The sequence below is a fragment of the Thermobia domestica genome, chromosome 7 (assembly GCF_964235325.1).
Source record: "Thermobia domestica chromosome 7, izTheDome1.hap1.1, whole genome shotgun sequence".
Taxonomy (NCBI): Eukaryota; Metazoa; Arthropoda; class Insecta; order Zygentoma; family Lepismatidae; genus Thermobia; species Thermobia domestica.
In genome coordinates, this window is record NC_137460.1 from 140,608,075 (window position 1) to 140,680,163 (window position 72,089).

At 35.7% G+C, this 72,089-nt stretch overlaps 2 protein-coding genes across 3 annotated transcripts in view; both read left to right on the forward strand.

Annotated features, from left to right (window-relative positions):
- LOC145690418 (uncharacterized) overlaps positions 1–5,191 on the forward strand; it is a 5,833-nt gene extending 642 nt beyond the window's left edge. Inside the window, exons 2-3 of the mRNA XM_081765274.1 lie at positions 2,024–2,270; positions 4,476–5,191. Coding sequence (XP_081621400.1) covers positions 4,499–4,867 — 369 coding nt within the window. The 5' untranslated portion in view covers positions 2,024–2,270; positions 4,476–4,498 and the 3' untranslated portion in view covers positions 4,868–5,191. The remainder of the gene's footprint in view (positions 1–2,023; positions 2,271–4,475) is intronic.
- A 13,936-nt stretch (positions 5,192–19,127) lies between these two features.
- LOC145690417 (uncharacterized) lies at positions 19,128–42,895 on the forward strand. 2 transcript variants are annotated; one of them, XM_081765273.1, is made up of 4 exons: positions 19,128–19,669; positions 34,707–34,872; positions 40,572–40,689; positions 42,758–42,895. In XM_081765273.1, exons 1-4 carry the CDS (start codon positions 19,586–19,588, stop codon positions 42,819–42,821), a joined length of 432 nt encoding a protein of 143 aa, XP_081621399.1. In that variant the 5' UTR covers positions 19,128–19,585; the 3' UTR covers positions 42,822–42,895. The 2 variants fall into 2 exon arrangements, with proteins under 2 accessions (XP_081621399.1, XP_081621398.1); XM_081765272.1 differs by lacking the exon at positions 19,128–19,669 and having other exon boundaries at positions 33,941–34,872.
- Positions 42,896–72,089: the final 29,194 nt, after the last annotated feature.

Here is a 72,089-nt window from a genome sequence, read left to right on the forward strand (position 1 = left end):
GTAATAGTAGATTGTTTATAGTCGTATAAGAAAAGAAAGAGTACAGATGTAGTGTAAAATCAAATCTTTATTAACTCAATCGTTTCTCTGCTGAAGAAAGTGTAGTTTATTCACAAAGTGTACCAATGTGTGTTGAGTTAGAAAGTATAAAGAGGTCCGGATCTGCCCCTACAAAAGCATTTGTGTAACTGTTTCGGCAATGTAATAACATCATATACCGGAAGTATCTCATCGAGTTTTGACGGCGGTAATAGTATACAACAGTGCCTCATGATTTGTGCGCGTGGGTACTTCCTACTGTTGCACTACGTATAAAAATGATTTTATTACATTTAGAAGTAGTAAGAAGCATCCACGTGCACGTGACATGCGATATGTGTTTCAAATCCCCCATCAAATCAAATCAAATACACTACGTACAAGGGCACATTATTATTCTTCGCATACCATAAAACACAACGAAACGCAACGCAAACCGACGTACATTTTATTTTATATTACTCAGTAATTAAATGAAAGTCGCCTTGTTACCTCATTTTCAAGTTCCTATATCTTCAATGAATAATCCTTAAAAGACTGCCACTTCGTGAGTCCTCGCTAAATGATGAGGCACTCTCGTATACTATATCCTTGACGGCTCAGTAGCCCTCCCCGCTGGCTTAGTGGCTACCACGTGTGCCTTTGGTGCACGGGGTTCCGGGTTCGGTTCCCGGTGGGAGAAAATTTGGGATTTTAACTGCCCTCAATGTTTTTTGTTCGTGTCCCTGTCGAGTTTAGTAGTCCCAAACAATTGAGAAAAGAAAGTAAAAAAGGCCAGGAAGATTTTAAAAAAAGAGAGCCGCGTTAGATCAGTGCAAGAGATTTCACATCTGATTCATGGGATCCCTGCTTCGATTCCAGCTCGCACGAAGTGAACTTTGTGGTGAACAAATGTTGTGAGAGTGGGATTTCTCGGTTTAAAATAATTGTGTATGGGGTCCAGGGGGAAGCCCTTATATCCTTTAAAAATGTCCTCAATGTTTCTGTGCTCCTGTTACTGTCGTGCCCAGCAGCCCTAATAAGTGGAAAGATAAGAAAGAAAACGTAAAATGCTCACGTCGGGATCCCTAGCCCGATCCCAGCTCGTGCCATGTGAATTTTGTTGTGCACACACTGTGTGCGTGGGTTTTCTCTTTTTTAAAATATTGGTGTACAGGTTTCCGGGTTCAATTCAAGGTGGGAGAGTCCTTGTGATTTTAATTGTCCTCGATGTTTCTATGGTCGTGTCCCTGTCGTTTCCAGTAGTACTGATAAGTGGGGCGTTAAGAAAGAAAGAAAAAGTCAGGAAGTATTTTTAAGGTAGAGTGCTCACCTAGAGGACCCTGGTCCGATCCCAGCCCGCATCAAGTGATTTTTGTGGGACACAAACACGGTGTGCGTCGTTTTTCTCGTTTTGAAATAATGATGTACGTGGTTCCGGGTTCGATTCTTGATGGCAGGGCCCTTGTAATTTTAACTCTCTTCGATGTTTCTGTGTTTGTGTCACTGTTGTGTCTAGTAGTCCTGATAAGTGGAAAGATAAGAAGGGAAAAAATCACTGTTTTAAAAAGTGGTAGAGCACTCACCTGGGGGTCCCTGGTTCGATCCCAGCTCGCACCAGGTGAACTTTGTGGTAGATACACTGTGTGCGTGGGTTTTCTTGTTTTAAAATACCGTTTGATGCCCAGTGGGAGAACTCTTGTGATTTTAAGTGTGCTCGATGTTGCTGAGTTCGTGTCACTGTTGTGGCGTCCGTCTATTTGAACGAATACATCACATTACAGATTTTGTGCCCTTGTCACAGAAAGCTATGAATTGAACCAAATACCATTGCATATTTAGGCCTCGAAACCAGAATGTCTGGTTCACGTTATATCCGTATAAAAATGTACGGAAGTAAATAATTGGTTTACATATTTACGTTTGTAATACCATATTATAGTGAGCTACTAAATACAAATTGTTACTTTAAAGGGTCAATGTTCACCTTCTGTTTCTTTTAAAGGGTGTAACCGTTGGTTTGGGTTTACAATGACGCAGAAGTGGTGTTTAGCCGAATTTTTACGAGATGTACACAGGAAATGAAATATCAATTGTCCCAGCCAGCTGGATTCCTTCTGATGAAACTGCATGCTGGTGGCTACCTCGCAGTAGAAAAAGTAAAGTTCGAAAACTTATAAAAGTGTGTGAGGGTCCTGACTAAGAAACCTGGAGTTTTTTCACCAATATACGCATTATACACAGAAATATTGGTAAGCTGCTTTTAATACCTAGTTTTTCATTTTTTAAATTTTGTAACTTCTATTTGGAATGTTCCTGTGCAATTTCAAAATATCTTAGTTCTGGGGCTCGTACTTCATTGTCTTAAGAATGAAACATGTAATTGAATGACGTAGCACTGTGACTCAGAAGCCGTCTTCGCTGGTCTTGTGGCTAGCATATGTGCCTTTGGTGCACGGTGTTCCGGGTTCGATTTCCCATGGAAAGAGCCTTTGTGGTTTTGACTGTCCTCGATCTTTCTGTGTTTATGTGCCTGTAATGTCCAGTAGTCCTAGTAAGTTGACGAAAGAAGTTAAACTTCAGGAAGTCTTTAAAGTGGATAGTGCGTGCTAGGGGCCCCAGTTGGAGAACCTATGTGATTTTTCTGTCTTCGTGTCCTTATGGGTAAAATAATGTAGGTAATAATAAAATGGTATAGGTTAACATGTTATATAAGTAATCAATTAAACCTGAGTAATTAGGATGTATAAAAGAGTGAGAATGCTCACCTCTGGGGACGTAAAGCAAGATTTTTATTTTCAAATTTTTGGCTGAATGAAAAATCCTATTTCTCCCCAAAGGTCTTCAGAAACACAATATTACCTCAAGAGTAGTTTATACACTAGGCTAAACAAACTCACATTTCGTTGAAATACGGTTATTAGGTATGAAGAAAAAATGTGTGAAGAGAGACGGAATTTTGAAAAGTAAATAATGACCAGAAATAACACTATCCTCTCAGAAAACATCTTATTCTCACCTTACAGCCTACTTGAAATGTAATAGGGAATGTCGAATTATGGAGAGAACTCTCGTGTCACCTGTGTCCCATTTTTTGCCACGTGTCTATGGTCCATTTTTAGATGGACTTCGAATATTTCCAATTTTATGCATCCATGACAAGCTTGTGGAATTATTCGAAAGTTTGGTTTATAATTGAAGATAATGCTGTAAGAACCAGGAATCATGAACGTAAGGAATAAACAGCTCCGAAATTTGTCTAAAAATTCGGAGAAGTTCCAGAAGGTTCCCAAACTCAGTAACAACCAGTCTCATAGGTAAAGGGTTCTAGGAGGCCACACTGCGGAAAATTCTTTGTTCCCGCAATCATTAAAATTTTAGAGTAACAAATTAGAATTTTCAGAATTATAGCAATATTGATTTCCCGAACTCTTCTTCTGTCCCACCCGTTCTTTTCGACCCCCCCCCCCTTAAAACTCACCCACTCGGGCTGTGACTCTGGCGATAATTATTAGAAGATAAGTGTGGGTTTCATAGGGAAACTCAATCATTGAGTAGGTTGAATGTGATAGAATTATTGAATTTTTATTTTATATTTTGCGAGTTACTGTTACTGTTTTGTTTTCTTGTTATATATTTTGTTAGTTTTTAAGCTTCTTTGCGACTTCCGTTTTAAATTAAATATATATACTTTTATTTTTATTTTGTCGAACTTATGTTTGAGCTACAATTTATTTTAATGTAAAGGCTAATCACCATATCCAGACGGGAACAAATAGTCTCGTCATTGACAACCTCATAAATATTAATACATCAATCAATCGACTTAATTTGGATCTATAAGAATATAGCCGATTCATATAAAAGTTTATGAAAGTTGAAATAAAAGCTCATAAATTACTTCGTTACTATAGCAACAGTTTGTTTTTAAAAGGAAAAATCACAAGTCCTTCTTTTTTTTCTAAGAAAGCACCAAAGTGCTACTTCGACATGCTCACCGGTTTTGACATTTTCTTTTCGTTACTCACGGTCCTCTTGAAGACACTAACATTCGATTTCTGTAGAACTGTGAAAATCACCCATCTGCGAAGTTATCATTTCATTTCCAGATGCACAAATTTGCCGTGTATTGTTATGCTTATACTATATATTTTTGGCGATGCTTTATATTCACTTCAGTTCTTGAATGTTAACTAGCTTAAAAGAAAACTCAAAGAAAGAGATGTTTGCTTTCTCAACTTCAGAAAGAATAATTATGGAAAGGGGTGTCACTTAATGTTGGTGTAAGATTCTAATTTGAGAGAGGATTAGGAATGTAAGACAAAAAATCTCTAAATAGTTGATGTATATGTTTAATCATATTGAATTACACTTGTTTTAATGCACTTATGGAGACCTCGAACAACAACATTAACATTTCATCATGTTCTACTTTAATTAAAATTTTAAAATTGCAGACGATCTAAACAGAGCAGAGAAAATGTGCAAAAGGTATGAAGATGGGTATAGTTCTTCAAACTTATTGGCAGATTCTGAATCTGAAGAACGAGGCAAAGGCTATCGCGGAAGGAGGCCACTTCTAGATATATGCGAGTATGAAGCGCCATCACCCAAGAAAGCAAAGAAGACTGCAGAGTCAAACAGTGAATTTTACAATACGGGTAGCAGCAGTTCGGAGCCCATCAAATATCCAACACCTCCAAGGCCTCAACAAAAAGATAGTACTCGTAGAGAGCAGGCTGATGTGAAGTGCCAACCTTGCACGGACCTCACCCGCAAGCTTGATCATGTTATCGGCAAGAAACGTATCATACTCCTTAGTTTCTTGAATTCAAATCATATGTTGTGATACCTTGTTGTCAGACACGTATGCAATAATTTATGTCGTTCTGGGGGGGATCCAAATACCATTTGAGGCTAAAGAATGTTAGACTTTGTAAAATTACCCCTAAAATTAGACTAAATTTGCAGAGAAGCCAGGATTTCAAAGATTCGGACACCCAGGACCTGCCTATGCTCCTACTTGTTCTCGTCTGAAATTTTCTGAGAAATTCAATGTTGATAATGTTGTTTTATCACATTTGACAAGAAGAAAATGTTGCTTTATCACATTTATTGACATTTAACAAGAAGAAAATGTTTTTGCTTTATCACTTACCCAACGAAGTTATGATTTTTTTCTTCGACCACCACTTGGTCTAGTGGCTGTCACGTTTTCCTTTGGTGCGCGTGGTCCCGGATTCGATTCCTGGTGAGGGTAGTGTTGAACGAAAAAAGTGGTTCGGATTCCACTATAATCAGTTGTCCACGTCTCCTTTACCCTACATGGCATTTGCGTGGGACGCTAAACCCAACATTAACTAACTTTTTTTTTGTTTCAGGGGACTAAGGCTGTGACACAGACAAAATGGTCCCAATTATCAGATCTGGCACTTATGTCATAGAACTCTCTTAATTCTTGAGCTTCTGTATATTTTTTGTAGTTCCGTGGATGGTACATTTTTCCTACCCTTTAATCTCTCTAGAATTTCAATATAAACAAGAATTATAAACTAATTTGCACCTTATACCAAGTACAGAATAAAACCCTTGTTGAGCTTAGCAAATATACTAGTTCGGTGTGTCGACATTTCTACTGCTTCGCCAATAATCTTTCTGAGAAATCTCTTTTTGGAATATTTTCTACATATATATTTAGTAAGCATCAATGAGAGTGATTATGAATTACGTTGGGAGCCAAATGGCTAACATGTTTACCTTCGTAATTTCGAATTCGATTTCCAGTTAAATTTTAGATATCCATGATAATCCTGCATCGTAAGAGAATTGGGATCCGATTTTAAATTAAGGGGTAGCAGATTTCAGTCATGTAAGTCATAAATAATAAAACTTGGAAGCTGACGACCTGGTCTCTTCTGTTCCAAGAATTTTAACTCAAAAATTAAGTAAAATAGTAAAAGGACCCCGCTCTTTTCTTATGGAAAGTGGCTTTCGGCTAATGTTGTTGAAACTTCGCTGGTTGATAGTTCTTAACATGTGGATCAAAAGTCTCAATGGGCACAAAGACCGAAATCCACTCCTTCCCCCCAAAACCCGCCTCCAAGTAGCTGGGGGGAATTGAACTGATTTCAGCATGTAAAACAATTTGTTGTTTTAATCAACTCAACAAAGACCCCAAACAACCACATGTTTGACTAACAAACTACCCCACATGACACCGCCCTTTGCCCCCCACATATCCTCCCCCGCAAATTACCTTACGGATGTTCCATATTACTGTAGTTTATAGTTGCGCGTATGTGTTGAAATACCTACAGTTTTGGTCTCACCGACGATATAATGGGTTTCACGTATCACTGATTACGAATCTGAGGTGAGAGTTCTAGAATTCAAGATGGAGGATCAATATGGCGGATCAAAAACACGAAACTCCTGAATGTAGCCACAAATAGCTGTTTACTAGGGTATTTTGGGTCGTTGGTTACGAATCTGAGGTCAAAATTCTTGAATTCAAGATTGCAGATCCAATATGGTGGATAAAAACATCGAAGCCACAAACCGTAGTAGACTAGAGTGTTTTTAGATCGCTGTTTAAGTACGCAACATTCCTCGATACTTCAGCCAACATGTAGAATTATTCTGCACCCTTGCCCTTTACCAAAACCCACCACAGATATCTTAATGCTGAACGGTGTTAAAATAATTCATCAATTATCTGTTCATTATTTTCATCATTTCGGTTTGCAGCATCTAATGTGGTACTTAGCAATGAGTCATCGGGATATCTAATATTCTGTAAATGTCATGCATGGCCTAAATACCCATATCATATATTGAAAACATTTTTATTATCATTTCGAAAATATTTTCCTTCTCAATAGTGAAAACATATTAGATTACATCCAATAAAATATTTCTAATACATTTTGTGAATATTTTCCTGGATATACCTTCCGGCTAGCATTCTCAAAATGTACTTTCGGTAATTTCTAAAATGTTTTCTAAACATTTATGGGAAAATATTTTCCGGAAATATTCGGAATACATTAGGGCAGGCCTGTCCATGAATTGGCTCCCGGAGCCAAAGCGTGAGCGGGCACGAGCGAAGATAAGAACAGGTGAGCACAGGTGCTGCTAGCTTCGCTTCTTCCACTGCATCCGATAAGTGTTGCCAACCACACATGATGGCGAAAAACCTATGGCCAAGCCTGGCCAGAAATTCGCACGATGATAAGCATTGTGCAGACGCAAGCGTGAAATGTGCAGGTGTGCTCTCCCCCTCCCCATTTCGAAAGCAGTGACGCGAAAACACTGCAGGAAATAAAATTGGTACGTTTTTTGGTTGAGGAAAACGCATGATAGAGGTTACAGTTAGCGTTGAAGTAACTAACAAATGAACAAGAAAGAAAGAAAGAAAGAAACTAATATTAAACATGTCATCTTACAGACGCAAAAACGACTACAAAAATCGGAAACAAATTGTTTCAGACCTTTTTAGCTTGCTTACACAATTCGTGACGTTGTATTACATTAGCACTCGGTCTGTAATTTGTCATTCGCTTCACGTTTGCTAAGTTGTAAACGCCTTTCGTTGCTAGATTGATAGGAGAACGATGGGAGGTAGAAAATAATAATAATAATAATAATAATAATACGCATTATTATTATTATTATTATTATTATTATTATTATTCGGACCAAAGAGGGATGAAAATGGGGATTGGAGGAAATTCATAACTAGGAATTGCATAGTTTATACCGCTCACCTAACATTATTAGGGTTATGAAGTGTAGAAGGCTCAGGTGGGCAGGCCATGTAGCCAGAATGGAAGAAATTAGAAACGCTTTCATAATTTTAACTGAAAACCCAATTGGAAGAAGACCACTAGGAAGACCTAGGCGTAGATGGGAAGACTATATTAAGATGGATCTTGCAGAAATAAGAGTACAGAGTAGAAACTGGATCCAGTTGGCTAAGGACATAAGTTAGTGGAAATATTTTGTAAACGCGGCATTGAACCTTCGGGTTCCATAGACCATAGAGTTAGTTATTATTATCTAAAAGAAATGTTCAAATGTTGTAAAGAGACAATTACCCAGAAGAACCGAGTTTCGACCAAACACTAATTTGCCGGAAGGAAATTCCAGTGCAGTCCAGCCTACTTTAAGCGTTATCCGTGCAACCCACGTTTCATGTTCAAGACATTGGGAATAATTGTTCGTATCATTCAGTTGGAACGTTTCCTTTCGAATTTACGCTATTACAGTAGACCTACGCTATTACAGTAGGCCTACGCTATTACAGTAGGCCTACGCTTTTACAGTAGGCCTACAACATTGTGACTTTCAAAATCAGTCAGTAACTATCGAAGAAACACAAGCGTGTAGCTTCAGTCGTTGAAATGATTTAACATTCTTTTTCACTTTTAACAAGCCACCGGCAAGCAACCAGCCAGGGACAATACATTTTTCCTTATTAAAAAGACACTCCTTGTTAAAAAAAAAAAAAAAAAAAAAAAAAAACTAATTGCAGTCACTAACGGTCACACTTAAAAATGGAAAATCTCTTTGGCTCTCTTAATATTTTGTTTGATTCTTTGCGATCAAAGTAACTTTAGAAGTGGAGTAAGAAATACTATTCTTCCTATTGATAGTGTAATAGTGGCTTCTAATCTCCACAACCAACCCCTTGCTAAGCCTATTCGTACACACATACATGCATAAGCTAATTTTCTGGAGATATACTTAGATAATTACAAACAAGTGCTACAGTTTTTTTTCTTATCAACAGATTATCTCTTTTCCTAAAAAGCGAAACAACATAATATAACAAACCCACACTCGGATATAACAAACCCACATCCCTCTTTAACAAAAGGAAAGAAAAAAGAAGAAAAGGAACGTACATAGTTTATCATTTGATTGCTGTTACAAGTTTGTATTGTCTATAGTTAACGGTTACCACATTGTAAAAAAACACTTTACACTAAATGGCAATCAGTTACCATACATACTTTTTTTTTTTTTTTTTTGGTAAGCTAGTGATTACCGTCAAGGTTGACAACAATTCCGCTCCTCTAAGGACAAAACCCGAAGATCCACGAAGCACGAACAATGGTATTTGCTCGTAAAATGCTCGTGAGCGTTCACGAGGAGAGTTTCCACTATCTGCTCGCCGTGGGCAGGGCTGCATTAGGGAAACCAGCATGGAAATCTCCAGAGAAGGAAAACCTTTTGGAAACCAAGGAAAATATTTTCTTTTGGTTGAGAAAATATTCCTTGCTGTGTGGGTTACTACTACTAATCAGTTAACATTTAACAATGTGCAAATATTAGCAACTTACGAAATATCTATCTGTCAGACAAATTTACTTTGGATCGCACAGTGACTTCAACACCTACTTCTTCGGCTGTCAAGGGTATTTTATTTTTTGTTTTATTTTATTATTTTTGTCTAAATTGTGATAAAGGTAGAAATCAACGACCTCAGGTGGGCTGCTAACCTCTTTCGCTCGCTCAGCTATATTTCGTGAAGTGAAATAAATAACGAGATCTTACATGTGCAACCTAAAGTAAAAAGTTCTCTAATCAATTTTTCCAGTAAAATTTATGAGTGATTTGGGGTAATAACATTTAACCTTATTGAAGTAAAATTTATAATCTTGCAAAAAAAAAAAAAAAAAAAAAAAAAAAAAAAAAAGACTTAGATAATTCAAGATATTGTTGATCGGAAGAAGGCGGTGGTATTATTTGCACATAATAAACATCAACACAAAGGACCCCGCACTTTTCTTATGGAAAGTGGCTTCGGCTAATCTTGTTGAAACTTCGCTGGTTGATAGTTCTTAACATGTGGATCAAAAGTCTCAATGGGCACAAAGACCGAAATCCACTCCTTCCCCCCAAAAAACCGAATCCAATTAGCTGGGGGGAATTGAACTGATTTCAGCATGTAAAACAATTTGTTGTTTTAATCAACTCAACAAGGACCCCAAACAACCACATGTTAGACTATCAAACTACCCTACTTGACACCGCCCTTTGCTCCCCACATACCCCCCCCCCGCAAATTACCTTACGGATGTTCCATATTACTGTAGTTTATAGTTGCGCGTATGTGTTGAAATACCTACAGTTTTGGTCTCACCGACGATATAATGGGTTTCACGTATCACTGATTACGAATCTGAGGTGAGAGTTCTAGAATTCAAGATGGAGGATCAATATGGCGGATCAAAAACACGAAACTCCTGAATGTAGCCACAAATAGCTGTTTACTAGGGTATTTTGGGTTGTTGGTTACGAATCTGAGGTCAAAATTCTTGAATTCAAGATTGCAGATCCAATATGGTGGATAAAAACATCGAAGCCACAAACCGTAGTAGACTAGAGTGTTTTTAGATCGCTGTTTAAGTACGCAACATTCCTCGATACTTCAGCCACCATGTAGAATTATTCTGCACCCTCGCCCTTTACCAAAACCCACCACAGATATCTTAATGCTGAACGGTGTTAAAATAATTCATCAATTATCTGTTCATTATTTTCATCATTTCGGTTTGCAGCATCTAATGTGGTACTTAGCAATGAGTCATCGGGATATCTAATATTCTGTAAATGTCGTGCATGGCCTAAATACAACAAGACACTTGCAACGTGCGCACATGTACCTAATGTACGAGCACCGCTTTGAAATGTACAGTAGTAACCTTGAATAACATTTTGATCATAATCCTGGTCATTGTGTTAGTAGACAGAGGATACCGCGATGCAATTCCTTTACTGGAATATTTAGGAATTGATCATAGAATGCCCGCACTCCTACTACCACGCGAAAGACAAATATCAACAGAAGATGCGAATACTTCTCGACTAGTTACTAAAAGTCGATGGATAGTCGAGGCAAGAAACGGGCATCTAAGATCTGTTTTTAAGTTTCTAGCACAAACGTTGAATCTGCAACATGCAAAGAAACTGAATAGTTTCTATCGCATAGCTGGAGCTATTTTGAACAGATATCATTCCGTTATTTTCATGCAAGATGCAACCATTGAATTAGCTAGAGAAATGAGAAATAGGTCAATCATGCCAAACGTTGTTAAAGCAAGAGTGGAGGTAGATAATCTTATTAGAAGGAACGGTCAATGGGTACCGCTGAATGATCAAGGCCTAATTGATTTCTCTGTACTTAACTTAAACTACTTACGAGATTTGACTGTAGCCACATATCAAGTAGATCTCTCACCCTCTTACGTCCAAGATAAACTAATACGAGATAAGGATGAGCAATTCCAGCCTGACGAAAACGTAACTGAACCGGAATTCTTGCGCATACGTCTCTACTCAAGGTTCCGCAATGCAACTAAGCATCAAGTTTTCATAGCATATGTAGCCAATGATGAAGATGACCAGGATTATGATCAAAATGTTATTCAAGGTTACTACTGTACATGTCAAAGCGGTGCTCGTACATTAGGTACATGTGCGCACGTTGCAAGTGTCTTGTGGTATTTAGGCCATGCACGACATTTACAGAATATTAGATATCCCGATGACTCATTGCTAAGTACCACATTAGATGCTGCAAACCGAAATGATGAAAATAATGAACAGATAATTGATGAATTATTTTAACACCGTTCAGCATTAAGATATCTGTGGTGGGTTTTGGTAAAGGGCAAGGGTGCAGAATAATTCTACATGTTGGCTGAAGTATCGAGGAATGTTGCGTACTTAAACAGCGATCTAAAAACACTCTAGTCTACTACGGTTTGTGGCTTCGATGTTTTTATCCACCATATTGGATCTGCAATCTTGAATTCAAGAATTTTGACCTCAGATTCGTAACCAATGACCCAAAATACCCTAGTAAACAGCTATTTGTGGCTACATTCAGGAGTTTCGTGTTTTTGATCCGCCATATTGATCCTCCATCTTGAATTCTAGAACTCTCACCTCAGATTCGTAATCAGTGATACGTGAAACCCATTATATCGTCGGTGAGACCAAAACTGTAGGTATTTCAACACATACGCGCAACTATAAACTACAGTAATATGGAACATCCGTAAGGTAATTTGGCGGGGGGGGGTATGTGGGGAGCAAAGGGCGGTGTCAAGTAGGGTAGTTTGATAGTCTAACATGTGGTTGTTTGGGGTCCTTGTTGAGTTGATTAAAACAACAAATTGTTTTACATGCTGAAATCAGTTCAATTCCCCCCAGCTAATTGGATTCGGTTTTTTGGGGGGAAGGAGTGGATTTCGGTCTTTGTGCCCATTGAGACTTTTGATCCACATGTTAAGAACTATCAACCAGCGAAGTTTCAACAAGATTAGCCGAAGCCACTTTCCATAAGAAAAGTGCGGGGTCCTTTGTGTTGATGTTTATTATGTGCAAATAATACCACCGCCTTCTTCCGATCAACAATATCTTGAATTATCTAAGTCTTTTTTTTTTTTTTTTTTTTTTTGCAAGATTATAAATTTTACTTCAATAAGGTTAAATGTTATTACCCCAAATCACTCATAAATTTTACTGGAAAAATTGATTAGAGAACTCTTTACTTTAGGTTGCACATGTAAGATCTCGTTATTTATTTCACGAAATATAGCTGAGCGAGCGAAAGAGGTTAGCAGCCCACCTGAGGTCGTTGATTTCTACCTTTATCACAATTTAGACAAAAAATAATAAATAAAACAAAAAATAAAATACCCTTGACAACCGAAGAAGTAGGTGTTGAAGTCACTGTGCGATCCAAAGTAAATTTGTCTGACAGATAGATATTTCGTAAGTTGCTAATATTTGCACATTGTTAAATGTTAACTGATTAGTAGTAGTAACCCACACAGCAAGGAATATTTTCTCAACCAAAAGAAAATATTTTCCTTGGTTTCCAAAAGGTTTTCCTTCTCTGGAGATTTCCATGCTGGTTTCCCTAATGCAGCCCTGCCCACGGCGAGCAGATAGTGGAAACTCTCCTCGTGAACGCTCACGAGCATTTTACGAGCAAATACCATTGTTCGTGCTTCGTGGATCTTCGGGTTTTGTCCTTAGAGGAGCGGAATTGTTGTCAACCTTGACGGTAATCACTAGCTTACCAAAAAAAAAAAAGTATGTATGGTAACTGATTGCCATTTAGTGTAAAGTGTTTTTTTACAATGTGGTAACCGTTAACTATAGACAATACAAACTTGTAACAGCAATCAAATGATAAACTATGTACGTTCCTTTTCTTCTTTTTTCTTTCCTTTTGTTAAAGAGGGATGTGGGTTTGTTATATCCGAGTGTGGGTTTGTTATATTATGTTGTTTCGCTTTTTAGGAAAAGAGATAATCTGTTGATAAGAAAAAAAACTGTAGCACTTGTTTGTAATTATCTAAGTATATCTCCAGAAAATTAGCTTATGCATGTATGTGTGTACGAATAGGCTTAGCAAGGGGTTGGTTGTGGAGATTAGAAGCCACTATTACACTATCAATAGGAAGAATAGTATTTCTTACTCCACTTTTAAAGTTACTTTGATCGCAAAGAATCAAACAAAATATTAAGAGAGCCAAAGAGATTTTCCATTTTTAAGTGTGACCGTTAGTGACTGCAATTAGTTTTTTTTTTTTTTTTTTTTTAACAAGGAGTGTCTTTTTAATAAGGAAAAATGTATTGTCCCTGGCTGGTTGCTTGCCGGTGGCTTGTTAAAAGTGAAAAAGAATGTTAAATCATTTCAACGACTGAAGCTACACGCTTGTCTTTCTTCGATAGTTACTGACTGATTTTGAAAGTCACAATGTTGTAGGCCTACTGTAAAAGCGTAGGCCTACTGTAATAGCGTAGGCCTACTGTAATAGCGTAGGTCTACTGTAATAGCGTAAATTCGAAAGGAAACGTTCCAACTGAATGATACGAACAATTATTCCCAATGTCTTGAACATGAAACGTGGGTTGCACGGATAACGCTTAAAGTAGGCTGGACTGCACTGGAATTTCCTTCCGGCAAATTAGTGTTTGGTCGAAACTCGGTTCTTCTGGGTAATTGTCTCTTTACAACATTTGAACATTTCTTTTAGATAATAATAACTAACTAACTCTATGGTCTATGGAACCCGAAGGTTCAATGCCGCGTTTACAAAATATTTCCACTAACTTATGTCCTTAGCCAACTGGATCCAGTTTCTACTCTGTACTCTTATTTCTGCAAGATCCATCTTAATATAGTCTTCCCATCTACGCCTAGGTCTTCCTAGTGGTCTTCTTCCAATTGGGTTTTCAGTTAAAATTATGAAAGCGTTTCTAATTTCTTCCATTCTGGCTACATGGCCTGCCCACCTGAGCCTTCTACACTTCATAACCCTAATAATGTTAGGTGAGCGGTATAAACTATGCAATTCCTAGTTATGAATTTCCTCCAATCCCCATTTTCATCCCTCTTTGGTCCGAATAATAATAATAATAATAATAATAATAATAATAATGCGTATTATTATTATTATTATTATTATTATTATTTTCTACCTCCCATCGTTCTCCTATCAATCTAGCAACGAAAGGCGTTTACAACTTAGCAAACGTGAAGCGAATGACAAATTACAGACCGAGTGCTAATGTAATACAACGTCACGAATTGTGTAAGCAAGCTAAAAAGGTCTGAAACAATTTGTTTCCGATTTTTGTAGTCGTTTTTGCGTCTGTAAGATGACATGTTTAATATTAGTTTCTTTCTTTCTTTCTTTCTTGTTCATTTGTTAGTTACTTCAACGCTAACTGTAACCTCTATCATGCGTCTTCCTCAACCAAAAAACGTACCAATTTTATTTCCTGGAGTGTTTTCGCGTCACTGCTTTCGAAATGGGGAGGGGGAGAGCACACCTGCACATTTCACGCTTGCGTCTGCACAATGCTTATCATCGTGCGAATTTCTGGCCAGGCTTGGCCATAGGTTTTTCGCCATCATGTGTGGTTGGCAACACTTATCGGATGCAGTGGAAGAAGCGAAGCTAGCAGCACCTGTGCTCACCTGTTCTTATCTTCGCTCGTGCCCGCTCACGCTTTGGCTCCGGGAGCCAATTCATGGACAGGCCTGCCCTAATGTATTCCGAATATTTCCGGAAAATATTTTCCCATAAATGTTTAGAAAACATTTTAGAAATTACCGAAAGTACATTTTGAGAATGCTAGCCGGAAGGTATATCCAGGAAAATATTCACAAAATGTATTAGAAATATTTTATTGGATGTAATCTAATATGTTTTCACTATTGAGAAGGAAAATATTTTCGAAATGATAATAAAAATGTTTTCAATATATGATATGGGAAACAATGAAAGGAAATATATTCCATATATTTGAAAAATGTTTTCTAATAGGTTATTTGCAATATTTTCTATTTTTACAAGAAAACATATTGAATGTATATTTTTTAAAACGTTTAGAATATTTTAAAAATAAATTCTTTCGTAATATAAGAAATATTTTTCAGAAATGTTTTAAAAAGGTTTACTTAATTTTAACAAAAGTATTTTGGTAACCTTCTGTTATAACTTAAATGGAATATTTTCGTACAATATTTTAGTCTTATTTCCAGGATATTTTATCGGATTTTGAATATAAAACTCTAAAACAGGGAAAAGTAAACATATTAAAAATGAATAAAAAATGTTTTCCGTTATGTTTTGGAAAATATTTTGTGTTTTTAGTGAACAACATTTTCTGATATATTATAGAAATATTTTTACATTGTTTTCAGAATATACTCTTCCGTTACTGGAGAAAATATATTTCTTGTTATATCTGAGAAATATCCCAAATACTTACCGGAAATATTTTTAGAAAATGTTTGGAAAACATTTTATGAGGTACTATAAGTATATTTTTAGAACGTTAGAAGGAAAATAATCTAAGGAAAATTTTCACAAATTCTACTATTGTGTTGAATGTAATGCAATATGTTTTCAATGTTGAGAGAGAAAATGTTTTCAAAGTAATACTGAAAATGTTTTACATACATGATATAAAAAAACAGAATAGGAAATATATTCCATAGATTTTACAAACGTTTTCCAACGTGTTACTTGCAATCTTTTCTATTGTTACGATAAAACGTATGAAATATAATTTTAAAAATGTTTCGAATGTTTTAAAAATAAATTCGTTCGTAATATGAGAAATATTTTCTAGAAATATTTTTAAAAAACCTATTAATTTTGTATGGAAATGTTTTTGTTACCTTCTACTGTAAATTAACCCTAGGAAGTCCAAGAATTTTTTTGTCTCAAGTAGGTCCAAGGAAGGGCTCCTCGAACCCACAGTATAACATACTATAACTCACATAATGCCATCTAACAAGAAATGAATATAGAATAAGCATTCAGAACTTACTCGTGGGTGATATGTTGTTTCCCAACATAAAAACACAATCCTTGTTAAATACAAACGAAAAAATCTAAGTTCAGGAAATATACTTGTAGAAAATATCTCACATGGAAGTCCAAGGAGGGGGTTCGATGAGCCCACTACTTAGAAATAATTTTTAATTTACAAGTTACTAAATAATACCGCACATTAATGATGTGGATTTATCAAAGAAGTAATAATACACAATAAATAAAATTCTCAATATTTTCATCAAGACTTACGACGGGGTTTTTTCAAGAAATACAAACGAGTGGGCTCGAGAAGCCCCTCCCTTGGACTTCCTAGGGTTAAATAAAATATTTTCATACAATATTTTAGAATTATTTTCAGAATATTTTATCTAGTGTTTAATTAAAAAAGTTAAAACAGATATTAAAAATGAACAAAGTTTGATGTTTATGAAATATAGTTTGTACTTTTAGCTAATAGTATTTTATTATATATCAAAGAAATACTTTTACATTATTCTCATAATATATGCTTCTGTTACAATAAAAGTACATATTCCTTGTTATACCTAAAATGAATTTTATCGGAAATGTTTCTGAAACATTTTTCTTATTTAAATATTTTGGAGAAAATATATATATATATATATATATATATATATATATATATATATATATAGAGAGAGAGAGAGAGAGAGAGAGAGAGAGAGAGAGGAAAGTTACTAATATCAGCCCCCTATCCCTAATCCGTCACCCCGATCTCTAGAGTTTCTATGAAGCATAAACAGCCAAGTGTAGTGCTGGCCACATTACTTACTTCGATTAAGAAAAGGAGCTGATATTAGCAAGTAATCCTAAAAGTTTGGGGGCTGAGAATCAGTAGGCATTGTGATTTGAGTGACTTGGAAGTTTTGATAGTGTCACAGAAATCTGAAGTTTCACGATAAAGGAGTATGGGTAGGCAAAATTTTCATTATAGTAGCTAATTAAGGAACTACAAAGTAAGTAAATACGTGATTAGTAATGCATTATAAGCTTTAAAAGCTTTAATTGCGAAACTATTACGTTTGTTTCCGCTACAGTTTAAAGTGGTATAACAACTACATGAGCTCCCAGCGCAAATCGAACCATGGTCTCCCGTGCTCAAGGCGTATATGCTAACCATACAAACGCGAAGAAATTCAGAAAACCACACACACACACATATATACATACATATATATATATATATATATATTGTTGAGTTGATATTGAGTTTAACGTCCCTTTTAGCAGCAAAACGTGGACCTACTGATTAACGTGGAATCCGAACTAAATGTGGACGTCTTTTAGGCCGCGCCTCTATTACTTCCGAATGCGATTGCGAATGCGAATTTCCCAGCACGTGTAAATAAATTGGAGAGGCCTCGACTAGTTCCGACCAGCAAATTGTGAAAAAACCGACGAAAAGATACGAATGGTCCCAACCTGTTGGGATTGTTCGTCCGAATACGTGCGAAGGAGATTTGTCTGCAGAGGAATTGAGCGCTAAGAGAGAAATAAAGTTTGTTTTGCGTGAAAGCAGACGACGTTGCAAGGTGCGGAGATAAAAGAAAAAATAAAAATTAAGATGGAAGTAGATGTTCATGGTTTAATAAATTGTGCTTTTGATAAAGTAGCATTGTGGAACCAAGCTTATCCAGATTATCACAAACGACACGTCGTGAAAAAATTATGGGCAGATGTAAGCAAGGAACTTGGCGTGGAAGGTATCTATATTTTTCTTTGTTTTGTCTTTAAAATATGAAGATTTAATTAATACATGAACTCCAACTTTTTATTCAATTTATTTTTCCTTTCTGTTCCTTAAATAATGATTTTCCGGAATATATGTAATTATTGACAAATATGTTTGAAATAGCAAAAACGGGTTCCTTTTACTCATGGAGGATAGTTACTTAGAAAGTAGATTGAATCTGTAATCTTTAATTTTATTTAGTTAATTTATTTTAAAGTGAAAATAGTAGCGGTTACCACGAAAGCATAATAATAAAGGGAGCGACATTCAGTCTATTTTGCACACAAAGGAAATGCCATTCATCCTTTGAATGTGCAAAATATGTCATTTATCCGCATTCGTCTTCTTCGTGCTCTCAAGATTTTAAGGTACGAATTTTGAAGCAAAAATATTTCACATTGAAGCGTTGAAAGAGACATTGCAACTTGATTCGCATTCGGAAGCAATGGAGGCGCAGCCTTTCACGTCATTCTATTACCTGCAGTATGCAGCGCCAGGGGCAAGTATATGAACCAGCGTTGCCGTATCAAGCATAATGATGCTAGATCTAGCATAATTTGCATTTCTTTAGGATCTAGCATCTTGCTTTTAGCATCCTACCCAAATCTAGCATAATTTCGGCAAGTTTATCAAAAAGGCGTAAAACCTGAAGATGAGAAACAAGTTCGTCATGGGAAGAAATGTATCCTCTTTCATCGATTCATATAGTCGGTAAACCATACAGGCAGTCTTATTTTCCGAAGTAAGTTAAAAACGGCTTTGGGCTTTTTTTGTGGCTCCATCCACGGTTTTCTAATCCTTTAACTGTGAGGCATGGTCGGAGCTATGGGGGCCGTTAGCCCCCCAACTTTTTGACAATTTCACCATCTTTATTTCTGACTTCATGACCATCTTTATTCCTGAAATGAAAGGTCAGAGACCGACCAAAAATTCCCCCCCCCCAGCAGACAATTCCCAACTTCGCTTATGCTGCTAGGTAATTTTCTTTCAAAATATGTAAACAAACACTTTGCATTCATTTATACGATATATACGCCATTGAGTCTGGCAACGACTGCACTAGTTTAGTTGAGTTAAAGCTTTGGTGCGTGAAGTATTGAGTTCTATCCACGCATTCTTGCGCTCTGCGTATTTTAAGTTACGTTATCGTATCTCAACTTCGTTCTTTTTTCTTTTAAAACTCCTGAAATAGTAATTATGAGGATCTAGCATAATTTGACCGAATAGTCTAGCATAATTTCGATCAGGTTTTGGAATAATTCCGAGCTGTCAGTCTGGCAACGCTGATTTGAACCTGCGAATTTTGAAAACAAATGAGTGTTAGATATTGGTGGACCATTCGTAACTGTTACAATGGGTGTTTATGTTGTGTTGACGTGTATGAAGAATTGCTGGCAAAGTCTAATAAATACATAAATTAGTAAATGTTAACACGACAATGCAACGCAAAGTAATGTTAATCTTTATTGCAATATGCTTTTTGCCTGTCATTGCAGAAAGCAATTCCAATGAGAAGCTTGAGGTGGGTATTCGTGCTCTGGAACACCATACCAGATGGAATTAAAAATTACATCATTAAATAGTAGTAATATTAATAATTATGCTATCTAACGTATTTTAATGTTAGATGTTTTTATTTTTAAGATGAATAAAATTCAAGGAGTAAAAATAACTTCTTTTCGCTGATATACTAAATGTAAAAACTTACAATAAAGTGTTTAACAAATAAATAAATAAATAAATGGATTATTAAATGAAAACTTAACGTACAGGTCAAGATGTAGTTTTACTATACGGATCCACAGATTGTAAAATGTACAGAAAAATTTGGGGATGACATTTAGCATCTCCCCCAACTCGTTTCATGGTTTCAGAACCGAGTACTTTGTTTTTTTGTCTAAATTGTGATAAAAGTAGAAGTAAAAGGGGTCTGGATGCTTCTAACTCTCTTCGCTAGCTGTCCCTAGCTCAGCTATATTTTCTAAAGTAACTAACACATTGTAAATCTTATATGTGCAAAATTGCGGGAGATACAAAATATCAGCCTTTAGTTGCAATCACTCAACTCCTCCTACGTACTCCCAAGAGCAGAACCCTTACCGTAACTCTTTCGGACAATAAATTAGTAAAGGAACCATAATTTTTCAACAATTATTTCGCGTGGTATGTCTGAACTTGACCTGCGTGGAGATTTACTATACAGATCGATAGTTTAAGTAGTGGTAGGAACGGGTTAGAAGCCCCGCAGAGGTTAGTTACTACTTGCAGATTGACATAAGGAGAGGTCAGTATAAGGACAGTATGGACGTACAACATAAAAACTAGAGTGCATAAGGGTAAACTTTACTACAAGACACGCCCCAACTGCGCATCGTTAAGTAGGGCCCTTTGAAAAAGTAGAGTAAGTAAGGTAAAGTAGAGTAAGATATAAATAAGTAGGGTAGGGGTTAGCTTAAGGTTAGGTAAGTTTTGTTTCATTTTCATAAAATTAATAATGTGTAATTTCTACTTTCTGAGTGAGAGTATCTGCTGGAGCGGGCGTTGTAAATTAACTCGTGCATAAATCACAAACCGGAGTTACCCCTCCGTTTTTTATAAAAATCAGGAAAATTTACAGGAGAAATGAGGTAAGAAATGATAATTTGAAGTTTTTATTTGATGTTTAGGAATTTAAGTTCGGCATGAGAGTTATGTTTAATATGAGAAAAGATATGTGGAAGTTAGTACTATTTGCCGGATGCGGAAGCATTCGCGGAAGGTTTCAGCAGCATGGTAGTTGTAAAATATGGCGAACAGGTGTAATGGATGCTCAAAAATAATGAAGAAAACCTTTTAAATTTTTGTAAAGCCAACGAAGTACTAAAGTTAAGTGAAATGTAATAATTTTTAATACTTTAAGCACTGTTTTTTGTATGTTGCAAAGTCCAAGGGCACCTACAGACTGGAGGGGCAACTCTAAACTTAAGCCCTAGTTTGTGCTAGGTGGCCACTGAAAAGCGCGAGTGCTATCTAACTGAGTCAGGGCAGGAGTGCAGCACGAAAACCCGAGTGATAAAGGTGCGCCCGTAGGGAGCAGGCGCGTCAGCGATGGGGGTTACGCGCATAAACGATGATAGTGAAATAGCACACTAACAGGTATTTATTCCGAAGTTGGTCGTCGCCTACTTTTTGGCTAAAAGTGTAATAATTCGTTTCTTTCTTTACCAAAGTTTTACATTTAATTCACATAATAATGCCGAGTGAGCGTTAGCGAGTGGAGACGAGTTAGTGCTCCGCAGAGTACGTTGTTTTCTGTTTTTATTACTGCTAAATGGGAAGACGGGCCTGTGTTCTAGAAGATTGCTGCCTTCTTGGTTATGTCACTAACCGTTACAGTAGACAATATAACTTTCTCCAAGTTTCTTTATATTAGTATATATCAGGGTTGGCAAAAACCATGGTTTTTATTGAAAAAAAAAACTTTTCTTTTTTGGTTTAAACCAGGTTTGTTTGGTTTAAATAATTTGCTCTATATATTCATATCATATATGGACAGAAATAAGTTTGTTTCATCTTGATGTTATTATGCAACAACCGGGTTATGCTGGAAGGGGTCACATAAGCTTAATGCGGAATAAAAACCGCTTCTCGAGTTACATCCGAGAGAAATTGTCCTCCATTTGAACTCGGAACCAGGACTAATTGGCCACAAATGCGATAAGTCTGCCGACTCACTCACGAAGGAATCTTCATAAAAATACGTTGAACTGATCTTTACATGCTTTTTGATATAATTGTCAAGAGTAATTTCAGAAGAGCAAAAAGATAAACAGCTGCACAAGTGAAACTATTATACAGAATTACATATGGACAATTTCAAAGTACTACGGAGTACAGAAGAACTAATTTAGTTCAAGTTAGTTAACAATGACTTTTATTGGTCCAAATTAAAGAAATACAACGACTTAATTTGCAAATCAGTAAGAAAAGTGAATAAAGATACGAATTATTTCAGTCCACTTTGGCTCAGACTCATTTATACATAAATAGATACCAAAAATACTTCGTATTCACTAAATGCCTCTCGTGAGGTCTGTATGACCCCTCCCCCCACACACAAAAAGTACGGCATTTTCGATGTATTTTATCAATAGTAAACATTGAAACGAAACAATATTTAGTATTTTTCTTTGATTGCAATTACATAACAATAATAACAACTACAAAAAAAAATCACAAACATTTATAAGCTTAAAAAAAAAGTTGCTTTTGTAGTATAATCTTTTTGAGTAATGAATGGGGAATTTAGGTCTGAATATAACACGAATAATATATGGGAGTAAAACGTGATAACCCACAAATGTCTGTTCATCAAGATTTTACAAACACTTACACTTTTACGAACATTTTTCGTTTTTTTGGTTTAAACCAGTTGGTTTTTTTGAAAAAAAAAAAAAACAGCTGGTTTAAACCAGCCAACCCTGGTATATATATAGGATGTAAGAAAATTTAAAGCATCAAACCTATAGAGGTGATTTGTCACATCAGAGCAAAGAAATAGTTCGTATGGACCTGTGGTCAAAAGTCCATACTTTCAAAGCTATAGACTGTCGAAGACATAAGAAAATAAACTTTAAAAATCTATAGCTTCAGTGTGGGACCCAGCGCAGTCAAGGAAGACATCACTTAAGATCTAGTATGTGCCCTATTCAAATACCCATGTTTCAGAATTCTGCGGTGCTTGCGTATCAATGGACAGTTTATGAGCACTTCAACTTTTCTGAGTATTCCTCAACTGGCTCTATAAAAATTAATGTGTAAGTGCCGCAAGATTCTGAAATATGGATATTTGGATAGGGCACGTACTAGCTCTTAAGTAATGTGTTGACTCGGCTGGGATCGGTCTCACAGTAGTGGAACACTGGACCTCTAAATTTCCTTTTCCTACGTTTTCGGCAGCCTGTAACTATAGACGTTTGACCACGGGTCCATATGAACATTTATTTTCTTTCTTTTCGTGTGCAGAGTAAGAATTAAATGATAACTTAGCTGCTGGTAGTCGAATTTCGGTTAAAACTACGCTAGAAGTCGTGTAGCCGAATAGTAACCGAGCAGTACTCAGTGAAACTACACTTTGCCTTTTACTGGATTACTATAGTACGGCAGGTATAACGTCGTTGCTTTCCCGTGAAAAGTTGTAGTGACGTTTATGGGGAGTTGCCAGCTTGGTTACTCGTGGCTCGCTGAGCGCAGTGAATGGTGGCTGGTGATTTGCTATCCTCTTACCACATCCCCAGTGACGAGCAGGTCCAAGTGCGGGAAGCCAACGACGCTATACCTTCTGACCTTTAGTTACCAAGAAAATTGTCAAAAGGTGTTAACCAACTTACTTGGTTACATTAAGCAAAAGGAATAGCAGCTGTACAGTTTTGCGGTAAAAATAGCCGTCTCGTCTTTGTAATTGCTCATTGCACTTAATTATTGCCGGTACTTGGGCTGTTATAGACAATTAGTTATTTTAACCCCTCTTCCTTGGTTGCAGGACTCAGTTATTCAGGATAAATTAACACGTCTCAATTGATCTTTCTTTTCGAGTATCGAAATTCTTATATAATATTAAATTAGCTGCAGTATGGGATATTTCGAAGTAAATTTTTCTGGTCACAGTATGGAACATCCTCAGATATGCTAGTTGTCATTGTCGTGTATGCGATGCACTAACCAATTAAAATAGTCTACTAATTACGGCTCTCGATTAATTTAATCGTGTGGTTGCGTAATCATAAATATATTCATCTTTATTAAAAATTAGTTGCTACATAGATGTATATGTAGTATATAAGCGAATTTTAAAAGGAAATGTAGACAAAGTATCTCCCACAGGATTTTTTTACAGGGGGGAGTGGGCAAAAGGACCGACATACAAGCGAAGTCACGGATACAAATACCTAGAACCACATAATATTTAATGTAAAAAAACAATTATTACAACTCACTGCTAACTTCACTAACTGTTGTGTGTGAATAAAAAAATTTAGCATATTTTAATACTAATTAGGAAAATCCATTGTTAAAGCAAGTGCTCCCTGCAGCGGGCGGCTATGGTTACAGAATACAGTTTTAGTGTTATTGATACTTCGTAAGTGAAATCCTCATTTAGTTGGGTGAAGAATCTAGAATACGATAGTGCTATGATAAAGAAAAGAGTAAGTTTTTATATTTTAGGTATGTTTTGTATTTGTAACCTGTTCTTCTTTCCGAAAGTATATTCTCCTTTAGAACAACTTAACTCTGTGCATCAGAAGTGCAGAAGTACAACTCTTATGTAAATCAGGCGCAAATATATATGTATTGAAAATTGAAAGTAAAGATTACCATGAAAGAAGCAATGATAGAACGACAGTGCGAAAAATACGAACCAACCAGTGCTAGATAGCCACTGAAAAGCACGAATATTATTAACAGAGTGAGCACAACGGCGTAGCAGGATGAGCTTGGTGTGCTTCCGTATGGAGCGGGCATATCAGCGACAGTGGATATGCACGTAACCGAGGGTAGTGTAAAAATTTTATATCCCATACAACTATGCCTTACATCTAATATAGCTTTACTTCACTCCTGTGGTTCTGCATCACCACTTTACATAATGCCTTGAGTTCATAATAGCTTCCTTACGGAGTACTATACATTACGTATTACATATTTCTACCTATGATAAATCTTGTAATAGATATAAGATTCCGATATATAGTAGATTGCTATTGCAAAATGAATCAACATATAAATAACATAAATAATGGTTTGCGCCTTCCATTTCAATTCAGCCAAAAAAAAGTACCATCACCATCTCAGATATTGTTGGAACTTTTTTAATAGCAACTAGACATGTTTTTTAAATGACCCCTATTTTTTGTTGTCGGAAAAGATTTTCCCGCCAAGTAATGGGCCATCAAAACGGGAAGTACAATTTACGAATTTTAGAGGACGTGGAAAATGGTAAACTTCGTAGCCTCACCATTCAGCTATGGAGACAGATAATTATAATACTTGTTGTGGTATGTACACTCATGACAAAAATTATTGTCGCATGTCTATAAATATGTTGTTGTAGGAATATAATTTGATAACGAATTCGTCCGATATTTCTTAAAATGTATGTGTATAATCGGGAAAGACGATGTATGTGGCAAATTTCATGTCAAAAAAGCAGTAAATAAGAACAATGAAACGAAAATAAAACTTTCTTGTCCATTTAGTAACATTTTGTTTTACTCATTCTAATTTTCGTGTTTGTAATTCTTTTCTTCTGAAATTTACTACGAGTATACATTTCCCGATTATACATGTAGTATCAGTATCAATAGTACCATGCAAAATCATTATCAAATTATATTCTTACAAGAAGACAGTTATAGATATGCGACAATCATTTTGGACATGAGTGTACATAGGGATATAAATAAAATATATTTTATTATAATTTGGTTTGCGCATGCGTTTCTTTTGGTACATAAATTAACAAATGAACGTAAGTTTATCTGAAAAGTCGAAGTTTATGCTTTCTTTCGAGCACTTCCGGTTCGAATTTTAAAATTCTATTTTACGGTTGGTAAGACCTAGTTACCCGCTTCTCGAAAAAAAATTGTATTGCTTGTGTGTGCAACCGTTTTGTCGCAAAAAATTCGAGAAACCGTCAAATTTTCAAAAATCACCTTTCTCGAAATCACAATAATTTAAAATCCTGAAATGTTGTCAAATTGTTCAACTTTACATGAATAATAAACACACCAAATAGCATTGTCGACCAATGCTTCATGAATGAACTACAGCCCCTTGAAGTTAGCGAAGTTTCATTAAGTTCAGTATCACCGTTGGCAACACTGAAAACAATGAAAGTGCAACAATTTGATGATGTTTGTGGTTCACATTCATTAGATAAAGACTAACAGTTTTTCCTGGCTCCTTTTTATTATTTTGATCAAAAAGGCTCTCTGAAATAATAAGATGAGCCTCCCCCTACTCCGTTTTCTTAAACCGATGTAACCTGAGGTGAAAATTACGATTACGAAACAAATTTTAAACTTACTTAAAATGGTTTTCGGAAACAAAGTTTCACTGATTTTTTCCACTCTGAAGTAATTATTTGCTTGCTTAGTGTCTTCTTCGCTAATAACATGTCACCATGGCAGATGCTCCAATAGGTGTTGGTGCACTCACAACTCGTAACACGTTGTCGATAGTCACAAAACACTTATATTCTCTTCTCTTATTCTCTTCTGGAAACCTGTACCCTGTTGAAGGTCCATGTGGAAACAAAGGAAAAAAAAATGAAATGAAATCTTGGGAGTTTTACGTCCAACGTTTATGCCGGTTAGACTAAAGGAGACAGTGATTATGAGAAATGAGTGAAATGGTGGAATGAAGAAAGTGGGAGGAAACGGGAGAATTCCGAAAAACCCACCAGCACGGTGTTTGTCCACCACAAAGTCCACACGGCGCGAGCTGGGATCGAACCAAGGACCCTAAGCACCGGAGGTGAACGCTCTACCACTGAGCTACCGCGTCACCTGGAAACACAAAGAACACTACAATTTCATGTAATTTATGATTTATTGATAATATTTCTGCTATCCATCACTGGTTATCATATATGCATGTAACAAAAGTTCATTTTTGCAGATTTCTTAAATCTACACTTTGAATTGCAGAAGCTCGATTTTGAGGAAAGCATGAAGTTAGTCCATGGTGACCCGTTACTGCCATAAAAACCAAAAATGACTTCGGTAAATACCAGTTACCGGTCGCACACTTTCCCACTTTTTTTGGGTTTTGTTTTGTTTTGTTTAATTGTCGAATTCGGTTTTTGGCAACAAGACGAGAGTAATACACGGAGTTGGTATTTGCACTATACTCACGAATTTTTCTGCAGGTTTAATACTGTGAATCTGTTTTTCATTTTCCCGGGTTGCCACATTCTTATCCCCCCTCTCCCCAATACGTCGCAGAGACCCTTACCACGGCCGGTTTCACTGAAAAGCCACTGCTTTATCAAACCTGTCTGCATCTTGGACATCTGAAAGCATTTTTTAAAGTAGAATGCAGCACCATCAGAAATCACTGAAACGGTTTATTAAATTGTAGACACTTATTTTCACGTGTTCGAACCTTTTTCTATAACGTATATTATCGCTTTTCTTCGAGTATTTTTAGAATCTTATTCATGGCTATGAGTACGAGCCGAATCGTGTGTTTTGTCATCGCTTATTACGGCAAAACTGTCAGTTGTTTCATAATAATGTATCACTCCCGTAAAGAAGGACATTTGCTCGTTTCTCCAGTGATCACTCTGAACTTCCCTTTGCAGAATAACAGTACAATTTAAGCGAAGTCCACATGCAGTAAAATAGAATTTGTATCTTGAAATTTTACACGATGCTTTGCGGAAACATTTTTTTACACTTTCATTGTTTTCATTGTTGCCAACTGTGACTTTAAAGTTAAAGAAAGTTCGCTAACTTGAAAAGGCTGTAGTTCATTCATGAAGCATTGGTCGAGAATGCTATTTGGTGTTTATTATCCATGTACAGTTGAACCATCTGACAAAATTTAAGAATTTTAAATTATGATGTTTTCGAGAAAATGACGGTTTTTTAAAATTTGACGATTTCTCGAATTTTTTGCGATAAAACGGTTGCACACAGAAGCGATACTTTTTTTAAGGGGGGGGGGAAGCGGGTAACTAGGTCTTACCAACCTTGAAAACGGAATTTAAAATTCAAATCGGAAGTGCTCGAAAGAAAGCATAAACTTCGACTTTTCACATAAACTTACGTTCATTTGTTAATTTATGTACAAAAAGATACGCATACGCAAACCAAACTATAATAAAATATAGTTTATTCATATCCCTATGTGCATACCACAACAAGAATTATAACTCTACATGTCTCCATTGCTGAATTGTGAGGCTCCGAATTTGACCATTTTCCACGTTTTCTACAATTCATGAATTGCACTCCCCGTCCTTGATGGCCCATTACTTGGTGGGAATTTTTTTTTTTTCGAAAAAAAATACGGGTCCCTTAAAAACATGTCTAGTTCCTATTAAAAAAAAGTGAACAATATCTGAGATGGTGATGGTACAATTTTATTTTTTATTTATTTATTTCTTTATTTTTGCCTCAATTGAAATGGAAGGCACCAGATATCTAATTTAAGTTAAAAACAATGTACGTTTCTCATTAATTTTTAGTTACTATAAAGATGTGACTTAAAATTTGTAAAATACTGTATATATTTTAATTTTTTGCATTTTCTTTTTCTGTAATAGATTATTAAAACACATGGTACAAAACATAAGAAATGTTTATTAGGTACTGACCTGTTCCGAGAGATCAGAAAAGATGAATACGAGCTGGTTTTGGAATGAAAATGGTGTTCTTTATGCTATGTATTGGGTAGTTCAGGAAGTGAGTATTTATTGAATGTTTTATTATTATTATTATTCGATATGCCCATTAAACCATATAGTTGAGACTGTTGTATTAATAGAAAGTTGAGACACTATAATATTAATAAATTTTCATAGAAATAGGCACTAACTATACATTTAAATAGGAAGAATGTGTCAAATAAAATTAACTGTAAGCAGCCAATGACACCCCAAAATAAACAAATTTCCGTTCTTTATAATATATCGAACGTAAAGAAACGACATTGGTTGATTTGGCGCTTTATTTATGCATTTCGAAGGAAAAAAGAGAAGCAGGACACGAGGCAATGCTTCGAGAAGACGATCCGCCCAAGAAAAGAAGAAAACTCCCGACTAGAGCTCACGTCGTGATTTGGATTCCACGTTAATCAGTAGGTTCACGTTTTGTATAGCCTCGCTGTTCACGGGACGTTAAACTCAAATTCAACTGAACTGAAAGAAGAAAATAGATTCAAGCTGATGAAAGAATTCGCCGTACAGAATTTTGAAACTGTTGACATTGCAGAATAATGCTGGATTTGGCCCATAATTCCGTCATGGAATGTTAATGTCATGGTAATTGTAACATAAGACAAAGTAAATTATTCAATTGGTATATTAGATTTCACTCTTGTTTCCTTTCCAATTATCTGTGTTGCAAATACGTAGTAATAAGCAGTAATGCAGGGTTATGAATTGCTATGAAGTTATGAATATCCTTTACGTTAGAGATATTGTAAAGATAACTTCACAGCTTTGGAGTGTTGTAGGATGCCTACAGCAAATTTTATTTTAGCCCAATATAGATTCATGCTGAAAAAAATTTCTGCTGGTCATTGTCTCCGATTTTCCTGAAATTAGGATATATCATTCTAAAAGCAAAATAATTAGACCCATTTTTTTCTGCATTATACAAAAAAATATTAGAACTAAATTAAGCATTTGGTGCAACTGAGACTTTCAGTGACTGTTTGCCATGGCATTTTAAAGAAAATGTGGATCAAATTTAACCTTTCCGAACTTCTTAATTTTAGGTTGTGCAGTTATTTTTTGAGTTTTAGTGATATTGATGCCTATTTTTAAGGCTTTTAGTACGTAATCATCCGGTTTCTATTTTTGAAGTACATTATAACCCATTTAAGTAGATTAACCTATTTAGATATACGGCTTTGCGTCCAAACGTCTCGCGCCCAAACGTTCTGCTCCGGTATCACAGGGTGGTATAGGAGCAGAGGACTGGTGTTATTTATCACTAGCGTTTAAGATATAGATATATATAAGTGAGCATAGTGAGAAGGACCACATATACTTCTACCTTATTAATTTATACAGTATGGCGCTAAATTCGGTGTACAAAAGCAGAGGGGTGATTCCTGAGAGTAAAAGAAAAAAAAAATCCAATAAACATAGGGCGAAAACCCCATCGTTATGTGTTATAGGCTGCTGAAATCATGAAAAAAATGAACTTTAAAGGTTCATAGCTCCAAACTTTGGAACCTACCTTGTTCCGGTCAAGACTTCACTTAGAACCTAGTATGTTCCCTATCCAAAAATGCGTGTTTCAGAATCCTGAGGTGCTTCCACAACAATGTTTATAGAGGGAGTTTGACTACGGGCCTATGATAAAAAAGTACTCTCCAACTACCTCCATAAAAATTGTTGCGTGAGTACCTTAGGATTCTAAAACATGTATTTTTGGATAGAGCACATATTAGTTCCTAAGTGAAGTCTTGACCCGACTTTGGTAGGTCCCATAGTTTTGGAGCTATGGGCCTTTAGAATTGATTTTTTCATGTTTTCGGCAGCCTATAACACGTGAACGATGGGATTTTCGCCCTAAGTTTATTGGAACTTTTTTGTTTGTTTTACTCTCAGGAAACATCCTCTGCTTCTGTACGACGAATTTAGTGTCATACTGTAGGTATAGTTAAAAAAATGTAAATATTAAGCTAGGCTTAATCTGCACTTTTAAAAAAAGTTTATATCTCTATTACTTTATGGCAGGCATGCATATAGCGGAGTTGGGATTTGGGCGCCAGAGTCCAGCGGGCAAGCTCTGTGTCGGTTTTCTACATTATTTATTTACAAATACTGAACAAAAATTCAGAATAAATTAAATCTTTTAAGTTTTTTTCTTTTTAAGTCTTTTTAAAGCGAGCTTATCTTCTTTATCTTTTAAGTCGAAGCAGGAAATATAAACCACCGAACGATTTCTGTGTATAAACTCTGTCAAACTCGTAACCCAGCTGAGTTACTTTCCTTCCTTCGCTCAGTAATACTCATGCATCTACAGTTTCCATTTTCATCCTAAGTTAAGTTTATTTGTGTTCTGTAATATCATTATTTTAAGTTTGGATCATAGTTTCAATTCTATATCTACACTATAACTTTATTCAGCGTACCAAATTTGAGTGATAGTTATTAAGATATTTAGTATATAACTTCCAAAAGTATAGAAAACAATGTTTTGGTATTTTGGATAGCCTGAGGTAAGATTAAAAAAAACGCATAAAACGCTTCGTTTGACTTAACCTTGATTCTGAGATATCTTTCGTTTTTAAATTTTGCCACATATGCTACAAATAGTAATTTTACTACAATTGCTTTATTTTAGGAGTCCACTGTGTTTGGAGGCTATCAACCGAGATGATTTCAAGGTACGCCGCACACAGGTACTACATAGACGGTACCAAATTTGACCGTAAGTAAGGATGAATCCCAGAAAAAGGAAGAAAGTGTTGTAACTCACCTAGCATTTCAAAGTGTCTTCCTATGTGATGAACTATCATCAGCCTCCCATCATTAGCGCGCGGCTTGCTCAATTTGCAGATTCGACGAAAAACGTTTTATATAGAGAGAGTTTGGCTTAGAGACATTTAGTATAGGAAGCCCAAAATTCATAGCGTCAACATAACACCAATTTAAAAATATAGACTGAAGATCTAATTAATTCTTATTGACTGTGATTTTTTTTTTTTTTATTGGCGTAGCTCGCTTCGTGTGATGTGTATGGTACTCATTTAAGCTAATTTGCGTGCATATTATGCTGTTTTAATTTATGGCAGTTAAATCACACTTCAGATTCTAAAGTAATGTATAATATACCTACTTCGTATCGTTAAATATATTCTTAGATGAAGGTGATAGAGAACTTTTCAAGAAATAGTTTAATTTATTTTGTGTGTGTTGAGGGGAGGAGGGACGTAAGTAAACGCATGATTCTGCTGCTTGGTTTTCGGTGATTGGTACAGTCATCTTCTGAACTACAATACTAGGGTGTGGGAAAGAGTTTGTAAGATGCAACTCTGTTCAAACTTTTCTTACAAAGTGTTTTTTTTTTTATGTTAAATAAAACTTGTTAAAATTGATACACTGATGAGGTGTATATACATTTCAAACTATTATAATGTACGGTATGCAATTAGTAGACTTAAATTAATATAGACTTTTTGTTTATGTGTTCACATTAAATATATTGTGTACTACAAATGTATATTTAATGTAAAATATAATAAATTATTACTGTAATTATTCTCAATAAATCTACAGGATTTTATTTTATGTATTGTCTTTTAAAGGTTCATAAGGTTCATACTTTTAAAGGTTCATACTTCCTTTATTTGGCTTTCGGTTTGTTATGTAATCACAAGTAATGTAGAATGGTGGAATTTAGATCATTTTAAGGATAATTTCTCTATTATATACGATAACTCAAAGAAGTAATCGATTGTATATCGCATTAAATATTTACATGATATAAAATAAGTTATTTTCCCCATTTATCATGTATAAATCTTACCACCAGTGGGGTTCTGTAGTATAGACACTGGTTGCTCAAGTACTTCACAAGTTGCGGTATAGTCAATGCGGTCTGGTTGCTTGAGCACTGACTTCAGGAGTGGTAGAATGAATGACTATTCGGAAACAGTGAGTAGCCTAGTGGTTAATGCATCGACACGGTAAGTTGAAGTTACAGGTTCAAATCTTAGTCCAGTCTTGCATTTTCTTTCCTTTTGTAATTATGTACTTTAGCTTAGTAGACCTGATTTCTTTATACTCGAGTTATTTCATCATCACTTTCAACACAAGGACGACATGAACCACTCATATGTTGATAACTGGGATGTCTTCCTTGTGCTCTGTCATTTATTCTACGCATTACAATAGCTGTTTTAGTGTTGTGTAAAACATACAACGAAGAGCACAATTAAGACACCTAGACTGTGGACATCTGAGTGGTCCACGTCGTCCTTGTGTTAAGAGTCATGGTGCAATAAAATGGTTTCATGGTGATATGATCACGTTTTATAGTTATTCTTTATAAGAAAAACTTATTATATACACGTGTTTGTAAGTTTCGTATATTTTTAATACTTCTGTAAGAAACTGTACTATAGCATTTTTTTTTTTTTTAGTTCCATTAAGAATACTTTTCACAAAATGCATGTGATTTGTTCCGATTGTTATTGTTTCTCCATATTTTTAAATGAATATTGGCATAGATATAGAATGTTTGTCCTAGATAATTTAGTTTTCTCCGCTTGTACTGCACAGTGCCCCCTGTGGTGTCGCCTTTTAATATTAAGGGATCCCGGGTACATGACAAAATATTTAGAAAATATTTTCTGTACAAGATAGAAAATATTCAGAGAATATAAGGTAGACAAATCAAAAACATTTTCAAATTACTTTTCTTGGTGTTTTGTAGCAGTAGCAAATGTTAAGAAAATATTAAACTAGTTTCAGACGAATTTATGCTAACAAAGAAAATATTTACGATTTATTTTTCAAATAGCACTTGATGTGTTTTTGATTTGTTATTGTATGTAGTTTCAGAACGTACTTAAAGTATTTTCTAACATTTTCTGGTTTTCGCAGAGAAATATTTTAAATTCTTTCTGAATATTTTTCCGTCATTACCACCATAACACCTACAGTTTGAAATACATTTCTTTCTTCAACCTATAAGTTAGAATACTAGAATTTATTTCAACAAATTTATGTGATGATAGAAGTTTCCGTGTGTTCTAAACCGGTTCCAACATACACAGACTTCTACCACCCCATCAATTTGTAAAAATGAAATCCAGATATTTTAACTTACAAGGGTTGGAAAACTGTTCAGTATGCACTTCCTTCAGTATTGAAGAAAGAAATGTATTTCAAACTGTAGGTGTTATCGTAGTAAAGACGAAAAAATATTCAGAAAGAATTTAAAATATTCTATGTGAAAACCAGAATTCGTTAGAAAGTATTTTAAGTACGTTCTGAAACTACATACAATAACAAATCAAAAACATATCAATTGCTATTTGAAAAATGAATCGTAAATATTTTCTTTCTTAGCACAAATTCATATCTGAAACTAGTTTAATATTTTCTAAACATTTTCTACTGTTACAAAACTCCAAGGAAAATAATTTGAAAATGTTTTTGATATGTCTATCTTATATTCTCTGAATATTTTGTCATGTACAGAAACTATTCTCTAAATATTTTCTGTCATGCACAGAAAATGTTCATTAAATATTTTCTGTGATGTACGGAAAATATTCACTAAATATTTTTTGTCATGTATAGAAAATATTTTTTGGTATGAGTGGAAAATATTTTAAAATTGTTATTTTACAGAACATTAATTTTTGTTAAAAATGGATTAGAAATCTTCAGAAAACATTTCAACTAAGTACCCAATACATTGTAAAAATATTTAGAAAACATTTCTTTATTTTAGACAAATGATTTTCAGTGTTATTGGCAAATGATTTTAAAATATTCCATGCGAAACATTTTAAAAACCATTCCGTTAACATTGTATAAAACGTTTCAAATACATTTTCAGTAATGTGTGGAAATGATACAGAAAACATTTTTTGGGAAACTTTTCTAACGGCGTATAAAATATTTCTACAACGTTTTTGAGTATATTGCGAAAATATTTTCAGTTTTATTAGGAAAATGTTTTCAACAACATATGGAATATATTTCCTTAAGGGAAGTAGGATACATTTTCTGAAGGAAAATGATGGTACGTTTTAGAAACGTTTTGAAAATATTTCATTGCTGTGTGGGAAGTTCTATTTCAAAGGCTTCATTCTGTTTCCTACAGATTCAGAAGTTAATGGAAATAAGAGGAAATAAGGCTCCAAACATTATCCGAGGGATATGTCGAAAACTCCTCACAGACCAAATAGCTTCTAACTTCAGTTGGGTCGGAAGGAAAGGAAAGAAATCTCTCACGAAGACTTATCCCAATCTGAGTAAACTTTTAATTTGTAAGTATTAATTACTTTTGCTTTTACTTTGCGAAAAACACAGCTTTAGAGAATACAATCTAACTTCATTTCTCTCATTCCATATAATTTGCGAAGGGATTTTGTTATACTGCTTCAAAGGACCAGCAGTCAGTGACAAATATATTTGTAATATAACTTGTGGAATTACATTGCACATAAAAATACAAATCTTAGTCGTTTAAAAGAAGACCCAGGCTTCTGATAACATCAATTTTGTAGATGTCTCATAAGTTTCAAAATACATTTACAACAGATGAGAGATCAGTTAGCCAAAAATGTATCATGAGGGGGGGGGGGGGCATGGCTCCTTACTTCTGAAAATTGGAAGAACCTTTTAGAAGGCCTTCATATAATGCTTTTATAATACCGTACCTTAAGTTCCGCTTCCCCTGCCCTCACGTCCACGTTCACAATAATAATAATAATAATAATAATAATAATAATAGAATAGAATCCGTAAAGATTCCATAAAGAAATCATGGTCAGTAGTTGGATCTCTGGACCTTTAATTTTAGTAGCAAACACACCACCAGCAAATACTCGAAATTAAATGAAATACTGTACTTTCTCACGTATAAGTCGCCTTTTTTTTCGGAACTTTTGGATCCAAAAGGTGGTCGTGTCACACAATAGTGTCTTTTTCCTTGCATTTTCCACTTTGTTGTTTCCGCGCAACATATCTTTCAAGTTTCTAGCTTCTTGCCTTTGTGCTCATTGTTAGCCCAACACGTAACAAGATACTAGTAAAGTAGTTAATAATACGTGCTTTTGATGTTTCTGTGCGGACTTGTGGTGCTCATTGTGGATTTTTTTTTTTTTTTTTTACACATCAGGTTAAGTTTTCCAAGATATGGCTGCAAAAAGACATTCGTACAATGCTGAGTTCAAGTTAAAGGTTACCGGATGAATAAAACTTGGTTCAATTACTTTATGTATAAGGTATCTTTTTTTCTAAATTTCGAATCCGAAAATCATGGGAAAGAATGGATCTAATTTAACGTCCCGGGTTTATGCACCAAGGCTAAGTGTGATGGTGATTATGATAATGAGAATTGAAGGAACTCGTGGAATGAAGACAGTGAGAGGAAACCGTAGAATCTTAAGAAAACCTACGCACACGGTGTTTGTTTATTAATTACAAGGCTCACTTGGCGCTAGTTGGGATCGACCCAGGGTCCACGTACTAGAGGCAATGCTCTACCACTTAGCCACTGCGGCCCCTTAGGAAAGTACTCGAACTTTTTTAAATACGCATACAGTGATTATAAATTAACTGAGAAAATTTTGAGGATTAAATTTCACACCCTCAATAACTTTCACGGTTTTCTCTTTGCTAGTCATACCTCTGGATTAAATACAGGGTGTCCGAGAAGTCCTTCCCTCATTACAGAAATGGATAACTCAGGTTAGAAATAAGATAGAAATATGAAACTGGTGTTGAATTGTTTACAAACTATAAAAGTTTTTGTCTGTGTTAGGTTTGTTCTGTTTTACCAAGTCTCATTTTTTTGTTTTAGGTTTGTAGTACGTAAGTAAGAAGCCCAAGAAGCCATGCCAACCAACCAGGAGAAGGCACAGTGTGTCCTGTGGTACCATGAGACACGATCACCAACCACGGTGCAGAGACAGTTCCAGACAACATTTGGGAGGACTCCACCTGATGTCAAGAGCATTAAAGCCTGGTATGAGAAGTTCAAGAACACAGGGTCGGTTGCTGACCCTCCGAGGTCTGGTCAACCAAGAACCTCAGCAGACACGGTGGAGGCTGTGCGGCAGTCTTTTCTGAGAAGTCCTAAGAAATCGGTGCGCAGGGCCTCACGCGAATTACAGATGCCAAAAAGCTCTATCCATGACATTTTACACAAACGTTTATTGTTTCGTGCTTACAAAGTGCAACTCGTTCACGCCTTGTTGCCCGACGACGGTACATGTCGATATGACTTTGCGGTCGAAATGCTATCACGTATTGAGGACGATAATGGTTATCTCAGACGAATTGCCTTTTCCGACGAAGCGACATTCTTTGTCAGTGGAGTAGTGAATCGCCATAATGTACGCATTTGGGGTTCAGAACCCCCCAGGGAGTTCACCAGAGGCAGTCCAAAGGTGAATGTTTGGTGCGCGTTATTGCACGATCGAATTATCGGGCCATTCTTCTTCGCTGAGGATACCATCACATCTGCAGTGTACCTGGATATGTTGCAGCTGTATGCTGTTCCTCAGCTGCTTCAGTATCGCCCCGATGTCGTTTTTCAGCAAGACGGTGCACCACCTCATTGGGGTTTGGACGTCCGTGCCTATCTCGATAGGACATTTCCTGGGTGATGGATTGGTCGTGATGGACCAACAGCTTGGCCTCCACGCTCTCCTGACATAACCCCATTAGACTTCTTTTTATGGTGTTATGTCAAGGATGAGGTCTACCGAACACGTGTACCAGATCTTGAAACCCTGCAGCAACGAATAACCACAGTCGTTGCATCGATCCCTCCAGTGATGTTGGCTAATGTGTGGATGGAAATTGAATATCGCCTAGATGTGCTACGTGCTACCAAGGGTGCTCATGTGGAAGTGTACTGATGTGACCAAAATTTTTATAGTTTGTAAACAATTCAACACCAGTTTCATATTTCTATCATATTTCTAGCCTGAGTTATCAATTTCTGTATTCAGGAAAGGACTTCTCGGACACCCTGTACAATAACACGAGTTTAAATTTTGTTCTTGTCAGCATTTCCACGCTCGCTCTACAAATGTAACGATCTATCCTCATCAAGAGTTCATACCCTCGCCAAAACTAATTTTAATGTAGAAAGTAGAGAAAGAAACGGAACCAATTACATTGTTCGGAAAGAAGCCTATCACGGTTGAATAGTAACGATTAAAATAAAAGTAACGGAAGATATCGAATAGTCACTTTGGAGTGGGTAATATATGCTTGTCCTTCTACGTAGAAGTTCAACAATCGCTTAAGATTAGAACCTTAAGGATGCCGCTTCTTCTTTCTGTTGTTTTTTACAATACCTTAATACAGGAGTTTGCTCTGACAAGTAAACCTTACGTTTGGGTGAATCGAGTTGCTGACTGAGACACATATGAGCAAGTAGTACTAAATGTGGGCAGTATTTCAGTGAAGTTGTAGGTGCGAAGCTCCAGGGGTTTAGGAGATACAGCTACCAGAACATCATATTGAAGTACAGAATAGTCTTCATACAGTTGGAGGTAAAAACCCTGTAAGACCTCTTGTAACGACAAAAGGTGAATAACAAATATATGGGTACATATTAGGACTAGGGGGAAGTCATATAGTAAGGGTATACCTGGCGGCGGCCATCTTGAAATCCGCCATTTTGAATTAAGGTTAAGTTTTTAAAATAGGAATAGGGTCATGTGATACATGATTTAAGGCGAAAATTTAATCAGAAGAACAATGGTGACGTTAATTTTGATTTACGCGCAATTGGTAAAAACTTACAGGGGAATTAAATATTGTTTCAGCATATGTATTAGTCCTTTACCTCACTTTGTAAATTTTGTGTTAATGATAATAATTAAATAAAAAGCAGGTGGATACATATTAGGTCTATGGTAAGAGTTGCCTTGATGGCGGCCATGTTCATATCCGCCATTTTGAATCAGACAAAAGTTTTAAACAAAACGTATAACAGTAACACCTTATTAATAGCAAATTTTACCATAAACCCAACGATATAACCATTTTTGCTTTATCATTAACCAGCATTTGTTACGCCACCATTGTATTTCTTATTAACTTCTAGCCCGAAGTCATATATTGCATTGTCCTATTCCCATTTAATTTTGTGCTGGTTAATGATAAAGCAGAAATGGTTATACCGGGGGATTTATGGTAAAATTTGCTATTATAAGGTGTCACTGTTATACGTTTTGTTTAAAACTTTTGTTTGATTCAAAATGGCGGATATGAACATGGCAGCCATCAAGGCAACTCTTACCATAGACCTAATATGTATCCACCTGCTTTTTATTTAATTATTATCATTAACACAAAATATACAAGGTAGGGTAAAGGACTAATACATATGCTGCAACAATATTTAATTCCCCTGTAACTTTTTACCAATTGCGCGTAAATCAAAATTAATGTCACCATTGTTCTTCTGATTAAATTTTCGCCTTAAATCATGTATCACATGACCCTATTCCTATTTTAAAAATTTAATCTTAATTCAAAATGGCGGATTTCAAGATGGCCGCCGCCAGGTATACCCTTACTATATGACTTCCCCCTAGTCCTAATATGTACCCATATATTTGTTATTCACCTTTTGTCGTTACAAGAGGTCCTACAGGGCTTTTACCTCCAACTGTATGAAGACTATTCTGTACTTCCATATGATGTTCTGGTAGCTATATCTCCTAAACCCCTGGAGCTTCGCACCTACAACTTCACTGAAATACTGCCCACATTTAGTACTACTTGCTCATATGTGTCTCAGTCAGCAACTCAATTCACCCAAACGTAAGGTTTACTTGTGAGAATCTTAACTATTCAAACATTAATATTCCATAATACTGGCTTTTCATATATATATATATATTATATAAAGAAGAACTTATTACGTCAATAATGTTAATTACTTGAAACAGTACAAAAATAGTTAACATTAATGAAGCTATTCAACTAAAGAAACGTATATTACCCGTATATTTGAGAGGTTTCTATATTACCCACTATCACAGCGGTCGAGGGATTTTATTACATCCAGGCATTAGATCATATTTTAAAAAAATCGATGGGTGGACGAAATATAGTCACTAAGCGGGTCAAATGCAAACACCACTAAAATGGTTATGCGTAAATTTAGGTAAATTTATTACATTATGCTCGTCCAGTAAAAAGAATCAGAGGGTCAGCTTTGGTTTGAGGATGGCCAGGTCCCCTCTAGTTACGCCTATGGTCAAGTAATGCATCGATACTCTACCTGAATATTTTAATGATTCGAATAAAAAAAAATACCCTCTGTCAATTATCATCTCTAGTTTAGAATGTCGCGAAACCTGGTAATTATAAACAAAATCATTGCAAACAACTATACTAGTTAAATTACTGCTCCAAATTTAAATTTCTTTTACTTGTAGTAACCATGTAAGAAATTATGAAAAACTGTACTGCAGCAATAATAAATTTATTTTACTTGTAAAATGTTAACAGTAACTATGTAGGAAAAGGCATCAAACGTATATTATGTCCATTTCACAAATGTAAAATTTATATCAAATTAATTCATATTTAATATTGATGTATTTGTCTTTTACATATACAAGCCTTTCACTAGAATATCTTCGTAGTTCCTAATATGTATTATAATTTATATTCTTTGCTTTAGTTTTTTTTTTCTGTAGTTTAACGTTCCTTGGTTATGCCTTGTTGGTTAAGGAGACTGGGACCTTCTGATTGTAGTAGAATCCGAACCCCTTTTTTTTCCTTCAACTGTACCCCCACCGGGAATCGAACCCAGGACCACGCGCACAGAAGGTAAGCGTGCTAGCCATTAGACAAAGCGTGTGCCTTCTTCCCTTTAGTGGTATTTGTGTTTAAACTAGTAAGTGTGTTACTTTTAGTACATTAATTTTCAAAAAAAAAAAAATGTATTTTTGAGGTTCTAAATTTAAAATTTATTTTGTTCACTGAACAGCTTCTGTCATGGAAAAGAGGATAGATGGGGTGACGGAGGCATTTATAATTGATGTAGTTGGAAGGTGGTTATCTCAAGCTCCTTTTCGAGGAGAACAAAGCCGAAGGAAAAACAGCATGTAAGTATATATTTTGTTGCCTAAATTAGTATGCAGAGGGGAAAAAATTTGATTATAGGTAGTTACGTGGGTGAGAAGTTTAATAGAACAATTCAATTACTACTAAAACAAAGCATACACTTCTGTAGTCGCGAGTGTTCTAAACAACTCGTTACCAGCAATGTGGATTTCAAAGTATCCATGTAGCAGCGTCTGTTCTGTTGATGGTTCTGGCGGAGAAATCTATTGTATTCAGAATCTCGGGAACATTCTGGAAGCAATATCCACGAAGTTCCTTCATCTTGACGAGATGTGGACCCGGTCATACGATTCTCACTTCAAACATCATTCCAATAAGTAGTGTTTAACGTCCCACAGTTATGCGCCGAATACCGAAGACGGTGATGATGAGAAATGAATGAAGAAAGTGGGAGAGAACGGAAGAACCCCGAGAAAAACCCACGCATACGGTGTTTGTCCACCACAAAGCTCACTTGGTGTGAGATTTGATCAAACCAGGGACCCCGCACACTAGAGGAGAACACTCTACCACTGAGCCTCGCTGCCTCTACATAATGAATTTATTTGTACTCTTCTTGTTTACAAACATAGGCGAAAAGCTGACAAGTTGAAACTGCAAAAATGCAGTCGTCATAGAGGTGTTTATGTATAGAACGAGGTTTAGGGAGACGGTGATAATGAACGAAATGGAGGAATGAAAGGTGGGAGGCAACGAGAGAACACCGAGCAAAACCCTCGCACATGGTCTTTGTCCACCACACAGTTCACTAGTGCGAACTGGGTACAAACGAGGGTCCCATTCATTACTATTTGTTTATACAAATAAGAACGTATGCATATGTTAGGGATTTTATAGCTTTTGGCAAAAGATTTTTCTAGTAAGAAAATTGTTGTGTTGGCGCCGTTTAGTTGAAAATTAAATATTCCATAAATTTCAAGACAAGAGATGAGTGTTACAGATTAATAATTGAAAATGTGCAGAGACATTTACTAAACCGCAACACAATATATGTGTGGAAAAATTATTTTCACGTACTATTAGCATTGTTGTAGCCACCCATTTTCTGTATTGCTAGTGTTCGCAATCCCAGCTTCTGTTCCCGGCTAATACACAGATTTTGTAGTGTTAACTGAACGTTGTGAAGGAGATTGTAAATTACCGGCTTGTCGTACTATCGGAAAGGAATTTTCATAAACGGAAATTCCATATGATGATTACGTCCGTTTCACCGCAGCGGGGTAGTTGATTCAGCTGAGAGACAGATGAAACGAAATACTCGCAAACTCACTGATCAACGAATAAATCAGAAATACTAATCAATGCAGCAGTAGGTTAGATTACCTGTCAGCCGAATGATTTTAGCTCTTCCGTGCGTTTCCCTAAAACTTGTGGAGATGTTTTGAAAGACTTAATCTTCTTATTTTCTCAAAACCTAAAGCACTTCAAGATAAATAAAATTATATCTTCAGACGTTCCCTATAATTGTTCAACACAAAGTGTGAAATCAATCTTTTTCGTTAAAATGTATTTCCAACGTCACTATTTATGAACCATAAGATAAGTTTCCATAAATCCGGAATTTGAAGATTTAATTCCTTTCGGAATGTATATGAAAAGGATCATAACCCAGGACTTTTCTTTACGTCTTTGTGCACGAAGGTTATGAAGAACGGAATATAATCGTATTCTTATATATGAGCCACAACCTAAGCTTGACTGTTGTGTACAATTTGCTTGTATATGGTGTACAATTAGAGTATGCACAGTCATTCATGTGAAACGATTTCGGATCACATTGTCTTATTGCCCCTTCCCTATACATTGTGTTATTGCCTTTAAGAAAAAATATGAGTACGAAAGCAAACCTTTAGACTGACGTTACTAATTTTTCTTTTTCTTTTCTTTCTTTCTTTCTTTTTTTTTTTTTTTTTTTTTTTAGATAGGATAATAGATAGAATGACATCCCAAATGTTGGAATAGGAAAAAATAAGTACATTTTTACAGCTTAGTTTCAGCATAATAAAGTTTACTTAATGAATTTAATTTTTTTTCTAATTTTGTATTTAGGCTAACGGAGAAAGAAACAGCAGAGGCACAACCTACTAATGAAGAAAATCCTGTTAATGACTAAAGTGATTTTATACGTACAAACAAACATTTAGAAATTATCATATAAAAAGAAATATTGAGAAGAATAATTAATAAGGATTAAGTGCATATAGTGTTAGTGATGTGAAAAATGTTGTTCAAATGCTCTGTAAAGCTAAATATTTACTTTACTAAACTTATTGTTGAACACATTGTTTCTGAAATGAGAGATTATAGTAATATACAATCAGAGCGATGCTGATGAAAGTAATTGTTACTTGTAAATTTGTAAACTATATATTTTTATGCAATAAATATCCATAAAACATTTCAGTCAGCAATATTATATAAAACAATTATTTGTCTTTTGGATACCATATTTTTTATGCTTAATAAATATTCACAGAATATTTAATACTAATAAAATTTCAACATTCAGTGAATATTTAATAAGCACTCAAAACAATGAAAATAAATATTTGCAAATATTTTTTCAATTATATTACATGAATATTTAGTAAACTTGAGAAAAATATTTCTTTTCGCTTAATAAATATTCATAGAATATTTCATAGTGATGTAATTTCAACATTCAGTGAATATTCAATGAACTGTCAAAATTAATGACAAATAAATATTTGCAAATATTTCTTCAGTTTATCAATAATATTACATGAATATTTATAAGGTTTGTGAACAATATTTCTTTCTAGCTTTAATAAATATTCATAAAATATTCATAGTGATATAATTTCAACATAACACTAGTTAACAAAGGTTTTGTTACATAAAAGGAAATACCTTTTCTTAAAGGAACTTTTTGCGCTGAATTCGAATATGCACTCGGTTTTTCTCCATCACGTACGATTTTCCCGTAACAGAGGGATTTTCGGGAAATCCCTCAAAAATTTCCCTTTTCGTTTATTTTACACCCCAAGATCTTGTCCCCTTGCATATACTAACATAGAAATTATACCTAAGTATACTTTGATTCATATTTAACAAACCCTCCAAGTTTCGTAATAATCGCTTTATTCTTTCTAGAGAAATAAATATGTTTGTATGTATACTGTGTCTACTGTTTATTGCACCTTATAGTAATGCTTTCAGATCTCTTAAGTTGAGGTAAAACGTTTTGCTTTATTACCACAAACACATATATAAAATATAATACAATATAATTTACAAGTGTGACAATTTACAATAAACAATAATACAAATGTACCAAAAGGTCATGAAAAGACAATCAAAACTATCACAATATATGAAACTTCCATTGGGTTACAAGAACGTACACTACTTCCTTCTTTTGTAAGAAATGTTGCATTCTCTAACAATACCCCAACAATAGTCCGCCATCATTGAAGGATCCCATCGTCCCTGGTACCTTTTCTCCATTGCCATTATATCTTGGTGGAATCTTTCCCCCTGTTCGTCGCTGAGAGCACCTAGGTTAGCAGGAAAGAAGCTGAGGTGGGAGTGCAAAAAGTGGATTTTTAAAGACATCCTACAACCCAACTCTTTGTATTTCTGTATCATGCCCTGTACGATTTCTGTGTAACTCTCAGCTTTGTTATTGCCCAGAAAGTTGCGCACAACACACTTAAATGCTGTCCAGGCAGCTAGCTCAGCACTATTTAACTTGCTGTCAAAGCTATCATCAAGCATTAATTTCCTAATTTGGGGACCAATAAACACTCCCGCTGAAATCTTAGCATCACTCAGGTTAGGGAACTTATCTCGCAAATACTTGAAACCTTCACCAGATGTGTCCATGGCTTTGACAAAGTTTTTCATAAGTCCTAACTTGATATGAAGTGGCGGTAGTAATATCTTATTAGGATCTACCAAAGGAGCGTATTTGACGTTGCATTCTCCAGGTACGTAATTCACTCTAGGTTCCCATTCCTTCACTTCATAATGTTTGTCATCAGCTCGGCTATCCCATAAACATAAAAAACATTGGTACTTCGCGTAACCGCACTGCAGTCCTAATAAAATACCAACTACCTTGAGATCACAACATATTTGCCAACAATGGTCCTTGTAATTTATAAGATTTAGCAAAGTTGACATGGTGTCATAGGATTCCTTAATCTTCACTGAGTGCGCAAGTGGTATAGAAGGTTTTTTATTTCCATTATGTAAAAGGACAGCTTTAAGGCTGACCTTTGACGCGTCGATAAATAACCTCCATTCTTCTGGAACGTAAGGAATTCCTAGCTCCGCCATCAATCCACTTATATCCGTACATACGCACACATTATCTTGCATTGAGAAATAGCTTGAAAATTGAACATGCATTTTCCTGTACACTGATATGTTCGTTTCTTCATCCAATAAGTTCCACTGCCGGAGCCTTGATCCCAGAAGTTCCGCCTCTTGTTTTGTCAGGTGCAAATCACGGACTAGGTCATTAAGTTCACATTGCCGTATGAAATGTGGCTCGCGAACACAGTCAGGGATGAACGTTGGATCCTTGGATGTACATGTTGATGTCGATGGTTCATCAAGGTCATGATCATCATCAGAGTCTTTTGGCCATATCTCTTCCCAGTTGGTAGGGGGCTCGGGAAGTGGAAGTTCTTTTGCATTCTGTTACATTTGATAACAAATATTGATAACCATTTCATGAACAAAACGAAAAAACTTGGAGAATTGTATATATATTATTAAGATATACATATGCTGTACGTTTAAAAAATATACGTTGGAAGTACATTCTATTTTTATACACGTTTCTAATTTACAGAGAGCAATACAAGTGTGTTGTTGACTATTGTAAATATTCATTTTTATGTCTGTGTTTGTAGTAATAAAGCAAATCGTTTTTACCCTAACTCAGGAGATCTGAAAGCATTACTATCAGGTGCAATAAACAGTGCACACAGTATACATACAAATATATTTATTTCTCTAGAAAGAACAAAGCGATTTTTACGAAACTTTTAGGATTTATTAAATATAAATCAAGGTATACTTAGGTATAATTTCTGTTACTATATGTAAGGGGACAGGAGCTAGGGGAATAAAATATCTGAAACAGGGAAATTTTTGAGGGAATTTCCCGAAAATCCCTGTGTTACGGGAAAACTGTACGTGATGGAGAGAAACCGAGTGCACATTCGAATTCAGCGCAAAAGGTTCCTTTAAGATCAGGTGATTTTTCTCATGTAACAAACAAAAAGTTTAAATTTGTTAACTAGTGTAATGAACAGTCAAAACTAGTGCAAAATAAATATTTGCAAATATTTATTCAATTTATCAAAAATATTACGTGAATATTTATTCAACTCCTGAACAATATGTCTTTTTCCTTAATAAATGTTGATAGAATATTTCATAGTAACATAATTTCAATATTATATAAATATTTATTTAACTTGTAAACAAAGTTTTTTCTTGGGTGATTAAATATTCATGATAACATAATTTTAATATACAATAAATAATCAATGGGCGGTCAAAAATAGGCCGATTTTCAACATTCTATAAATATTAGCAATTCAAAGGAAACAATATTCAAAAAATATTATTTCAACTTTCAATGCTGTTAGGGTACAATACCGGTTACTGACCAGATTTTCACCATTAATCACAAAAATTGCAATAGATCAACTCAAACCAAACTCGACACAAACCATTTTGGTAACACTCTCTAACAGTACCCAAACAACGGAACTGGTCGAATCAAACGTAACGGTACATCACCTAAAATACGCGATACTGACAGAAATTGGATTACCCCTCACAGAAATACTAAATGATCAACTCAAACCAAACTCGCCACAAAAAATTTTGATAAGAGTCTCAAGCAACAGCTATACAATGCAACTAGTCGAAAAAAGTAACGGTACATTACCTACAATATAAGTCACTGACCAGATTTTGACCACTCCTCACGCAAATACAAATACACCAACTCAAGTGAAACTCGGCATAAATAATATTGATAACACACTCTAACAATACCGAAAGAATGGAACTGGTCGAATCAAAACTAATAGGACAATACCTTAAATATCCTAAAGTAACCAGATTTTGACCACTCTTCACAAAAATACTAATACACCAACTGGAACCAAACTGCACACAAATAATTTCTATAACAGTTTCTAAAAACACCCAAAGAAAGGACCTACGCGAATCTAAAGTAACCGTACAATACCTACAATACCCGTTACCGAGCAGATTTTGAAACGACCTCACAAATTCCATTACACCAACTCAAAACAAACTCGACAAAAACAATTTTAATAACAGTCTCTAATAATACCCAAACAATAGAACTGATCAGATCGAAAGTACCGGTACATCACCTAAAAAACCCGTTACTGACCAAAATTTGACAACCCCTCACACAAATATTAACTGACCAACTCAAACCAAACTACACAAAAAAAAAGTTTATAAAAGTCTCTAACAACACCTAAAGAATGCAACTTGTCGAGAAAAAAGTAACGTACATTTGCTACAATATCAGTCACTTACCAGATTTTGACCACTCCTCACACAAACACAAAAACACCAACTCAAAAATAAACTCGGGTAAAATAATACTGATAACAATCTCTAACAACAACGAAAGAATTTAACTAGTCGAAACAAAAGTTATAGTAAAATACCTAGAATACCCGTTACTGACCAGATTTTCAACACTCGTCACACAAATAGTAATAGACCAATTAATGCCAAACTCGACACAACCAATTTTCAGAACAGTCTCTAAAAATAACCGAACAATGGAACTGGTCGGCTCAAAAGTAAGGGTACATCACTAAAAAACCCTTTACTGACTAAAATTTGACCACCACTCACACAAATATTAAATGACCAACTCAAACCAAACCCGACACAAAAAAATCGATAAGTCTCTCTAAGAACACCTAAAGAATGCAACTTGTCGAAAAAAAGTAACGGTACATTATCTACACTATCAGTCACTGACCAGATTTTAATCATTCCTCACACAAATACAAATACACCAACTCAAATGAAACTCGGCATAAGTAATATTGATAACAGTCTCTAACAATTCAGAAGGAATGGAGCTGGTCGAATCAAAAGTAATAGTACAATTACTGAAATATCCCTAAGTGACCTGATTTTGACCACTCTTCACACAAATGCTAAAGTACCAATTGGAACCAATCTCCACACAAATAATCCCTATAACAGTTTCTAACAACACCGAAATAAAGGAACTACTCAAATCCAAAGTAACTGTACAATACCTACAATATCAATTACTGACCAGATTTTGAACCCTCCTCACAAAAAAATTCCATTACACCAACTAAAACCATACTCGACAAAATCAATCTTGACAACAGTCTCTAACAAAACCCAAACAATAAACTGGTCGGATCAAAAATACCGGTACATCATCTAAGAAAACCCGTTGCTGACCAAAATTTCACCACCAGTCACACAAATATTAAATGACCAACCGAAACCAAACTCGACACAAATAAGTTGATAAGAGTCTCTAAAAACACCTGAAGAATGCAACGTGTCGAAAAAAATAACGTAGATTACCTACAATATCCGTCACTGACCAGATTTTGACCACTCCTCACACAAATTCCAATAGACCAACTCAAAACAAACTCGACACAAACAATTTTGATAACAGTTCTAAAACTACGCATACAATGGAAGTGGTCGGAAGAAAGGTAACGATACATCACCTAAAATACTAGTTACTGACCAAATTTGACCAATCCTCTCACTAATATTAAGTGACCAACTCAAACCAATCTCGACACAACCAATTTTGATAAGAGTCTCTAAATACGCATAAACAAAGGAACTGGTCGAATCAAAAGTAACGGTACATTTTCTACAATATCCCCCACTGACCAGATTTTGACCACTCCTCTCACAAGGACAGAAACACCAACTCAAATGAAACTTTGTAAAAATAATATTAATAACAGTTTCTAATAATACGGAAAGAATGGAACTACTCGAATCAAAAGTAAAAGTACAATACCAACAATACACGCTAATGACCAGATTAGACCACCTCAAACTAAACACGACAGCAACAATTTTGATAACAGTCTCTAACAATACCGAAACAACGGACCTGCTCGCATCAAAAGTGACGCTACATCACTTTTAACACACGTTATTGACCAAAATTTGACCCCCACCTCACAGAAATACTACATGACCAACTCAAACCAAACACGGCACAATAAATGATAAGAGTCTCTAACAACCCCTAAGGAATGGAACTGCTCGAAACAAAAGTAACGGTAAATTGCCTACACGACTCATTACTGACCAGATTTTGATCACACCTTACACAAACAGAAATACACCAACTCAAATGAAATTCGACACAAATAATATTGATAACAGTCTTTAACAATTCCGAAAGATTGTAACTGGTCGAAATAAAAGTAATAGTACAATACCTAAAATATGCGTAAGTGACCAGATTTCTATCACTCCTCACACAAAACCCAAGGGACCAGCTCAAACCAAACTCGACACAAACCATTTTGATACAAGTCTCTAACAACACCCAAACAACGGAATTGCTCGAATCAAAAGTAATTGTTCATTACCTACAATATAAGTCACTAACCTGATTTTAGCCACTCCTCACACAAATACAAAATACACCTACTCAAATCAAACACGGCACAAATAATATTGATAGCTGTCTCTAACAATTCAGAAAGAATGGAATTAGTCGAATCAAAAGTAAAAGTACAATACTTGCAATACCCGTCACTGACAAGATTTTGACCACTCCCCGCACAAATTCCGATACACCAACTCAAACCAAACTCGACACTAATAATTTCGATAACTGTTCCTAGCAATACCCAAAGAAAGGAACTACACGAATCAAAAGTAACGGTACGAAACCTACAACACGCGATACTGACCAGAGTTTGAGCACTCCTCACACAAATTCCAATAAGAGAACTCAAACCAAACTCGACACAAACCATTTTGGTAACAGTCTCTAACAATACCCAAACAAGGAAACCGGTTGAGTCAAAAGTAACACTACATCACCTAAAACACACATTACGGACCAAAATTTTACCACCCCTCATAGAAATAGTAACACACCAATTAAAACCAAACTGGACACAATTTCCAAAATAGTTTTTAACTACACCCAAAGAAAGGAACTACCCGAATCAAAAGTGACGGTAAAATAACTACAAAATCCGTTACTGACCAGATTTTGACCACTCCTCACACAAATTCAAATAGACCAAATCAAACCAAACTCGGCAAAAACATTTTTGATAACAGCCTCTAACAAAACCCAAACAATGGAGCTGGTAGGATCAAATTAACGGTACATTACCAAAAATACCTGTTACTGACCAGAATTTGACCACTACTCACACAAATATTGAATGACCAAACAAACCAAACTCGACGAAAGAAGTTTTAATAAGAGTCTCTAATAATACTTAAGAAATGGATCTGCTCGGAACAAAAGTAACGGTACATTACCAACATTACTCATTTCTGACCAGATTGTGATCACTAATCACACAAATTCCAATAGACCAACTCAAACCAAACTCGAGACAAACCATCTTGTAACAGTCTCTAACAATACCCAAACAACGGAATTGTTCGAATCAAAAGTAATGGTTCATTGCTTACAATATCAGTCACTAACCTGATTTTGACCACTCCTCACACAAATGCAAAATACACCAACTCACATGAAGCTCAGTACAAATAATATTAATTAACGTACCGAAGGAATGGAAGTGGTCGAATCAAAAGTAATAGTACACTACCTAAAATATCCCTAAGTAACCAGCTTTGACCACTCCTCACACAAAATTCCAATAGGCCAAACCAAACCTAACTTAACACAAATAATTTCAATAACAATCTCTAACAATTCCTAGAAAATGGAACTGGTCGAGTCAAAAGTAATATACAATACCTAAAATATCCCTAAAGGACCAGATTTTGACTACTCCTCACACAAACACAAACGTACAGTGTCCTGCGAAAACTAAGCGCCACTTTCATACATTTAAGAAAATCAAGTATAAAAGTTGATGTCCAGCATTAATGTAGCCGTAATCAAAAGTGAAATTATGTTTATTTTTTGGAAAGGTGTTGATTTTCCTCTGTTTACGATTGCGCAAAACGTTCTAATGCTTATCAGGAACCAATAGTCGCATTTATGTGGATTTTCAAAGTTTGGCGCTTAGTTCATTTTTGCATAACACGGTGCAAATATACCTCAAACTCAAATGAAACACGGCACAAATAATATTCATAAGTCTCTAACAACACGAAAGAATGGATCTAGTCGAACCAAAAGGAAAAGTACAGTACCTACAATACCCGTTACTGACCAGATTTTGACAACTCCCCACACAAACTAAAGTAGACCAACTCTAACTGAACTCCACAAAAACAATTTTGATAAGAGTCTTTAAAAATACCCAATCAATGGAACTGATCGGATCAAAAGTACCGGTACATTACCTAAAAAAACCGTTACTGACTAAATTTCACCACCACTCACACAAATATTAATACACCAATTGAAACCACACTGGACACAAAAAATTTCCATAATGGCTTCTCAAACACCCAAAAAAAGGGACTGCGCGAATCAAAGGTAACGGTAATATACCTACAACACCCGTTACTGACCAGAATTTGACCACTTCTCACACGAATTTCAATAGACCAATTCAAACCTAACTCAACACAAACAATTTCGATAGCAGTCTCTTACAATTCCAAAAGACTGCAACTGGTCGAATGTAAAGTAATAGTACAATACCTAAAATATCCCTCAGCGACCAGATTTTGACCACTCCGCACACAAACACAAATATACCAACTTAAATGTAACTCGGCAAAAATTATGTTCATAAAGTCTCTAACAACACGTTAAGAATGGAACTAATCCAATGAAAAGGAAAAGTACAGTACCTACAATACCCGTTACTGACCAGATTTTGACCACTCTCCACAAAAACTAAAATAGACCAACTCTAACCAAACTCGACAAAAACAATTTTAGGAACAGTCTCTAACAATACCCAAACAATGGAACTGGTCGGGTCAAAAGTAACGTTACATCACATAAATTACCCGTTACTGACCAAAATTTGACCATCCCTCACACAAATATTAAATGACCATCTCCAACCAAACTCAAAACAAAATATTTGATAAAAGTATCTAACAACACCTAAACAATGGAACTGGTCGGATCAAAAGTAAAGATACATACCTATAATATCAGTAACTGACCAGATTTTGACCACTCCTCATACAAACACAAATACACCAACTCAAATGAAACTCGGTACAAATAATATTGATAACAGTCTCTAATAATTCCGAAAGAATGGAACTGGTCGAACCGAAAGTAATAGTACAATACTTAAAATATCTCTAAGTGACCAGATTCTTACCACTCTTCACACAAATACTAAAAGACCAATTCAAACAAAAAAAATCATACAAATAATTTCCATAACATTCTCTAGAAATACCCAACGAAAGGAACTACGCGAACGAAAAGTAACGGTACAATACCTACAATACCGGTACTGACCATATTTTGACAACTCCTCACGTAAATGTAAATAGACCAACTCAAACCAAAATCGACACCAACAATTTTGATAATACTCTCTAACAACACCCAAATAACGGAACTGCTCGAATCACAGTAACGGTACATCACCTAAAATACCCGTTACTGAAGAAATTTTGACCACTCTTCACACAAATAATAAATAACCAACACAAACCAAACAAGATACAAGCGATTTTGATAAGAGTCTCTACGAACACCTAAACAATGGAACTGGTCGGATCAAATGTAACGGTACAATACCTACAATATCCTTCACTGACCAGATTTTCACCACATCTCACACAAATTTATATACACCACCTCAAATGAAACTAGGCACAACTAATACTGATAAAAGTCTCTAACAATACCAAAACAATAGAACTAGTCGAATGAAAAGTAAAAGTGCAATACCTACAATACCCGTTACTGGACAGATTTTGACCACTCCTCACACAAATACTAATAGACCTACTCAAACCAAACTCGACACAAATAATTTCGATAACACATCTCTAACAAAATTCAAAGAATGAATCTGCGTGAATCAAAAGTAACAGTACAATACCTACAATACCCGTTACTGACCAGATTTTTACCACTCCTCCCACAAATTCAAATAGACCAACTCAAACCAAATTCCTCACAAATAATTTTCATAATAGTCCCTAACAATACCAAAACAACGGAACAGGTCGAACTAAAATTAACGGTACATCAATTAATTTATCCACCAGTGACCAGAATTTTCCCTAATAGTTCAATACCTAAAATATCCCTAAGTGACAGCATTTTTACCATTCCTCACCCAAATACTAATAGACCAATTCAAAAGGAACTCGACACTAATAATTTCGATAACATTTTCTAACAACACCTATAGAAATGAACTACGCGAATCAAAACTAACGCTACAATATCTACAATACCCGTTACTGACCAAACTTTGACCACTTTTCACACAAATACTAATAGACCAACTCAAACCAAACTCCACACAAATATTTTCAATAACCGTATCTAGCAATACCCAAAGTAAGGAACTACACGAATCGAAAGTAACGGTACGATACTTGCAATAACCTTTACTCTTAAAAATTTGAAAACCCCTGACAGAAATACTAAATGATCAACTCAAACAAAACTCGACGCAAAAAAATTGATAAGAGTCAATAACAAGACCGAAAGAATGGAACTGGTCGAAACAAAAGTAATAGTACAATACCTAAAATATTCCTAAGTGACCAGATTTTGACCACTCCTCACACAAACACAAATACACCAACTAAGTGAAACTCAAAAAAATAATATTGATACGAGTCTAACAATTCCGAAAGAATGGAACTGATCGAATCAAAAGTAATAGTACAATACCTAAAATATCCCGAAGTGACCAGATTTTTACTACTTTTCACATAAATACTAATGGACAAACTCAAACCAAACTCTATAAAAACAATTTCGATAGCAGTCTCTAACAATAACCAAACAATGGAACTAGTCGGATCAAACTAAGGGTACATCACCTAAAATACCCCTTACAGGCCAAAATTTGGCCAGCCCTCACTCAAATATTAAACGACCAACAGAAATCAAACTCGACACACAATATTTTGATATGAGTCTCTAACAACATCTAAAGAATGGAACTGGTCGAAACAAAACTAACTTTACATTACCTACAATACCAGTTACTGACCAGATCTTGACCACTCCTCACACAAATACTGATAGACTAGTTCGAACCAAACTCGACACAGATAATTTCGATAACAGTCTCTAGCAATACCCAAAGAAGTAACTACACGAATAGAAAGTAACGGTACGATACCTACAATACCCGTTACTGGCCAGATTTTGACCACTACTAACACAAATTTCAATAGACTAGCTAAAACCAAACTTGATACAAACAATTTTCGTAACAGTCTCTTACAGTACCCAAACAACGGAAGTAGTCGAGTTGAAAGGGAGGGAAAATATGTACAATACCCGTTACTGACTGGATATTGACCAGTCCTCACACAAGCACTAATTGACCAATTCAAACTAAGCCGGCACAATTTATTATGATAACAATCTCTAAGTACCACCAAAGACAACAAATAGTCCAATAAAAAGTAAAGGTGCATTACCTAGTATCAATCCTTACTGACGAGATCTTGACAAGCCCAAATTTTTTACAGTCGTGGAGAATGAAATAACAGAATTGGACATTTTATATTTGGGAGCTGATAGATATTAATAGAAGAGAGAATTCTTGGAGAGCCAATTAAGATGCACTGCGATTTTGTTGCATTTAATTTTAACCCATGAGCCGTAGACCAGTCGCTGATTTTGTTTAACTCAGTATTTATTTTCTCAATCGCATTATTAATATCTTGTTGGGGAAAAGAAGCATATAAATGAAAATCATCAGCGTAAATATGGTATTTACAATAGGTGAGAATTTTAGGGAGATCATTAATGTAAAGGGCAAAGTGAAGGGGACCTATTACACTACCCTGCGGCTCTCCACTGTTGATACAAAGCCATGTCGATATATGATCCTGATTGATCACTACTCTTTGTTTACGTTCGTGAAGGTAAGAATGAAACCATTTAACCACTGGTTCAGAAAAATTAAACAATAATGATAATTTGTGAAGTAATATGTCAAAATCAATCGTTCGAAATGCTTTACTATAGTCAAGTAGAGTCAGGAGCGTTAGTTTTCTATTATCAATAGCCCATCTCATATCCTCCGTTACGTTTACTAATGCAGTGCATGTACTATAATTACTTCGAAAACGAGATTGAAATGTATCCAATAAATTATTTGTTGTTAAGTATTCCCGAATTTGATCATTTACAATATATTCAAAAAATTTTTGAAAGCACGGGAAGGACACAGATAGGACGATAGTCTGCGATATTGTCAGCGTTGTTCTTTTTTGGAAGTGGGTGGACCTTAGCGAGTTTCCATACTGTGGGAAAAGTACCTGTGGAAAGAGAGTAATTAAATATGTCAGTGTTAGGATTTTCCTAATCATGGTTATTGAAATATCATCTGTACCAGTGGCTTGAGATTTAATTCTGTGGATCGCTTTTAATACATGTGCAGGCTGTACGTGAGAAAACGAGAACAGAGAGTTAATTTCCGAAGCTACAATATTATTCATTGTTTGCAGTTTCATGGAGGCTGGTATCATACTGCTTTGACAGAAAAAAATGTTTAATTCATCTGGGGTATAGTTAACTGCGTTCTTGGCTATGTTTCTCCCAACACCTAATACTTTTAACCGTTTCCAAAGAACTGCTCCATTAATTTCGAATTCAAGTATTTCATAGGCAAAGCGCCGTTTTGCCTTCCTTACTTCTCGAGTGCAACGGTTTCTTAATATTCTATAGTTTTCGAATTTTGTATTGGGATTTATTGTGCTATCACTGGAAGGATCACTATTTTTAACATGTCTCCTCTATGCTCTATAAGCTTTATCTCTCCGCGCCATTAACGAACGTAATTCATCGGTTAACCATGGTGATGGAGGTCGCGAAACGCGTTTTTTAACTACAGGGGCGTCTCTATCATACAAATTTATTATAAAAGAATTTAGAGTATTTACCTGCTCGTCAACTGTAGGGAGGCAGTTTATTGAGTGCCACGGCAAGCAGGCAGCGTCGATGTTCAGGTCTACTTCATTCATGTACCTAAAGTCTCTGTATGTTATGAATTTAGTTTTATATTGCGGAACTCGAAGTTTGTAGGATATATATAACATATCATGGTACGAGATGCCGGGTGTGTGGATTTGACCCTGGCTAATTACATGTTCTTCCTTGGATACCAGTATCACATCTATCCATGATTCTGAGTTCCTTATGTGATGGGTTGGACCAAGAGGACAGATAGCAAGGTTAAGACCCCAGATCGTATCCCGATATTGCAAAACTTCGTCTTTCGTTGTTAAAAGATCCCAATTTGTATCACTCATTATTATGGAATGCTGGTAATTGGGTCAATGTTTTGCAATATCGTCAACAAAGTTTATGAAAGATGTACGGGGGGACGATACACAACACTCAAAAGCAATGTCTGGTGACCTACAGTGACTTCGAGTATAATATATTCTCAACTTCTGTTATATACACCAGCTGACTGAGGCAGACGTTTAACCTGGAAGTTGTGTGTGTGTGTGTGTGTGTACATTTTGACTTATATGTTCTGCTGAAAGGAGGTTTTATTTAGGTCACTTTTCGTTAGGTTAGGTCATGCATTCCTGTTAACTTTTATTGAAAATCTCTGAGAACAAAATCCACGTAAGTGATTGTCTTCTTTTATGCTACTTTAAGCATGTGAACATCCATTTTACTGCTTTTGACATTGCTCATAAATCTGATTGGAATGTCTGTTACAGATAAATTTGTTGCACAAACTATATTTGATCGTACTTTTGTTGTCTGTTCCCTTTCATATGTAAATAGTTTGTTAGATAATAGTCCTCAGTCATAAATATTCATAAGTGTCGATATTTTCAACATTGTAAGAGTTTTTAATCCACGGGCGGTTGACAGTTTGAAGAATTGATACACCCTTTTTCCGCATATTAATGATCTTGTAAATGACACAGAAGAAATAATGTATGCACCTGCGTACGGATATTGTATATGGAAAAACCGAATATGACATATAATAAATGTTTTCCGCTTAAAGAAATGCTAATTGGACAACCAGAATATAGAAAGACCTTTAGGAAATAAAATGTGCAGATCACACACACGTCTAACAAGGTAATATATTATTGTTCCATTTATATATATGACATTTAATGCGGCAACTAATGTTGGTCGTTGGAGAATAGTCTGTAATTTTGGTCGTTGAAATGAGATATCACGTGATGGACGAAGCATGTTAAATACCCGGTGTTTTTTATTAAAAAGGAGTTATAGATTGGTTTTAAAGCATGGATTTACCGAAACCTTTGATTTTTAGTACAAGAGGTGAAAGTGATTTCACAGAATCGTCATCTTTGCAGGGGACAGAGTTTTTAACATTGCCGGAAGTGACCCCGCAGTTTCCGCCGCTGGAAACAGAAGTTACTCCGTCTAAATTGGATGTATTAACATCTTTACCGGGAACAGACATTTCATTCCAACCGGTGGTGAGCCCGCAACCTCTGCCACTGGAAACAGAAGTTACCCCGGCCAACTTGGATGTATTGACGTTTTTATCGGGGACATCCCAACCGGTGGTGAGCCCGCAACCTTTGCCACGGGAAACAGAAGTCACTTGGGAATGATATGGGGATATTTCCTTTTATAGTATTTTTCGCTACTTGTGATATGGTACGAATCAAATCACCCGGTGCGTTTTGAAGAATAACTTTCCGATCGGATGGCTTGCATTTCGCAAGCGTGCAGATCCTATTATAGTGATGTTTTACCTTCAACATCTTGATGCCAACTAAACATAAAACGGTGTGGCCGCGTTTTTAACGCTACTGTACATATGCATTATTTCTCTATATTCGTTATCAGTCGTAGTTCATCATGTGTTTATTGTGTAAGATCAAACAATAAATACGTGTGTGGTTTTCGTGTAATTTCCTCGAAGACATTCAAGAGTTGTTTGGTTTCACGAGGCATAATTTGTCTCGCTAAATATTCAATTTGTAACTTATCACGTGGATTCTTAAATACCACTATATAATGTGCATTTAAACTAATATCTCGAGCATGCCGCTTTTTTGGAAATAAATTTTGAACAATAAATTTCACGGTTAATTTCTTATGGTGAGCGTTGAAAAATCGCTTTGGGTCAAAATGGACCCGAGAGATGTAAGAAGGTTAACTACTGAAAACAGCAAGTCGTCGAGTAAAAGATAAGGGTACATTGCTAACAACCCACCCTGACACAACAGATTTTAATCTGCCCTGAAACAAATATTAATTGACCAAATTCAAACCAAACTCGACACAAGTCATTTCCATAACTGTCTTAACAACCACGAAAGGCGGCGAGTGATGGAGTGAAACTAAGGGTACATTATCTACAACCTACCGTCCCTGATCAATATTTGACAAGCCTTCAGACAAACACTTACTGACTAATTCAACCCAAAGCCGGCACAAGTAATTATCGTAAAAGTCTCAAACAAGCACGAGAGACAACAAGTGGTCAAGTAAAGATTAAGTGTACCTTACGAAGAACCTACCCTGACTGATCAGATTTTAACCAGCCCTAACAAAAATACTACTTGACCAATTCAAAGCAAACTCGAAACAAGTAATTTCCATAACTGTTTCTAAGAACCACCAAAAACAACAAGTGGTCAAATAAAGAGTAAGGGTGTATTACCTACAACCCACCCTTACTGACCAGATTTTGACCAGCCTCACAAAAATCCTAGTTGACCAATTTTAACAAGACACTGTAGCTGTCATTTTTCTAACAGCGGAATTAGTCAAACATAAATTACAGTTACATTATCTGTAACCGACGTTTACTGCCCAGATTTTGACCAACCCTCATACAAATACTTATTCAAAGATTCACACTAAATTCCACAAAATATTTGTGAAAACTGTCTTAAAGGCTAACATGGAACGTAAGTGGCCTATCGCTACTTTATCGATAACCGTTCTTTACTGATCCATCCAAATTTAGATCACCTCTTCTACAAATACTAATTCACCAGTTTAATCCAAACTCAACAAATATAAAGCCTGTCTCACACGGATCTGAACTAAGGCCTCAATCCAGGCTACGACTTTAAAGTGTTGCTTAACTCAAACTTCCATACAATTTCTTTTATCCTGAGGTGATGTAGGGGTCTCAGACGATCCTTAAAACTAAGTAGGTTTTACCAGCAGAGCCCCTCGTGGTCGCTGTATTAAAAAAAACGAAAAACGTGTTACGCAAATCGTAAATATTATTGTTTTTCTATTTCACGATATGAGTTCATCTGAAGAGGATGAAATAGTCATAGCAGCGATATCTGCTCTGTTGCTGGCACAAAATCTGCCCTCCCCTCCCCTCCAAAAAAAAACGAGAGAGAGAGAAAGAAAGAGTAAAGAGGAGCTGGTGGACCAGGGAGTGAATTCTTCGCCGCAATAATGCACAGGAAAGCACCGTATTTTCAATGGTGAATAATAAACTACTTACAAATCCTCGTTCTTACAAAAAAAAAAAAAAAAAAACTACAGAATGGATTATTGTTCCACACTCTATTGAAATTAGTAACTCCGAAAATTCAGCAGCAAGATACGAACATAAGGGAGTCTGTATCAGCTGGAAAACGGTCTGTGCATCCTTGGATCCACCATATTGTAAAACTGAAAATCAAATGACTTGTCCAAATATGTAAATGAGGGCAGTTATCAGGCGCAGAAAGCTAACATAAAGAAGAAAGAGCAATTTTCTAATATAGGTACTGAATGCATCCTCTCAGGTTAGTACCCACAAAAAATGCCCACATAGCCCATAAAGTAAACTTATACCCACCGGAAACCCACCTCATGCACTACACCTGGAATTTTTGTATTGTGCCAGCATTGTAGAACTGCTCCCTAAAATTTCACAAAAGCCACATAACACTGATGACAATTAACTCTCATTGTTTCTGTTTTTGGCGCTGGTTTACTTTTGGCGCATCACATCTGAATTTTATGTTTTCAAGTGTAGGATTACTAGTCTAAAATTATTACAAGTGCTTTATGACGGATAAAATAAATGAGTTGATATGAAAGATGCCTGTATAGAAAATATTTTCCACCGGCGATGAATTTCTGCACAGTTCACAGAATTTGTATTCTGTTTACAAGTGGAACGCTACTAGTATGAGTCCATGACAAATGCTATTGAAACTCGTATCATTGTCAAAACCCACTCGTTTTTACTACCCTCGCTTATGCAGATACCCACCTTCGCTGACGCGCCTGTTCCCTTCTGGCCCGTCACCTCGCCAACTCTGGGGCTCTACAGCTTCGCTCTGCTATGACTCGGTTAGATAGCATTCGTGCTTTTTAGATAGCTTTTTAGGTTGTTTTGTGCTTTTTGGGCTGTGGTTTTTATGCATGTATCTGTATTTAAACGTAAATCGTAAAAGAGTTATAATTTTTCAACAATTGCTTATGATACCCCCTTGAATTTTAACTATGCCATGTGGATATTTTCATGTCGCCCAGCATAAATCATTTAGAAAACAATAAGAAGGTAATTAGTGAAAGAATTCTAATTTTTGAACAATTATTCGAGTGGTGCGCCAAAAGTAAACCTGCACGCTTTTTCTAACATGTTACATTTTTTTGGTATACAGATTGCACAATAATCACCTATTTTTATTCTTTTAAAACATGTAATTACATTTGTTCACAGCTATAGTGTTCGGGCGGATACCTTCACTGTATACCTCCTCTAAGGTCTTTATTCTTGCATTTTTTAAATAATATAAATTGGGCTACAAAAATCATATTTTTCGTATGGCTCTTATTAATACTATTTGTGCTTCTCTTGTCCGGGGCAGCATTATTTTGAAATTACAACGAGAAATAAAGTTGAATGTCGTCAGGCGGTACTCTTTTCTGATTGGTAGTTGTATGTAAGTCCAGATGAAAATAGAAGCTGCTTCTATTTCTTCGAAGTTAGGATCCAAATAAGGACAGCAGAAAATTTCAACCTGAACTAGGGGCAAGTTACTTCTCACACAATCGTTAAGTAAGGTCGTGAATTTTAGATCGTGAATCGCAGCCTTACTTCAGTTCCGTCTGAGACAGGCTTAATTGTACTCAGAGTCGTAGCTAGGGGGAAGGGGTGAGCAGGGCGCTGATATCAAGGGGGCGCCGAACGAGCAAGAATAAAGGAAATGTATCGGAAAAGAGTAAACGACGCATCGAACAATAATAATTGTCTCCCTATTAAATCAATATTGTTGTCGGTTTCAAAGAAATACGTTTGTTAAAAAGTTTCTTGCTTGCTCCGTTCGCACTCAAAATTTTCAATAAGAGTCAAAACAAGTTTTTACTTATTGCTTAAAGAAAGTTATTATATACGATTCGTTAATGACTATGTGATATACAAAGTGTTGAGTAATGACATAGTGTACGCAGGAGCGTTTTCAAAATCGGAAAAGATCAAAGTTTGAAATACGTGTTCAGCGTTCTGATTGTGATGAGTTTGCTTAGTTAATCAGGCTTTTCTACCCAATCGGATTAATCACGATGGTGAGAATGAAGGTATGAAAATGAGAGGTGTGAAGAGATACACTCAAGCTGCTGTTTGCGCGGAATCTTAAAAATGAAGGTAAACAAGGGGAATAATAGCATATTTGTAGTCGTAGAGTAGGGGCTAAAAGGGTCAGAACATAACCCAGCGAATTTCATCGTTTTCAAAGACTGATCACTACCAGTATTGTTTTTTCTCATTGTATTGACATATGAAATGCTTCCAATTTGAAGGACTTTATTGCGATCATTTCTCCATCAACTACTTGTATTGCCAGGATATATTTTCGGTGCATAAATATCAGTTGTGCTCTGTTTTATCTGTCTACATACAGGCAAAACATAAATCTTCTAAATTTTCGTTATATTTCATAAAATATTTTTTACCGTAAAAAAGAACTAACTTACTGTATGCCTATACAACCCAGAGGTTCAATGCCGCGTTCATAGAACCTCTTCGTTGACTTCTGTCTTTATTCAACTGAATCTAGTTTCTATTTTGTATTTCTATTTCTGCGAGATCCTCTTAATATTGTCCTTCCATCTGCGTCTAGGTCTTCCTAATCGGCATTTTCCGATTGGATTTCCAGTCAAAACTTTGAAAGCGTTCATGCTTTTTTTCATTCTCGCTACATGACCTGCCTACTTAAGTCTCCTAAACTTGATGACCCTAACAATGTTTGGTAAAGGGTGTAAATTATGAAGTTCCTCGTTTTGAAGTTTCCACCATTCCAGATTGCCTTTCCCCTTGCGTCCGAATATTCATCCCAGGATTTTAATCTCAAATGCTTTCAGTTTGCGTTCTTCCCTTCAAGTGAGAAACTATGTTTCGCTACAATACAGAACAACAGGCATGATTATCGTCCTATATATATATTTTCAGCTTCAAATTCCTCGACAGAATTCGCGATGTCAATAAATTTTGAAATGAATAATAGCACGAATTCCTTGTATTCAGTCGATATTTAATTTTTCGTTTATATGATTTTTGGTCTGTTAATGTTGATCCTAGATACTTGAAAGTATCCACTTTATTGAGAATATTATTCGATACTTTGACAAATCCATAATTTGCAGTATTATGATCCTATTGAACTTCCGTGTATTTAGTTTTATTCTTCATTTACTCCTAAACTTGCAAGCATTTAATAATGTCTTTGCATTTCTTTTTATTGTTCTCCTATCTTCTTCTATCAGATTTACATCATTACCATACGCCATAATCTGGCAAATACCATTCAGCTCTAGGCTCTAGTTGCCAACTTTGATTTTCCTTATAGCGTATTCCAGAATAAAGTTGAATAATAATGTCGACAACGGATCTCCTTGTTTCAGGCCATTCTGGACGAGAAAGTTCGTGGTCAAGAATTTTCCTACTCGGACTTTACTTTAGGATTCGTTTAAACACATCTTAATTAATCGAACTATCTTTCTTCGGTATTCCAAATTCTGCAAGAATGTTGTATAATATTTATTTCCTAATAGAAGTGTAAGCCTTTCTAAAACCAATAAATAATTGATGTACCTGGGTATTGTACTCCTATTTCTTTTCGAGTATTTGTCGAATGGCAAATATCTGGTCCACAGTTGATCGATTTCGTCTAAATCCACACTGATAATCTCCAATAATTTCATCCACATATGCAATCAATCTTGCTAATAAAATGTTTGAGACACAAGGGATGTAGACACAAGGGAAATGCCTCGAAAATTATTACGATCCACTTTGTCGCCTTTCTTGTGAATTGGAACAATGATTCATTCTTCCTTGCGGAATTCCTCCTTGTTCCAGATAAGGAGAATGAGTTTGTGTATCTTATTCCACAATCTTCGTCTCTAGCTAAAATTAACTCAACCGGAATTTTGTCTACACTCGGAGATTTGTGTTTCTTTAAAGCAATTTCTACTTCTGTTTGGCTTGGCTCTGAAATTTATGGTTCTGCTCATAGGCGTAACTTAGGGGTGGCAAGGGGGAGGGTGACAAGCTGTTAACTGAGCTGAAGCGAATACGACCCGTTTTGCTTAATTTTATGTTTTTGTTTCAGTGTATTAAGGTCTTTAGGCACCTAACCAGTCCAAGAGAAGGGAAGGGCATGGAAGCGAAATGACAGCGAATCTAGCCTGGCAAAAGGTACCACCTTAGTTATTCAGTCAGGATGGCAGGTCGGAAGGACACTTGCGGTATTGGACATTTGCTTTACAACCAGAAAACCAGTTTTTCTTGGATATTTGTGGTACTGTTCAAAACTTTTCCTTATACAGTGGGACCTTTGCGGTACACACCGTGGAACGTGCGCCATAAGCACCCATTTCACCAAACGTTAGTCTGAATTAGAATCACTATAATAATAAAGAGGGTGGGTATGGAGATGGAGCAGCCTAATATTATGTGATTCTGATTGGCTGATTTTGGTAGATCATGGATATATAAGAGGAGATCACGCGGTCACCTAATGGAAACTATCACAGTAATCGAAACCTCTAAGAAGAAACCATGCACTTTTCATTAGGGTTTTCAGTACAGACAGTATCGAAATTTCAAGAACGGTAATATAACTTGGAGAAAATAAATATTGTCTCTTTGGCCTCTTACCAACGAAAGCTAGTAAGACGTATCACGATATTTCGATATCGATATCATCGATGTCATCTACAGGGAGAAATGCTATGGCAGAACATATTATTCTCCCCTAGAACAACTTGCTGGCTACACCAATGCTATAAAGTTTGGTCTTTGTGTAGCAGTTGATACTCTGTGCTTATCCTGTAATTGAACACCCGAAAATATCCTCTATTAGCTTGGAGAATAAGAAGTTACTTTGAATAGTACCACAAATGTTGAAACTCGAAGTATTGCAAATGTCGCAATACAGCAAGTGTTGCGCTTTCGTGCCCATGCTCCACCTTTCCAATGCTTCCCCCCCCCCCTCATACACACTTAAGTGCAAAATCCCATTCAGGCAAATTTTCAGAGAAAATCAGGATCTCAAGAAACATATGTTTAACTCTAATATCCCTCTTTACTTTTAAAATACCCTCTTTGGAGATTTTCTCTCTTTCTCAAAAAAAAAAAAAAAAAAAAAAAAAAAACTTAATAAGCTGGGGTAAACGAATACGTGGATATTCTGCTGATAGGTCGTTCCAGGTAATTCCTTAACAACATTTAAGTTTCAGGTCAATATGAGGGATTGGGCAAAACTTAGGAAAAGATTGGCTAAGCGAGGCTTAAAATGGACCGGAACGCAACAGTTCTGCGTTCCAGTAAGTCAGTGTAGTGTCCGAATTCAGGTCATGTGCTGTACTTGTCTCGCTCCAAATTTGTAGTCTTTTCAGTTTATTATTGTCATATTTTAAGCAGATTAATATCCTATTAGAGCACGATATTAGATAAGCTAGAACTTTTCGCTCTGCATCATTGTTCGGTGACGTGTTGTTTACCACGACTCGATTTTGGTGTTGTTTGCCACGATTTTCCAACAGTATTTGCATTCCGATCTTATCAGATCTCATTATCGTGAAGATTCACACACATCTGGATAAAAAGGAAGGGTTGCCAGATAGCTTTGTTTGTGATCAACTGGATGAAGTGGTAAATGTTCTCGTCTTAGTGCTGAGAGAGGTCTCATTAGACTCGCTCCTGAAAACAACATTAAGCTCCAAACAAATGTACACAAAATCATTAATATCACAGTAACTTAGTGAATTGAGATAATTGTATTTTCTCATTGATATATATGTAATTGATATACAGGGTGTCCGAGAAGTCCTTCCCTGATTACAGAAATTGATAACTCAGGCTAGAAATAAGATAGAAATATGAAACTGGTGTTGAATTGTTTACAAACTATAAACGTTTTTGTGTGTGTTAAGTTTGTTCTGTTTTACCAAGTCTCAATTTTGTTTGTTTTAGGTTTGTAGGACGTAAGTAAGAAGCCCAAGAAGCCATGCCAACCAACCAGGAGAAGGCACAGTGTGTCCTGTGGTACCATGAGATACGATCACCAACCACGGTGCAGAGACAGTTCCAGACAACATTTGGGAGGACTCCACCTGATGTCAAGAGCATTAAAGCCTGGTATGAGAAGTTCAAGAACACAGGGTCGGTTGCTGACCTTCCAAGGTCTGGTCGACCAAGAACCTCAACAGACACGGTGGAGGCTGTGCGGCAGTCTTTTCTGAGAAGTCAAGGGTGCTCATGTGGAAGTGTACTGATGTGACCAAAACGTTTATAGTTTGTAAACAATTCAACACCAGTTTCATATTTCTATCTTATTTCTAGCCTGAGTTATCAATTTCTGTAATCAGGGAAGGACTTCTCGGACACCCTGTAATTGGAGTCCTTAATATAACCTCCTGCTACATAATGTTCTGTTTTTTGTGATGCTACGCGACTACAGAACTGGATGTTATATATCTATAAAAAATAAAATTAAATATTTCAGTTTTACGTCACATGGTTATGCCGTGTATGATTATGAGAATGAATGAAAAATTGTATAATGAAGAAAGTTGGGGGAAACAGAAGAACCCCGAGAAAACTCACGCACACGGTGCTTGTCCGCTACAAAGCATTCTGGATTCTCATAGAAGCCGCCTATATGAACCAAATATGAATTTAAGTTATAATCATCACTCTACAGTATTTCATGCTTCTGGTTGTGTACATTCTACTCTATAGTATATTAAGTCTATAGAAAGCCTGTTGCAATATATTAGAAGCTGGTTAGAAATAGCAGAAGGGCTACATGGCATCAACTTCGAGGTTCGTAAATTAACATATATACTTGTGTTATTGTTGACATTTTGTAACTTTTCCTATTTGCGACCGCCTGGAGTATGAGGTATGTAGGGCCAAAGGAACTCAGTGGTAAATCATTCATCTCCGATGCTTGAGGTCTCCGGTTAGATTCCAGCTCTATATCTCACAGTATAAGCCACCGCGTATATCTCACCTGCCCAAGTCTACCTGCCTAATTGAAAATTTGTGAATATATTTCTGTCGAAATAAAGAAAAGTTTACACGTGCACAAGTGAGCAATGAATATTATATACATCTAATTACAGCTTGTGACTCTTACAGTCAATAAATAAAACTTGTTGTCTCTTAATAATGAAAGAAAAGGAGAATCGCCGTTCACGCTCATGCCATGTAGCTGCCACCTCAAATTCAAACTTTATAATCGATTTTTATACCAAAGGCAATTATTTGAAGTATGTTGCTGCTCCCAATCAAAAGTAGGAATTAAGATCTACGCCTGGTTGAATTCAGAACTTTCTGCTCTTTCTTAAACTTGCATAGGGAAAGAGCATATGCAACTCAAAGAAGCATGGAGAGACGTATGATTGGAATAATCCGGAGAGATAAAAGAAGAAATACATGGATCTGGAAGATGACAGGATTGACCGATATCATCACGAAAATAAAAGAATTCAAGTGGTAGGGAGCTGGCCACATTGCAAGAAGAACTGAGAATAGGTAGACAAAAGCAATCCGTGACTGGATCCTAAGGGAATGACAACGATCCAGAAAACGTTGTAATACAATATGGTGTAACGAAATTAGGAAGTAGTGTGGAGTAACGTGTAAACGAACTGCCGAAAATAGATACGTGTCAAAAAGAATTGGAGAGACCTTCATCCAGCAGTGGGTCGACAAAGGTAGAGAATTTAAAATATATATATATATATATATATATATATATATATATATATATATATATATATATATATATATATATAGTTGTGTGTGTGTGTGTGTGTGTGTTACGCTTATAGTTCTGCTGTACATTTCCCTTTCCCGATGAACATTAGTTTTGGCTGCGTGTTAAGCAAACAGTCAAAGAAATCTTTCTATCTATTCAAGATGCTATCTGTATCAGAAAGAATTTTTCTCTCTTTAACACATACGCGAGACGTTGATACCCTTTCATAAATTCGTTGATGCCCTTCAACGTGTCTCGATTTTTTCTTATATTATTATCTTCAATTTCATTAATTTAAGCTTTCAAAAATTCGCGTTTCTCTCTTCTACACATTTTGGAAGTTTCCCGTCTGATGTCAACTAAATTTAGATTGTTATATCGCTTCGATTTTGAAGGCAACGCAGTTTCGCCTATTTTTCCTTCTCCGATAGTTTGCACATTCCTGGTAGAACCATGATTTGTTCCTACGTATTTGCGCGTGACACAATTTTTCTCTTGTTGAAATTTTAATACTATCTCTAATTTGAACTCAACATTAGAGCTCTTAAAAGCTTCTAAAAAGTAGAATTTATTACATTTTAATCTGGTATTCCCCTGTGGTCTGGTTCTTCTCTAATTTCTTTAAACTAAACCTCTCCATTTTCAGATGTTGAATATTCTCTTTATTCAACGATAACCTCAATCTCTTTTTATCGCTGTTACCAGATAGTGATCAGTGTCACAGTTGTGTCCTCTAAACGAGTGAAAATCAGTTATGCTAGTCTTCTTTTATCTACTAAAACATGATCAATTTGGTTGTGTGTCCTTCCATCTGCTGAGGTTCATGTGTATTTATGAACGTGGGAATTTTGTACACTTCACGATTAGGTTTTTGGATGTTGCAAAGTTCACTAGTCTAATACAATTGCTAATACTTTTCCTATGCAGACTTTCGTTCCCTATAACCGGTTTTAAAACATCTTGTTGCTCTACCTTCGCATTGAAATCCTGTAATAGAATTTTCACATGGTAGTGCGGAACTTGGTCGAATAGACGTGATTCTTCTTCTTAAATAGTGTCATTTACTTCGTCATCTATATCTTTTGTTGGGGCATGAAGATTTAAAATAGTAGTATCACACCACCGACCCTTAAGACTAATAAAAGAAAGTCTATCATTAACAAGTTCAATCCGTTTAATTGCTGATATTAAAATAATTGACATTACAATGCTATTTGTGCGGTCACACAGGCCCCCATCCACGGGGAGCTAGGGGGGCTGGCCCCCTAACATTGTCACGGTAGGCTTGCAAATGAACTATAATATGGTGATGAACTATAATATGGTTGGGTCGGCCCCTCCTAACTTCTACCGCCTCCCCCTACATTTTTGGCTTGACTACCGGACTGTGGTCACATATAGGATAAAATTACAAAAGGTTACAATTATTAGTGGAAATTAATGCTGTCACCCATTTCGAACATTTTAAAAGCACATCGTTTCTAATGTATTGAAATTTCATTTCTTATCGATAGTATGAAACGTTACGAATAGTTGTAGTGTAAATTTCCGTAGCTGTTCTTCAAGTGGATTTGTATACAACCAAAGATAGTTTTGTCAAGATTGAGAAAATGTCCAAAGTACGCCTCTTGAAAAAAGCTCTTATTTGCAAAAGAATACATAATGATTATTTTGACTGTTGCAAGGTCTGCCAAACAGCTTAATAAAAATCCAATGTAGTATAACAATAGCTGCTGCTTTTGTTATAAGTTTAAAAAAGGGGGGAGGAAAAGCTTGGTGTGGGGAGTGTAGGGGTGCCGAATTCTACTTCTCCCCGGGCGCCGAAATCTCTAGCTACGGCTCTGATTGTAGTGTTGGTCTCTAACAACTGCCAAATGCAGGAAGTGGTCAAACAAAAACTAGCGGTTTATTACCAGTAACCGACATTCACCAGCCCTCATACAAGTACTAAGTCACTAATTCGAACCACACTTGATACACGTAATTGAGATAACAATCTCTAATGACCACGTAATAAAGTAAGTGGTAGAGACAAATATAAGGGTTTACTACCTTCAACGCTCAGTTACTGACCACATTTTGATCAATCGTCTTAAAATACTAATTCATCAATTGAATCCAAACTTGATACAAGTAATTGCGATAACAGTCTTTAGCGACCGCCAAACAAGACCAGGGGCGGATCCAGGGGGGCGATTGCCCCCCGCAGAAGATGAAACTTTCTTACTTTATATATATAAATAAAATCCATGCCAGAGTTTGGAGCTCTTAAAAGTATCATTATGACAACCCACCGCTCCCCCAGAAGTCAGTTCTGGATCCGCCCCTGAACAAGACAGTGGTCAAATAAAAAGTAAAGGTAAATTACTTTCGGTACCCCTTACTGCAAGAACTCGACCAGCCCTCATACAAAGACTAATTGACGATTTAAAAAAACTCTCTATTCGTCATTTTTGTATCACTCTTTAAATACCAACGAAAAGCGGAATAGGCCAAGCAAAAAGTATCTTTGCATTGCCTGTAACCGACCTCTACTGTCCAGATTTTGAGCAGCCCTCATACAAATGCTATTTCACCAATTTATATAAAACTTTCTTCACGTCATTGTCGTAACATTTGTTAAAGACCAACAAACAGCGAAAGTGGTCAAACAAAAGTTAATGCCACATTATCTGTTACCGGCCTTTGATGGTCAAAATTTCACGAACTCACAGATATACAAATTCAAAAATTCATGAAATTTAACAATATAATTATTAGAACAGTCTTTAAAGCAGTGATGCAATAAGTAACAAACTTTTACGAGCCCAAGAAAAAAGCTACTAGCACACAATCCCAGTCTTCACAGTTTAAAATATAGTATATAATACTGATATTAAAAGCTCGCCCGCACCGATGAACCACTCTCCCCGGGCGAGTGGTTACTTGCATCCTTGTTTTAAAGGTATATATAGAGCAAAAGTTGTCAAGCAAAAACTATTTTCATTTTATTTGTTATTTTTTTAATTTCATTATTCACATATAACAGAGCTATTGCTCCTTTTATAGGAGGTATTATTATAACTGAAATAAATATCAATACTTATTACATAAATGAGAATAGTAACAGAAAAAATAAAAACAATCAATCAATGCAGTAAAACTTATATCTTCAGATACACAAACTTACTCACGTGTACTTATTTACATACATATTTGAATAGGTATACAGATACGTATATACATATATAGCCTATCGTAGATTCAAGGAGACATATTTATGTACATGCACAACTGAAGTATAGCCCTATATATTCAATACACAAAATCGTTACATATAACAATAGACAAGAAACAAGATACATAATCTAAATACATATCTAAATATATTTTTAATTGAGATAGGAATATTATGTAGCATGAAGAAATCTGTATTTTCACCATCTCCAGTTACGATATTGGGTCTCTTGTAATTCTCAGTAGTGGAGATTTTTGATGTACAATTAAATTTGATTTTCACGATAAGACATTTGTCGAGTTCGTAAATTTATTTTCTTAGCATTAAATCACAAGTGTAAGCATTCCTCGTTATCAAATATTCCATTTACCATTTTGAACAAAAACATTTGGTCTGTAATTTGCCTTGTAGCAATTAAGTTATCACGCTTACATTCATTAATCAGACTTTTATATGAAATATTGTCTTTGTACGAGGACATTTTGTGTTTTTCATAATACAGACGTCATAAGAACTTATTTGGAACTCTTTCAATAGTACAATTTCTAATAAGCATATTAAATAGTGTTATTAAAGTTTAATAGTTTGATAAATCTTTTAAATTCCTTAGTAGAAAACCCAGAGTTTTAAACGATTCATTAATGCATTCTTCTATATGTGCTTGTAGTTCAATTTACTATCTAGTAATATGTTTTAGTCTTTTATATTTTTTTCTGGTAATTAATGTACTATTAATTGTATATACGAGATTGATAGGAATGTAGTGTCTGGAGTATATAATTAGAAAACATTTACTTATATTAGAAGTGTAGCTTCTTTCTTAGAAATTATTCATGTCATTTATTTAAATTATCCTGTAGCTCTAAACAATCAGCATAATTCGTTATTTTCTTGTGTAGCTTAACGTCATCGACAGATAAGAGACACTGAAAATATAACAGCGCGTTGCAAATCATTTATAAATAATAGGAATAAAATAATGATCCTAAATTGTAAACTGAGATATGACAGATCTTACTTCAAAAGTAAATGGTTTTACACATTTATATCAGACAAATTGTTTACAACCATTCGAGTACGAAGATATTGGTATTAGTAAACGAAAGAGTAAACCAAAATTTAATAACTTCTAAAGTAAAAGCGCATGATCTATTTTATCAAACACTTTAGAAAAGTAGGTATAAATAGTGTCCACCGAACGACCTTCATGAAAATGATCGAAGTAAATATTGAGTAAAAATCACTACATTTGTAGTCGCACTTTTATTTCGGTAAAAACTGTACTGAAAAATGGATATAAATGGTTTCACATGTATCAATATTCGTTTATATATGATTTGTTCAAATATTTTAGGTGCTGATGTGAAAGCACCTTCGTAATAACTTTTCCAATCGCGTATAGATTGCCAGATTTAAATATCAATGTTGCATTCCAAATGTCTTGATAAATTTGAGTTGTTAATATGAGATTATAGAAGTAACATAGTAACAAAGCAATTCATTGCAACCTTTAAATATGTAAGTCGGAATCTCCTCATTATAACCAGTGGGTTTACTTCATATTAACCCTAGGAATACCAAGGTATT

Coding starts and splice junctions, on each gene's coding strand:
- LOC145690417 (XM_081765272.1), top strand. CDS start 34,620: ATGATGGTACGTTTTAGAAACGTTTTGAAAATATTTCATTGCTGTGTG. Junction 34,873..40,571: donor TCTGAGTAAACTTTTAATTT/GTAAGTATTAAT, acceptor TTCACTGAACAG/CTTCTGTCATGGAAAAGAGG. Junction 40,690..42,757: donor AGCCGAAGGAAAAACAGCAT/GTAAGTATATAT, acceptor TTTTGTATTTAG/GCTAACGGAGAAAGAAACAG.